Source organism: Bidens hawaiensis, unplaced genomic scaffold (assembly GCF_021521415.1).
Source record: "Bidens hawaiensis isolate Kalapana, Puna unplaced genomic scaffold, B.hawaiensis_p1.1 tig00028538_1, whole genome shotgun sequence".
Taxonomy (NCBI): domain Eukaryota; kingdom Viridiplantae; phylum Streptophyta; class Magnoliopsida; order Asterales; family Asteraceae; genus Bidens; species Bidens hawaiensis.
In genome coordinates, this window is record NW_027494674.1 from 113,040 (window position 1) to 185,128 (window position 72,089).

Genomic DNA, 72,089 nt, shown 5'->3' on the forward strand with positions numbered 1-72,089 from the left:
GTCACGTGCCGTCTTAAGTTGTTCTCGGATTTGTAGAACTTTGTCGGTGATTTCTTGGACTATATCGGGTCCAGATAACTGATTGTATCCAGTTTCAGACCATCACACGGGAGTCTAAACTTTCGACCATATAATGCCTCGAATGGTGCGGCTTGAATACTTGTGTGATAACTATTGTTATACGAGAATTCCATTAGGAGTAAGTGGTCATCCTAACTCCACCTAAGTATATTTCACAAGCTCGGAGCATATCTTCCAACGTTTGAATTTGTCCTTTCTCTTTGCCCATCAGTTTGTGAATGATAAGCAGTGCTAAGGTTTAGCTTGGTGCCTAAGGCTTGTTGGAGCTTTTCCAGAAGTGAGACGTAAAGCGACTGTCTCGATCAGATATTATAGACAACGATAATCCATATAAAGCAACGATGTTGTTCAAATAGATACGCGCCGATCTATCCATTGAGTACGACTCATTGATGGGTATGAAGTGAGCGGATTTCGTTAGTCTATCCACAATAGCCCAAATAGCATTATTTTGTCGAGTCGTTTTCGGGAGTTTTGTGATAAAGTTCATTGTTATTAACTCCCACTTCCAAACAGGAAGTTTCGGGTTGCTGAAGTAATCCCGATGGCTTTTGGTATTCAGCCTTGACCTTTAAACAAGTTATACATTTCGCAACATGCGAAGCGATGTTCTTTTTCATCCCATTCCACCAGTAGTTCGGTTTGAGATTTTGATACATTTTGTCACTACCGGGGTGCATCATGTACTTGGACTTATGGGCTTCGTTCATAATCTTTTCACATAAATCTCCAACGATTGGTACACAAATTCGGTTTCCCATTCTAAGGATACCATCGTCACCTTTGACTAACGAGTCAATGGCGCCGTTACGTTTTTCGTCGGAAATCTTGTTTTCATTGATAGCTTGAATTTGAGCGGATTTGTTTTGTTCGATGAGATCAATTTGAAGTTCTAATCTTAACGCTCAAACTCTTTTCGTTTTTTCATGTTCTTTACGATTTAAGGCATCGGCTACTACGTTAGCTTTACCTTCGTGATAGACGATCTCACAATCGTTGTCATTTAGAGTTTCCATCCAACGTCGTTGTCGCATGTTAAGCTCTTTTTGCTCAAATATGTGTTCCAAACTCTTGTGGTCGGTATACACGATAAATCTTACTCCATAGAGATAGTGCCTCCATATCTTTAAGGCAAAAATTATGGCGCCTAACTCTAGATCGTGAGTTGTATAATTCTTTTCGTGTACCTTGAGTTGACGAGATGCATAAGCGATTACTTTCTTTCTTTTCATTAGTATGCATCCCAAACCGGAATGAGACGCGTCACTAAAAAAACAAAGTCCTCCAGTACCTTCTGGCAAGGTCAGTATAGGTGCTTGGGTGAGTTTTTGTTTAAGTATATCGAATGCTTCTTGTTGTTTTGTTCCCCATTCATACTTGATGTTTTTGCGAGTTAAAGAAGTTAAGCGAATGGCTATACGAAAAAAGTTTTCAATGAACCTTCGATAGTAACCGGCCAATCCTAAGAAACTTCGGATCTCGGTTGGCGACTTTGGAATTTCCCACTTTGAGATAGCTTCATTTTTTGTGGGATCGACTTGAATACCATTCACATTTATGACATGTCCACGAAATTGCACATCGTGATGCCAGAACTTGTATTTCGAGAACTTAGCCTACAACTTCTCGGTTCTAAGTAATTCAAGTAAGGTTCGAAAATGAGTTTCATGATAAACCTGACTTAGAATAAATGGGTATGTCGTAGATGAATACGGTAACAAATTTATCCAAGTAAGGCTTGCAGATTCGATTGATCATATCCATAAACGCAGCTGGTGCATTAGTAAGTATAAACGGCATAACCATAAACGCAGTCGTGGGTTTGTTCTTAGGGCACTCAAAGCTTAGATTCCCCATTTCCTTGCAGTTGTAGCAAGTCATATTCTTTTTCCACAAATCGGCCGTTGCGTGGTCGGGTCTATGACATGATTTACAAACAGTTGCGATAGAAGATGGGGCAAAACGACATTGCCCCCTGTGGTTCTTTTTACATGTCTTGCAGAAAGGATCATTAGAATTGAATCCGGTTCGGTTTAGGTTTATACTTTTGCCCTTGAATCGGGCACTTCCTCCAGTCTTCTTTTGGTCGTTGATTGTCACCATCTTCTTGTCTTCCTCCTTGTTGCCGATAAGGCCGCCCATGAGATAACCAGCTAACTTCATCGCGGAGTCGACAGTTTGAGGGAGATGAGACCTCACCATGTCGCGGATTTCCCGCGGAAATCCCTATATGTATCGGGTGACTTTGCTAGACTCATGGTTAACCAGCTGGGGAACGAGGCAACAATATTCGTGGAACTTAGTATTATATTCACGGAGGTTAGTTCCCACGACCTTATGATTGAGAAATTCAGCTTGGATATGATCGGTTTCATGCATAGGGCAGAATTTTGCCATTATCAACTCCTTGAACTCTTCCCATGAAAAATTATACATCATTTGTCGTCCCTTGCTCAAAATCAGCGTGTTTCACCATTCTAAGACTTTGCCCTTGAACATTTGGACAGATTATTGTATCTTTTCTTAATCAGAACATTTTCTTATAATCACTATTGACTCCATTTCCTCGATCCATCTTACATTAGCAATGGCATCTTTGTCGCCATAAAATTCCTTGGGTCCAAAGTACTTGTAGTCTTTGCGTCGGCATTTGATTCTTGAACACTCTCTTCTACGTGAGAAGGTTTAGGACGAGATTTGACAGATTTTCGGGATGGTTCAACGAACTGAGATTTTCTAGATTGTGATCTTGCTATAGATTCATTTCTTACGGCCTCTTTAATCATTTGTTGGATTTGGTTCATATATTTATCGGGAATTTTCGGCTTTTATCACGAAATGGAATTAAGCCCTGAAATTTCTTTATCACCATAAACCGTCACCGTACCACCATCCAATGATTTTAACTTTATTAATCTACTCTTACACACTATCTGAGCCACAAACTCAGATAGCTAATCCATTCCCAAAACCACATCGAACCCTCCTAAGGTCATGACATACAAGGTAACAGGGAACTCACGTCCCTCTAATTCTGTCTTACAGTCCTTAACCATTCTCATTATTCTAACTAAGGTCTCACTCGCGGTTTCTACTTTAAAGGTTTCAGGCACACGACAACATTTCATTTTTGCTAGCTTACTAAATGTCGTAGCTACAAAACTTCTATTCACTCTTGATTCAAACAATACTGAAGCCGAAATACCGTTCACTAAAAACGTACCTGTCACAACATCAAGAATCTGTCTGGCTTGTTCCTGAGTCAACATGAAGGCCCTAGTCATTGGCCTTGATTGAACAACATCCTTCTTTCCACTTCATCCAGCTTCACAGTCAGTGCACTCCCTTGTCATATGACCAGTCTTACCACACTTGTAACACGCGGGCTTTGCAGGGCAATCTGGAGCATAATGCCCCACCTTCCCACACTTGTAACAGGCATTCAAACCAAGCCTCCACTCTCCACCATGAGCTTTACCACACTTGTGACAAATATCTGTACCCTTACCCCATTTGCACTCTCCACCGTGCATCTTACCACACGTCTTACATGAATTTTTCTCCCACACTCTCTGCTTCTTATCTCTAGGGTTCCACAACTGGGTACCAGGTCGTTTAGCAGGAACAACCCATTTCTTCTCCTTCTTCTCTTCTACCACCACTCATCCACAGCCAGATCATCGTAAACCATCTCTACGAGTTCTACTGCAGAGTCGAAAGTAGCAGGTTTACTGGTCTTGACCAAAGTGCGGACGTTCTGTGGCAGTCCTCTTATGTAGCATCTGATTCTTTTGGCTTTGGTATTCACCATGTCAGGAACCAATCTAGACATGCGGTTGAATTCCGTAGTATATTCGCGGTGTGCCATCTTACCGGCCTTCAAGTTCAGAAACTTCGTCTAAGCTCTTTCAACCTCAGCATCAGCACAGAACCTTCTCATCACTAACTCCTTCAGGTCATCCCATCTCATCGCCTTAACTTCCTCTCGAGTCTTTCTCTGCTCCACTGACTCCCACCAGTACATGGATTCATCTCCAAACGATTGGGTGGCATAACCCACTGCTTGGTCGGGACAACACTCGCTAATTCGGATAACCTTGTCTATCGTAGTTCTCCACTAGAGAGTAGCGATTGCGTCTCCTAAACCAGTCAGCTTCGGTGAGTCACAACCTTTGAATGACTTGTAATTACACCCTCCTCGGCCTCTCCTTCTGTCATCAACCATCACAGACCTAACCTCACTCGAGTCACCTTTCTCTCGCTCGTCGTCCTTCTTACCATTCTCTCATGACTTTTCAGCAGTTCTTGCATTGCTTCCAGCAGACTTTTGAGGTTGCAAGTTCTTCACTGCAGAAGCTACAGCTTGAGCAATGGCTGCCTGAATAACAGGGTCAAGTTGATACCCTTCATTGGTGCTCGGATTCCGTCCAGCTGCGCTTCCTTCTTCCCTTGCGTTAGCAGCTGATTCTACAGAAGGTTCTCGGACAATACGTGGCCTACCACGACGTCCGGTACGACCTCCTTGATCGATGACCTTTCTTGCTCCAGCCATCCGTATTCTATAAGGAAACACAAACGTCATCACTTAAGGAAACATTTAGTACAAGGATAGTAAGGCTAACAGGTAATAACATTGACCAACTGTGATTGCCTGATCACGTTACTCTACGTGTCCTATACACTTCCCTTTATGAGTCCACTAGTGCTAGTTCTACTTCTAACAGTCAAACATTCAAACAATTTATATAAACATACACTCCTATCTCTAGCAATTAAGCTAACTTCCTTACACATTCTTACATTACACATGAAATTATTCATATGCTCTACCTTTACTCAGCTTGCTTGAGCGACACCTGGCATTCTTAAACTAGCATGTTCTTTCTTTTCTTACTTAAATCCCATTCTATGTTCGAGTCTAATCATGTAGGATGCTTAATTCTCTCGAACTTATGCTCTGATACCAACTTGTAAGGCCCCGATCCCGGTGCCCTACTTTAGCGTTGGATTCACTCATAAACACAGTTCTAAATATCAGTGTTAATTAAAAATTTCGCGGATTAAATAAAACTTCAACATTCATTACAAAACATTCGTAACTTGTCTTTAAAACACAACTTAAAACATGTCTTTTAGTTCAAACATTAACAACTGAGTCTTCAGATACCAGCTTCTTTATTCATCTGCCATGTGTCCCCCTTCAAGCCAGCTGTCTCATCCTACACACCTGCGTGCATACTAAAAGTCCGCTACGCTAAGTGAGTTCTAGTTAATCAGGCAACATACAATACATTAACATATTAATATATACGTATCCGTAGATACATATCACATACTTAGCCTGTTATCTTTCTTTCATTCGTACATGCATACATTCTTTCTGTCTTTCATAATTTCATACATTTATATTACATACATAACTATCTTTGTCATCTAAGATATTTTTAGGGTCTGGTCCCTTCTGTCTCTATCTCAGATATTATTAGGGTCTGGTCCATTCCTTCTCTATCTCAGATATTATTAGGGTCTGGTCTCTTTATTGGATTCAGAACCAAGCCTTTCGCGATACGCGATGGGCTTGTCCTTTGCCCCGTCGCGTATCGCTAGAGGACAAGAAGACAAAAATTTCATTTTAAGCCCTTGTAGATTAGAATTTTACATTTTTGGTCCTTGGACTTATGATCTTGGCAACTTTGATCCAAAATTTTCATGGTGTTATATCAGATATTATTAGGGTCTGGTCCCTTCCTTCTCTATCTCAGATATTATTAGGGTATGGTCCCTTTCTTCTCCATCTAATCAACCATTCCTACGCTTCTTCATACATACATTCTATTATATGCGTTCATATATATATATATATATATATATATATATATATATATATATATTCATACATCATTCATGCATCTTATATAAGACACACCTTTCCTGGCGATACGTGCAATATCCGAGATCGTTCACGTACCGGCAAGCATACATTCATAACATTCATACATGCTATCACATCAATCATCATAGAATACGCTTACCATTTAAGGTAAGCGTATTAACATTCACATTGAGTATGCACACAGCCCCGAAAACTTAATAAGGAAATGGGGCTAGAAACTCACCTGCGTTTTGCTACGTTCACCGTTAATGGTTATTCCTTTCTTTAGCTATGCGCGACTAACTGTATAACAATTGCAAGTATCAATTTACTATTACTACCCATATCACTTTTCTAGTTTAATTATAACCTTCAACAAACGGGGGTCTAGGGGAGACAGCCCCTAGCAGGGTCCAAGGGGCAGAGCCCCTGGCTGGGTCAAGGGCTTCTTTATAATTAAATCATTTTATTTTAAGTCCAGGGACCTTTATGTCATTCCTTCAAAGTCTAATTCGTTATCCTGCCCTTTAACGAATGAGGTTCATTCGTCACTTCTTAACTTATAAGGAATTGTCTCTCATAACGAATTGGTCTTTATAACAATCTGGCCTTTATAGTGAACTGGCCTTTATAACGAACTGACCTTTATAACGAACTGGCCTTAACGAATGATCATAACGAACCGCTGCTAATTCGTTATTTCTCTTTAACGAATGGGCATAACGAACTACTGTTAATTCTTTATTTCTTCTTAACGAATGGGCATAATAAATTACTGTTAATTTGTTATTTCTCCTTAACGAATGGGCATAACGAATTATTGTTAATTCGTTATTCTTCTGTTAACGAATTAGGGTTAGGTCAGAGAACGCCAGAAATATTCCCTGACACCCTTAAATTCCGCTCCCCCTTTCAGGCGTTGCCGTGCCGGAAAACTGGGCGGTGGCCTGGTGACCCCTAAGCTCGTCTTTTGACCAGTTTACACTCGATTCCATCCATACCTCATGAATTTAGCGGTTGAGGGTGTCGGCTCGTCGTTTTCGCGACTAGATCTAGCGGGTTTGGATCCATAAGATATCATAACATCATTACCTCGGGTCGGTGCTCGGTTTTTTCTTGTTATTTCGGCTAGAAAAAGAGAAAGAGAGAGAGAGAGAGCTTAAGTGTGTGTTTTGGATGGTGTAAGGAATGAGTGGAAATGGATGGATTAATGGATAATTAAGGTTTATATTTTATGGGTCATGGGCTTAAGCCCATGGTCTTTCTCCTTTCCTCATTAATCCAAGTCCATTACCCATTTTACTTAACCCAACACTAGCCTGACTCATAATAACTCCTATTTTATTTCATTAACCGAAACGAGAAAATGGGATGTTACACAACTCCTATGTCTTGTTTGACTTTCACATAAAAATTTCTAACATGCATAAGATCTTGATCCACAACTATATTGTTCATAATTTAAGCAATTCAAATTACCATAATATGTGTGTAACACAGACAACCTACATGTATCACATGTCTTTTTTTTCACAATTTTAATAGGAATCAAGCCATCTTAACCCCACATCCGTTGACTTTCCAAAAAGTAAAACGGCTAAACGTAACATCTTCCTACATATATATATATATAACATGATTACTTAGGCTCATACATATATATATCGATGTTCAATTTCAACCGTATTCAAACTTTTATGATTCTACCATTGGGCAACAAAACACAAAAGTTAGCCAATATAACAAAATTTTCACATTGTTAATTACTAGTAGGCTCATATGCTCTCAATAACACAAATTCTCTTACCAATCTTATTTATCAGTATTACTTCTCAATAGAATCAATCAATTAATAAATCAACTAATTCATACACTGGTTGACTTATTATTTTTAATTATAAACATCCAATAATTCAAATTAAATAGATTCCTTTCGAACTATCGTCTCACATGATTATCAAAACTCAAGATTGAGTTTACCACAAGGTCTTCTAATATTCCAGACATAAAATGAAGTATAATTAACTCAACTATATCATGATGACCCCAAAATTTTCCATTTACGATGCCAACCTATTCATTAGGCTATGTGTAATGGGCAATAAAATTGGGCGAAAAGGGTTGAGCACACCCCCCTCGGGTGACAAAAGGGGCGAATTGGGTGGGGGCGGTAGGTTTTCATTGCCTACTTTATGCGGGTGTGTATATTATTATTATTATTATTATATATGTTGTGTATGTGATATATATATATATATATATATATATATATATATATATATATATATATATATATATATATATATATATAACACCATTACGCCTCTAAAACAAAACCCACAATTTGCTGACTGGGCGTGTAACACCCCGGCTAAAGCGGAATACGCCCGGGTGTGACGTACAAATCATTCAAAACACATGTGATACTATTAAGTGACAATATTATCTTTAATTCATTCAAATTCCAAGTACACAAGTTTATCATGTGAACAAATACAAAGAGAAAGGAACAAAACAAACGTCTTCTTGTTTATTATTTAAATAACCTAACTTCTATTGACTTCATCTGTTTCATCCTCTAATAAAGGCACCTGTTACATATATATATATATATATATATATATATATATATATATATATATATATAATGTCAACTAACTTAATAGCTGGTGAGTTCACACAGTTTAAATACTACATAAAAACCATACGATTCCATGAAAACTTGTGAAAAGCACGTAAGGGTTCTTTACACTTGAATCAAAGGTCCTGAGTGTAAAGAATAAATGAAGGTCTTTTCCAGTTGGGATTGTGCACCAACGTACTCAGATCGGAGTCCCATTTCCACTAGAAACAACGGCCCCGAGTGCAAGGGGGGGGGGGTATGATCATACTTATCGAAGAAATCCAAGGACGTAATATTTGAGCAAGTAACAAGTAAACAAACAAGTCCATGATGCGAATTGTAGTTTGTATACAGTAAATAAACGAATTTGGATTGCTGATAGGATATATATGCTACCCCCCAAAATAGTTAAAATTGGTAAAAAGGGGGTTTGAGAAACTCACCTTGAAATTGAAGACAAACTAGAAATAACCCAAAGTGCATAAATGAAACCTAAGCAATTGAACTTCACAACTAGAATTAAAAGTACAAAATTAACTAACATTGTATAAAAAGTAAGTAAATCGGGTTGTCGGGAATCAGAACTGTTGAATGTATATTTTGTTATGGAGTTGGATATTATAATATTATTTTATACATTAACGAATTTTAATGATTTTATTAATTTACTATTAGTTTACATTACAAGATTAATATCAATTTTGAATATTATAATGTTACGGAATTTTGATTGTTGTTGGTAAATCCTATTTTGACCAACCGAATACGCTACCCGGATTTTAAAGTCTAACGAACGATAAATTTATGTTTTACGAGCCTTGACGAGTTTGAAAAATTGGTTAAAAAAACTAATTTTATTTTATTTATATAATTTTTTTTATAGATTTTAGTTTGGTTATTAAATAAAGGAAAAAATGATTTTAAAGGAAAATAAAAACAAAGAGAAAAACGAGCTGACCCGAGTTCGAACCCGGGTCCTTGTGGCCAAACAAAGATAACTCAACCACTATACCATCTTTTCTTTTGATAAAACAACCAGAAATATAATTTAAATATAATAGTTCATATTCATCATCTTTCTTAGGAACCCTAGGTTTCAATTATGTTAAACGGCTCCATGATTGATCAAAATAAGTTTGGGGTTTTGTCATAATTGAACCCTAGGTTTCAATTATGTTAAACGGCTCCATGATTTATGTCTAAGCATGTAGGATGCTAAAATCTCTCGAACTTTGCTCTGATACCAACTTGTAAGGCTCCGTTACCGGTGCCTCACATTGGACGTTGGATTTACTCCCTAAATGCAGTTCTAAATATCAGAGTTAATTAAAACTTTCGCGAAATAATATAAAACATCAACCATTCATTACAAATATCCATAATTTGTCTTTTAAAACATAACATAAATTATAACATTCAAAACATCATGACAATCTTCAGATGCCAGCCTCTTCAATCTTGCCATGTGTCCATCTCAAAACAGCTGTCTCAATCTGTTAACCAGCGTGCATACTAAAAGTCAGCTACGATGAGTGAGTTCTAGTTAATCACATAACTTACTTCACATACACATATACGTGCCCGAAGGTACGCATTACATACATAATCTGTTCATCATTCGTCCATACACATTCATAGCTCACCTTACATTATAGAGGGCATTTCACCCTACATACCTCGAATATTATTAGGGTCCGGTACCCTCCATCCTCGTATATTATTAAGGTCCGGTCTCACTTCATCCTCGGATATTATTAGGGTCGGGTACCCTCCATCCTCGGATATTATTAGGGTTCGGTCACCCTTTCTTCCATACCTCCATACCATACTTTTCTATATACATCATTGTAAGTTTCATACGTACATACACCATTCATTCTTCATGTACAACATATATATCATCCAACCATCACCTGGCAGTACATGCAATATCCGAAGATCGTTCACGTACCGACAAGAAATCATTCATACATTTCATATAATACATATATGGCATACACTTATCACTTAGGATAAGTGTATTAACTAATCACATCGAGTATGCACATAGCCCCGAAAACATTACAAGGAATGGGGCTAGAAACTCACTCGAATGCGGTTACGTTCACCGTTAATAGTTATTCCCTTCTTTAGCTGTGCACGACTAACTGTATAACAATTACACGTATCAATTTAACTATCTCACTACCCATATCGTGATTCTAGTTAAATTATTACCCACAACTAACGGGGGTCCGGGGGCAGCGCCCCTGGCAGCGGGGTTCTAGGGGCGGCAGCCCCTAGCGGGGTCCAAGGGGCAGAGCCCCTGGCTGGGCTTAATAAAAAACTAATGAATGTTTTAATAAAATATTATTATTATTATTATTATTATTATTATCATCTTTTCATATTATGTTACTTAACTAATAAAAACTAATGAATGTTTTAATAAAATAAAGTTTATTAACATAGTTAAACCTTTTGAATGCCCCATTAAACTATTTTTAATTTGTGTTTTAATTATATTAAACGTGATTTAATTTCTTTACTTCCATAAGACATATTAACTCAATATTTTCACTATAAAAAGGAGGACAAATCCTCCATTATTTTCACACCTCAATACATTCTTTTCTTAAGCTTAAGAGCATTAACAAGTAAGTTTTTACCATATCATGCATTTTATAGCTATTGTTTTGATATATATCTTGAAAGTTCATAATTGTTCATAAGTTGTTCTTCATGATCATGTTACTTTTATCATAAAAATCTTATATTTTGGTTTTAAGAATCATTATGATCATGAATATCCAAGATAAACACTATGATTTTTCTAAATCTTGGATCAAACCTTGTTATTTTGTAAGAACAAGCATGAATATATATTTATCTAAATCTTATGATTTGTTGATCATCATAAACTTCTAAACTTTCTTTTAAATAAGATGATTTATAAAAATTTCTTTTATTTAAAATATTTTACAATAGATATAACATACTTCATATCTTTAAATTAATAATTGAGTAAATTAATTATTGTTTATTTTATTTCAAGATAAACTAATATTTATAATTTCTTTAAAAGAATACATGCAAAACATTTAAGTTAATTAATTAGTAAATTAATTAATTATGTTACTTGAAAAAAAAAACATTTAATCATAAATTATTATTAATATTGTTATTTAATCTTATATTAATTAGTTATAATTATGTATCTACAAATCATTCTTCAACTAATAAACATCAAATGTTTTTATAAACCTTATTTATTTTGTTAACCTCATTAAAATCCCCAAGTCCCCATTTGGCGTAAGTTAATGAAATATATATATATATATATATATATATATATATATATATATATATATAAATAATGCCTAATTTCTAAAACTAATATTATATAACTTTTATAATCCCAATAGTTAGTCTTTAAATGTTGTATTTCCTTTTTATTTATAGTTCGTGATGTTCGATCGTTACAATTTCCTTAAACGCGCTTTTGGTTATTATTTCAAGATATCTTCAATCTCAAAGGTGAGTTTCTCACACCCCCTTTTTATTCTTTTACTACTTTTGGGGGTAGCATATATATCCTATCAACATTACAATTTCGTTTATTCATTATTTACAAACTACAATTCGTTACATGGACTTGTGTATTTATTTGCTTACTTGCTCAAAGATTACGTGCTCATGTTTTCCTCATTAAGTATGATCATACGCCCCCCCTATGCACTAAGGACTTCAATGTTATGAGTGGAATAGGGACCCCCAATCCGATTACGTTGGTTATTACCAACGGAAAAGACACTTACTTGCGCTATTATCCGAGTACGTTGGTGCACAATCCCAACTCGAAAGGACCTTACTTGCTCATTTATGCTTGTTCATGGAATTGTAGATTTTTATGTATTTATATCAAAACTTGTGTGAACTCACCAACTATTCATTTAGTTGACATTATTTTATATGTATGCTACAGGTACATTTATTAGAGGATGAAATGATGAAGACATTAGAACTTAGGGTATTTTAAAATAAATGGACAAGTTGTTAAATTGTTATTGTGTTTTCCTTGTATTTCTTGCTACAAACGTGTGTACTTGACGTTTAAATTAATTAACGATAAGATTGTCACTTAATAGTGTCACATGTGTTTTGAGCAATCTGTACGTCACACTCAGGCGCTTCCGCTTAAGCCGGGGTGTTAAATTTTTCGGTATTGTAGTTGTTACAGATCGGAATGAAGTGTGCAGATTTGGTTAATCGGTCTACAACTACCCAAATGGCATTGTGTCCTCGGGAGGTTTTGGGAAGGTGTATAACGAAACCCATTGTAGTTTGTTCCCATTTCCATTGGTGTATTTCAAGTTGTTGTAACATTCAAGAAGGTTTATGATGTTTCTCCTTAACTCGAGTACAAGTCACACCTTTACTATTATAAGTGGTTATATCTTTCTTCGTACCAGGCCGTCTATAAAATTATTTCAAGACTTTATATATCTTGTTAACACCTAAACGGATAGAATTTTCATGAATTTAGTCGGTAAGGCTAGTCTGTTGGTCATGCCTGGATGGTATTTAATTTCATAATCCTAATCGTTTAGCAGTTCTATCCATCTTCTTTGCATCGGTACGCATCCTAAACCTTTACGAGATGTGTCACAATAAACTACCAAGTGATCAGTTTCATCTGGAAAACTTAATATTGGAGCTTCACATAATTTTTGTTTTAACGTTTAGAAGGCCATTTCTTGTTCTTCTCCCCAGTCATATGTTCGATCTTTCTGAGTTAGGAGGGTTAAAGGTTGGGCAATGCTTGAAAAGTTTTCAATAAATCATCGGTAATACCCGTCTAATCCCAAAAATTGGAGAATTTCTTTTGGTGATTTAGGTACTTGCCAATTCTTAATAGCCTCAATTTTACTGGGGTCTGCTTGGATTCCTTGTTGATTCATAATGTCTCATAAAAATTGTAATTCTTGTAACCAGAATTCACATTTGGACAATTTGGCGTATAACTTTTCTTGCCTCAATAATTCTAAGATTACCCGCAGGTGTTGTTCATGTTCCTCCTTACTTTTTGAATATATTAAGATGTTATCGATAAATATTATCACAAATTTATCAAGATAGGGTTTGCAAACTCGGTCATGAGATCCATAAACACTGCAGTTGTGTTGGTCAATCCAAACAACATAACCAAAAATTCATAGTGACCGTACCGAGTTTGGAAGGCTGTTTTTGGGACATTTTCTTCCTGGATTCTTACTTGATGATAACCAGATCTGAGATCAATTTTTGAAAAATGCTTTGCTCCCTGAAGTTGATCAAACAAGTCATCGATTCGAGGTAATGGGTATCTGTTCTTGATAGTTACTTTATTTAACTCCCGGTAATCAATACACATCCGAAAACTTCCGTCTTTCTTTTTCACAAATAACACTGGTGCTCTCCTTGGTGAATAGCTAGGTCGTATAAAGGCCTTATCTAGTAATTCTTACAATTGGTTGGACAATTCTTGCATTTTAGAAGGTTCTAGTCGATAAGGCGCCTTGGCAATGGGAGCTGCTCCTGGTATTAGGTCAATACAGAATTCGACTTGTCGAGTCGGTGGTAAACTAGGCAACTCATCGGGAACATATCTGAATACTCTTGTACCACTGGTTGTCTTCTACTCGTTTTTCATCAAGTTCCTTAGTTGTTACATTTTCCAAGTATAACGTACAACCTTGGCGCAAATACTTTAGTGCCTTAAGTTGGGATACAAGAGGTAATACGGTACTAGATTTCTCACCTTGAACAATCATTCGAAAAAGGAATTCTAACTTTCTTATCCTTACAAACGATTTCAGCTTTATACTTAGATAGCGAGTCCATACCGACTATAACATCGAAACTTCCTAGTTCTACTGGGAATACATAGATAAGGAAGAATTGGCCATTTAAGATAAAATGGCCGTTACGAACTATTTGGTTAACAATCATAGACTTATTGTTAGCGAGTTCTATAGTATAAGGATTTGTTAATTCACTAACCAACATTTTCCTCAATAGTAAGAAGTTAGTAGCTACAAAACTTTTATCGGCGTTCGTAACAATTAAAGCTGAAGCTCAACGATCTGAAACTAAGTATGTACCTGTTACTACATGTGGGTCTTGTCGCGCTTCGCCCGGTCCATTTACGGAAGCGCATCCCCTAGCCAGATAGGAAGTTGATGTTTGCCATTGATTTTGTCGTTTACTACATCATTCAATTTGGGGAAGTGTCTCCTAAAGTGTTTCGTACTACCGCACTTATAACATGTTTGGAGGTTCATTGAAGATGGGGTTTGTCGATTATATTGTTGTCGAATTGGTTGGGGACTAGGTGTTTGTGGACGAAGAGGTTGGGTTGTTTGAGAGTCGGTTTGAAGTATTCATTATAGTTCTACAACTTGGGGCATAATGCCCGATCTTTCCACATCTTTGACATATGGCCGTTCGACATTCACCAGTATGATGCAAATTACACTTTCCACACTTTGGCAATGACCCTTTGTATGTATCTTGTTTCACATTTGAACTGGTTATGGCATAGTTTCGGGTAATTGGACGGGCTCGTTTATTTTGCGGGTTCCCTTGCATCATGTTCTCATAATCAGATCGTTTTAAACTTGATGTTTCTCCTGGCATCCTTATCACTCCGCTTCTCATGAGGTCAAAAGTAACAACACCCGCTTGAGATACAACACTTTCCAATGATGGGTGGGCTACTGAGTTAACTATGATCCTCACAGCAGGGATTAATCCCTAGATATAGCGTTCAATACGTTTAGCTTCCGGAGAACTACCATGGTACCAAGCGAGACCGTTCATTAAAATGGTTTGTGTATCGCACATGGTCAGCACCCTTTATTTTCATGTTCCACAATTCATGTTCTAACCTTTAAATTTCACTTTTCGGGCAAAAATGTTCTAGTAAAAGGGTTTTGAGTTCGGTCCATGACATACGGTTGATAGCATCTTGTCCCCTTAACTGAACCACCGTGTTCCACCACATTAAGGCATAATCCAGAAACATAGTAGTAGCGAATCTGACTATACGGTCTGGTGGACATTCACTAATGTTGATTACAGACCCGATCTTTTCAATCCATTTAACCAATCCGTTAGGTCCTTCAGTACCTTTGAATTCAGTCGGATTACATGACTTGAATTGTTTATACGCATATTCCGGATGTGGGGGTTCGTGATTATTACGTTCGTTACCGGTATTTGGTCGAATACTATCATTAGTAGTTGTGTTGATAATCGGTACAGGGGTTGGATTCGTGACATTACTGGTGTTCAAAATGGGTTCAGGGTTCTCAGTGACATTAACAGTCTGGCGAGTATTATTACTGTTTATAACATTATCAGTAGGCAGCGGGGTAGTAACACCCTGGGCTACATTTGTATCTGGCGGAGGTATATTAACATTGGCCGTAGTGGTGCTTGTAGGTTGATTAACATTATTGTTGGCACGTATGCCTGCAGTGACTTGTGCTACAATTGTTGGTATCACTGCTTGTAGTTGGCGAGCAATCATTGCGGCCACTTCCACCTCGGATAAAGAGTTAGCTTTCTTCAGGGCCATTCTATAACAATAATCAAATATATAATAATCAATACCATTTCCCTTATAAAAAGCACAATATCACGATATTACAAATCACAAACATACAACTATGCCAAAGAACACATTTGTATTAGCCATAATCATTACTGTACATATGCATCTCAAAATTAGAGCATGGTCTTAACCTGGTATTGGCCAGCGCTTGAATATGCGTATCAAAATTCTATAGACTTAACCCGGTAAGGGCCAGTGCTTGTAATAATGCTAAACCGTACACAATTCCCAAGTCAGCCTAACATGTCGCTACAAAATGTTGCATGGGATGTCAAAAGACTATATACAACCAGCTATACTACTAGTGTTCTACCCATTCGTGAGTTCGTGGTATAACAACCACACAACCGCACCCACCAAGGCTGTATTAACCGCCATACAAACTCCCAACAGTGTCATCACCCGATCTTGACGCCAACGGTTGTGAGAATTTGACCACTGTACGTCCCTCAGTTCTTGCTGTATGTACCACATGTGATCTTGCATGACGTGTCTGTGATGGTTAAGGTTGCTTATCGAGTGTGATTGTAATATCTGATCAGTCACTACACCCAACCATGTTGAACTGGATAGAAGAGGTGGCTCCGGTATCGGTATGGGTAGACCCTAGGTGGGAACATGTATGTCAGTGACCTGGACACGTGATGTTTCTCCCCTATGGTATGTAGACCGAGGTGGGGGAAGGGTGTGCTTAGGTGGGCGCACGTTCATGCGGGTAGTCTAACGGTTCCTAATATTGGATGGGGGTACTCGTGTATGATGCACAGGTGGAGTAGGCGATCTAGGTGCTCTAATCGGTGAATGTGAATGATATGCACTAGTAGCTCCAGCCTCTTGCCTAGCTGTTTCCCTAGGAGGGTAACTATCGCATCTGTAGCCCGATAAATCAGGCTGGTCAATCGGTACCTCGTGTGGCCATACGGCGTCCCCCATGCTCTCACCTATTTCTTCCTCCTCCGATTCCTCTTCGGGTTCCTCTTCATCTTCATACAGTACTGATACTTTGTTAGATAGACGATATTGTAGCTCTCGACATATTCCTGCACAAAGGTTAATAATAATATTAATATTTATCAATAATATTAATCATACTAAAATACATACATGTATTTATACACATTAGTGCAGATAATTGTTTATATACATATATTTATTCAATATTATATTTTTTACACATATGTTGCTGTTTTTACCTATTAGATCGTTCAACGATTTCGTCTCGAATTTCCTCTTAAAAACAAGTCCGTTATTACTAACCCACTTGCCCATTCAAATTCATTCCGAGTATCATCGGTATATGTTATTTAACATTAGTTTATTTCCAGAGCTAATTAAGACCACGGTTATATTAGGGTATCCTAGGGGACATCCTAATTCTTTATAACCAATGGCTCTGATACCAACTTCTGTCACAACCCGACTAGGTAAATGTGGAAGCGTAATACGGGAATGTAAAGATAACTCTGGTATCAACCACATTGTTTATAAAGAAATTCAACAAGCTAATTTACATCATATTACATTAGTTGGTACTAAGTTTACAAACTAGGCAAAAATCACATAAATAGTTCTCAGGGCTTCTTAGTCTTTACTATATACTTGTATCTATCTACAGCGATTCAATCTTACTCTTATCACCGAGCACGTAAGCAATCATTCCAACTTTGGCTCATTTGAAAATCATGTTAAAACGGGTCAACTACAAAGAGTTGTTGAGTTTCATAAGTTTAAACAAAACTAATATACGTAATCATAGTATTCATGTTTTGTATATATGCGATGTAATTATATTAAGCCACGAGTGAATCCTCGACCATTTTCCATTACATGGCCTCTACTTCCCACACACTTCCTATGCCCACATTGGCTCTATTTGCCTCAAGTATGTACTATGCCTAGCACCACATAGCATGTCACAAAAAGTTCGCATGGTCATGTGCAATTGTAAAAATATGTTCCAGCATACCTCTCCGGCCCTGTCAATTGGTTTTGTCAAACCAATAGTACTATTCACATGCCTTCGGCTCGTAGTTAATCACTTTACATATTCAAATTTGTCACTAGGACATTACAAATCAAAACTTATCTAATCAAATATCAATCCATGTGGTATTCCTTTCAAGTGTTAGAACTTAGATAATTCACATCATAAAATGTTTTCAAGTACATAAGCATATGTAAACATGCTTTCCACCCTAAAAGTTCGTAAAACAGTTTAGAAAGTGGGGTCATGAAACTCACCTTATCATAGTACTAATTGGTTACAGTTTTACTATGTATAATGCCTCGACTATAGCTTTATCCTATAATCGGTATAGTACGGTTAACACTAGTACAGTCTTTATACTAAAACAGGCTATTTATCTAGTCTGGTTATAGCTGTTTCACCCAGAACATGTCAGTAGTCTTAGATTGTGACGTTGTACGTTATGAAATGTTTAAAACCAGATTTGGCTCAGTTTCACCATTTTCCTTGCCTGACCAAATTGATCATTTACGTGTTTAGTAAATATGTAAGATCACATAAACTTAAGTAAACATACTGATTGATAAAATGAATTGATTTATGAAAGAATTTTAAAGTTTCGGTATATGGATTGATCACAGGGTTCGTTTCCGTTTTCATATGGGTTTGATTATACAAAACGTGTACAATCCACCCGAATTTCCTGGAAATCTCGTAAAAAGTTCGTTTTTATCAAATTCATCCAAAACTACGATATTTGACCACAAACAGCCCCTAAACGAGTAATACGGTAATTACCTTGTTAGTGTTCGATAGTTTTTGGTGGTTTTATCGACTCTCCGGGACTTGGGTCACAAAGTCAGTGTTTCTGCATATCATATAACACAAAACATAGCATAAATTAGGGATGAGATCGGGACCGTACCCGTACCTATACCCGTACCTGTACCCGAAAGTACCCGTACCTAAAATCAATAAATCTTAGTACCCATACCCGTACCCGAACTATATGGTATGGGTACGGGTATAGGTACAGGTACTTTGGGTACGGTACTCGCATTGGTACCTCTTTCTTATTTTTTTTTTCAAAAAATCTCCACTAAACTAGGTATCGATAACGGTACAATACCGACAATCAATTATCTATAATACCAAAACCGTAATACCGCAACCAAAACATCATACCAAAACTAAACATGAAATAAATTAGCCATAATATAAAATCCATTCCCTTTTCCTTTTCTTAGTTTTTTGCTTCCTCAAATTCTATTGAAAAACAAGAAAGAAAGTTAATACATATTATTTAATTATATACACAATTACACATATACGTTTTAATGAAATAAAAATATACGAATACACAATATATGAATATACACATAAAAATTGAGAATGAGCTTATTCAACTAATATATATTATGTTTTGAAAATCTCGCTTGAAAGCTAAGTCATAAGTGTTAGAAACCTAATAAAAGCCCCTACATATTCTAAACGGGTACTAGTACCCGTTATACCCGTACTTGTACCTGTACCTGTACCCGAAAATACCCGTACCTATAATCAGTAAATTTTCGTACCCATACTCGTACCCAAAAGACATTACTGGTACAGGTAGGGGTACAAGTACGGGTACTAAACAGGTACGGGTACGGGTATTTAGGAAAAACTCTCATCCCTAGCATAAATCATGAATAGTCCAACCTTGTTAATTAGGGTTTCGGTTTGGGTTTCAAACCGAACTTTCGAACCGTAAAAACGTCATATTCATGTTCTAATCCGCGTTTTTGTCAAAAATCTATATAGTTCTTCTTTGCAAACATGTTTAACATCAAAAATGATTTTAGATGATTTTTATGGTTTTTGGATGGTTAAACATGTTTAAAACTAATCCAGACTTAAATTTCTATGTTTAAATCACGTTAATTAAGCATGGATTTCATGAAAAAATGAAGTTACCTCTAGGGTTTTTGCTGCAAGATGAAGAACACTGATCTGGTTTGATATGTGTGTAAAAATATCTAAGTGATGTAGCTTGTTTAACAAGTTTATACAAAGGGGGGGGGGGGGGGTCCCACCCCTAAGTTGCGGCTGACCCAAAGGGGGGCCCGGTGGGCCTCTCTTTTGGCCCATTGATGCCTCGGTTTTCATACCATATGTAAATCTCCGTCGAAAATTTAGTTCGGGTTTGGTTTTTCGCAAGAGAACTAGTTCGGGTGCGAAAAACAACGCAAAAATGAGTGTTTTTCAACACATTTTTGTAAAATAAGAAAAACATACTGAATCGTTGTAAAAGTCCAAAATATTTTCACGAATTGCTTAAAACATTTTATATAATTGTTCCATAAGTCTTTTTCGGCTTGACGGATGCTACAATGCTCGATTTGATGTTAACAATTGTGTTTAAAGTCATAGCGTATTGTTAAACGAAACCTTTTCCGTTTAAATGGTTTTATACGTACAGGGGCCTTAATATCAATATGTTAGCCACTATTACATAAATATATATATATATATATAACTCATAAATGACCCCTCAGTGTATATACGGGTCATAATCAATATCGGTCGGTTACTCGTTTAATCGCTATGAATTAACCGACTTATCGTTTACTCGCTAAGTAAGGAATATGGTATACCTCGTTTTGTCACGAATGTCACATTTAATTAAAATAATAATATTAAATAATAATAAAATATATATTTTTACACTTTCGCTTAAAATTACGTCGTTTACTCAAGTTTGAAGGACATATACTTCTATTTGTTTGGTCCTACCATTTACTTATAGACATACATGATAGCCATTCACCTAAATACTGAAAGAAACTGGGGCGATTGTGGTGTGTGTTTGGTTTTAATTCTTTCGCTTAAAATTATGTCGGTTACTCTAAGTTTGAGGGACACATATTTATATATATGTTTGGTCCTGTTATCTATCTATAGACATATGTGATAGCCATTTACCTGAGAACTAAAAGTGACTGGGGCGACTGAGTTTAAAATTGTCTTATGTAACTCAATGGGGAAGTGATATGATTATTAAGTTAAGATCCTTTTAGAAGCCTAAAATATTTTCAAATGAAAATTGATCCAACCTTCGGAAAATGATAGTAAAGTTGATTTTATGTGCCTTAAGTGTGAAGTTACTAGGCTTAAAAGGCTCTAGAACAGTCTTGATTTGCATTGTAGCTTTCCATGATGCGTAAAAGTTGAAGTGATATAAACTAAATCTGCTAAACTTACTGTGGAGAATCATTTTGAAGAATTGTGCATGTCTCAAGATATCTCTCTCCGAATGATAGGCAAAAAAGTAATTACCTAGTCATACACAAGCCCGTTAGTGTCTTGATCTCCAAAAAGAATAGAAAATAAAAAATAAAAAGTAAAAATTTTTTTATATAAAATATTGTGTTACTAAAATTCATTTTTTTAAAAGCTTAAAGGCTCAAACTAGAACTACAATGTTGGGGCATTCAAATAAGTCCTAAACATTCTGAATGGAAGGCATGTAAGTCCGGATGTCTTGTAAGTCCAACGTTCAACCTTAAAGCTTAAACTTTTCAATTATATATAGAAAACATTTTGATCAAGCACTAGGGGGTTGGAGTCAAATTGGGGTGATCTGGGGAATACTAAATACGCTTTGAGAATAGATAGGAGGCATCACAGGTCCATGAGTGATGCCCATCTAAGATTTATGCCTAATTGAACATAACTCGTATCATTGATGTAATGAAAATCATGCTAAATTAATCATACCTGCTATCAACCTGTCTCTCTATGTCATAATAATGTAGAACATGAATCATTGTGAAAATATCTTAATCAATATGATTCCGTGTTTGGATCTTTTCATAAGGGGTTGCGTGTTGGTCAAAACTAAAATCTGATCCCAAACTTTTCTAAATTACAAGAAGACCGAGTGATTAATCCTTTTTATGACATTATTTTATTTCTTTTAACATTTTTTGTTATTAATCATATTTTTACCTCATGTTTCCTCTTATCGAAAAGAATGTTATAAGAGATCGTTTTTAAAACATGGATCAAGCCCATGTTTGACCTTGAAAATCTGTCCTCAGCCCATGTCATTGTGGCCCATTAAAATTTGGTTGAATGGAACTTTTTTTGGTTGGCCTGGCCTATGTTTTGCACATGTATTCGGCCCATCAGGGTTTTCGGCCTGATCTAAATGTTTGAAATTTTTTTAAGTTTAAAAGGTTCATCTGCATTATTGGTCCTTTTTTTTAAATCTCAGATTATAAATTATTCTCTCTAAGCCGAAAACCCTTAAGTTACTTAGCCTCTAAGCTATTCATTCTTGCATTTTTCAAGAACAAACGTGATCTACGTTGATAAATAGGTAATTGAAAACTTGAGAAATGAGGTTTTCGGGTCACTGTGGATGTTCTATGGATGGAACTAACAGTTGGATCCTTTTGATAATCATGCCGTGGGAATCGCTTAGGATAAAAGGGATTATGATGTTTGTGGTTTGTGTTTTAGTATGTTATGAGTGTTTAACCCAAAAAAAAAAAAACGCTGCAGGTTTCAATTTCAATGGTGGTTTTGGTGATTTGGTGAAGATAACACGTATTTCGAGATGAAATCCAAGGGTTCTCAAGGCCGAGATCTGTATAGATCTCGGGATCTTGGGTTCTCGGGACGAGTGACCGAAAAACTTTAAGATCATCAGAGGTTCTCGGTTAAAGTTTAACCGAGAACCAACATTAATTGATCGAGAACTCATGTTCTCCGTAGTATAGGACTTTAAGTGAATAGTAATGGATAATGGACAGAAACCTCCCTTTTTGGACTGAAATCTCCATTTACTGACAGTTTACTCCCTACTGGACCGAAATCTCATTTTATTGACATATAATGGACCGAAAAAAACTTATTATCTATTAAAATTGACAGAGTGATTATCAAGTTAAGTGAACACACTATTAACTTGACTCGATTGTTGCAGCCATGGCTGATCAAGCACCATTGAAATTTGTGGATACTCACAGTATTGCTGGATGCTTACATGATCCACCTCTCGTACACAAAGAATTCAAGTCCATGATAGTGGGGCTCAACACGTGCAGGATTTCTCATGCTATACTAGAAACCCTTGTTATCTGCAAGAAGATGGTGTCGGACTTTTGGAACAATGCTTCCATTAACCAACGGGGTGTCGGGGGAGCCGTAACGATTGACTCAAAGATTCAGAAGAAGCCTGTTGTCATCTCAAAGGCTATTATTCATGAAGTTCTATTGTTTGGTGATCAACCCAACTGAATGCCCCACTGATGCTATTGCTGAAGTCGCTCTATGAATGGGATATGAAGGTTCCTACCCTCCTGCTATCAAAAAATTATTCCATCCATACTGGAGGTTCTTGATTCACTCGTTTTTCACGTGTGTCTCAGGACGAAAAGGGGGTTCAGACGAAATCAGCCAGATTCGGATGACGGCTGTGGTTCCTCTGATCATCTACTGGAACAATAACTACTCCAAGTTCGTTTTCGATGAGATGATGAGCAACCTCAAGGGAAAGAAGAAATAATGTTTTAATGTATCCGAGGTTTCTACAGATATTTTTTGACTCACACTACCCTAACCTTGTAAAATATGTAGAAACACTCGATTTAAAGGCTATGGGTCCCAACACATCTGGGTTGATGAAGCAATCACGAAAGGGGGCGAAAGTGGTATATTGTCAAGTTTGGAAGGTTTGTTGAGGCCAAGGCTGCTCCTGCTGGTGCCAGTGCCTTGATTGCTGATGAGCATGTGACACCTGCTCAAAGGTTCACTGCATCATATGAGACTATTTCTGATGATGATGATGATCCAGAAAGTTCTCCATTACAACACATTGAGATTGAGCACAAAGAAGAACATAGTGTACCTACTGTTGATCAACTGAAAGACTTTGAAATATTTAAAGATCAGCTTCAGTCGACTGCATTGAAACATCCTCAATCAGTCACTGCGACACAATATGAAGATCTTCTAGAAGAACCAGCCACCAATCTCATTTCGAGAAAAAAAGCGAAAGAAAGATCCGAGACCGGGTGTGCTGGTTACAGAAACAACACCAACAAGGCAACAAAAGGAACCAAAGCCTGAAATCAAGAAAGCTCAAGTTGATACATGTCCGTCCACTACTGAACCTCGAACTCAAGATCAGATACTTAATGACATTTCACATGAGTTCGAGTTTAAAGCTAATATTCTGTCCACAGATGAGCCATCGGGACCGTTAGATCCGATTGGTCAATCGAGTTCAAGCGCCACTGACAAAATTTCATATATTCTGGCGATGCAAGACAAGTTCTTGCAGGATAAAGGCAAGGGGATCACCCTTGACGCCAAACCTGTTGATGTACAGTCCTTACAATGACGAGTCTTTGAACTTGAACATGACTCAGTTGTGAAGGATGTACGAATTCAAGAGCCTGAAGCAAGCAACTCTGATAAAGATTTGAAGATCGATGAACTTCAAGCTAACATGGGTGGCCTCACAGCTATGTACTTAGACCTCCAGCAAAAGCTTATTCAGAAATTTAGAGATGAATTTAAAAGCGGTGAGGACGTTGCTGCAAAGGCTCCTGCTGATAGTCAATGTGGTAGTTCCAGTGCGCGTCCTGCTTCAAACATCAACTCTTCTGAAACACTAGAACAATACCTTGCTTCCCCTCAAAGGACAGCCGAACAAAGTGAAAGAATTCAGAAGAAGATCCTGATTATGAAGAACTCGAACCAGAATGTAGAGTCCTCTAATCACCCTAATAAATTTATTCTTCAACTTTAAAAGGGTTTTCTAACAAGTATGGTGATCGATCAGGCGTCGTGTCTTGGGGGTTTGATATTCATAAAGCCATGTGGTGGGTGAAAAGAAGGCATGGGAATACCGAATATTATAGCAATATGAAGGATTTTGGATCGTGGAATAAGGTTGATCTCAATGACCTGATTAATGCTCCTTTTCACAACCCCAACAATGATAAAAATGCCATAGATTTCTGGAACTTCTTGAGAAATCAAGTTGATCAAGGATTCCCGAATATGACAACAGCTGAGTCATTTTTAAAGAAAGCCAAAGGGGCCCGACATCCAAAGACGGGGAAAACAATGGTCAATGTTATGTGGCCGACAACTAAGAAGGCAGGTCGTATTCCTTTGTCTACCATAATTCCAGATGGCGCTTTAGGTGAGATGAAGTTTTGGACGTATGACGTTGAGACGACAACGGTCACTGTCTGTCTATGAAAAGGGCAATTTCGTTTTGTCGACCCACGTGATTTACTGAAGTTTGGCGAAAAGGATATTAAAACTCTTAGCAACTTTCAAATTATGGCTAAACCACTGTACGAGCCTGCTGCTAAAGAGTATACAAGGATAGCGGGATCGATTAGCAAAACAAGTTTATGGGCTAGTGCTTACAAAGAGGCGGACTCAAATATTCTTGAGCATGACTGACCTTGAAGATACAAACCAAGGGGGAGATTGTTGGGCTAGTATTGGTGTGGTTTGTACCTGATATTGGGCTTATATTTTAAACTTAGATCTCTTGGATCTCGGTGGGATATTGGGGTGTTTTGGGCTTATGTGTAGTGCTTATATAAACAAATTTTATGGTTTGTACCGAGATCTCTTGTATCTCGGTTGGCCGTTCATAAGACAGACGAGGGAGATATTGGTGTGTTTGTGTAACGGGTTGTGCTTAAGCACTTGACGTTTAATATACGTGTGTTTTGAAGGATATTCTTCGTGTGAGTGTTTACATTATATTGAATCATCTCGTGTTAGTTTCCGCATAATCACGAGACTGAGTGATATCACATTAAAAGATCTGTTCTAAGGACTTACAAAAACCAAAATTCTTATATTTCATTTCGGTTTCATTAAATAAAACTTCGTATTATACACATGTGTATAATTTTATTTAATCTCTAGTTACGTAATGTACAAATATGTACATTATCATTTACCTTAAATTCTACATATGTGTATAAAAAAACATGTATGTACATATTATACATATGTGTATAATTAAGCTAAACCGAGACGTTATTTATTTTTTTTATTTTTTTTACGAAACTGGGATGATACATAAGAAATTTGATTTTTTTTACTTTTTTCATTTTTGCGTTTTTTATGTTTTATGATTTTTTTTTAATTTTTGGGTTTTCTTGTGGTCTAAATTGATTCTCAAAGTTCGAAATTTCAAAATAGTTCTCTCATGATCATGCTCCTATATATATATATATGATTAGAATCATGTGAGAACCATTTTGAAATTGAGAAGTTTGAGAATCATTTTAGACCACAAAAAATAATCTTTTTAAAAGAAATTAAAAAAATTTATTAAAAAAAAACGCGAAAATAAAAAAACAGTAAAAAAACAAATTTTTTTTTGTTTTTCATCCCGGTTTTATTTATAAGTTATCGGTTTAGCAAAATTATACACATATGTATAATGCTTTTTTTTTTTTTGGGTAAAGGGTTCTACCCGGTTAAATTCATTCCACACAACCAATAAAGAACAAGTAATATGACAAAGTGCCATATTAGTTCTCAAGTATGCCATGCCATACAAGAGTAAACAAAACCAAAACCACCAAACAATGGTAAACACTGCTAAAGCCTACACAAGAACCAAAGAAACAAACATAACAAAAACAAATCAACCATTATCATCAATTTGGTGTGTTATACTTTATACATATATGTGTATTTAAGACAAATAATAATGACATATGTGTACATTATGTTAAATACATATATATATATATATATATATATATATATATATATATATATATATATAGAAAAGAGTTCAAATAAAAAATAATAGTTTTGTGAGAAGTGTGAGAAGAGCTTTAAAATAAAATAAACCACCTAAATATGACACTATACCATGTAAATAGGAAACAATACAATTAATTAGAAACTACCAATCTCAACCATTAGATCATAGATCCAAGGGCCTAGATCTATTCTTATTCTACTCACAAAAACATTGTTTTTTACATTAACCATACCCTATATATATATGTATATGTATATATATATATATGTGTGTGTGTGTGTGTGTGTGTGTTTGTGTGTATACTTAGGGTTTTTTTAATGAAACTGAGATAATATAAAATTTTTTATTTTTTTGTTTTATATTTTTGAAGAGATTTTTTTGTGCCTCAAAATGGTTTTTAAAGTTCTCAATTTTAAGAAGTTCTCTTAGGATCTTCACCATATATATATATATACATATATAAGATGCTTCAAATCAAAAACAACTGCTTTGTGAGAACTGAGAAGGGTGAAACTAACGTGCTAGACGTGAGAATCAAGTAGAGTACTTATATATACAAGTAGAGTAATTACATAATTACTCTACTTGATTCTCACGTTTACAACGTTAATATCATTTGTGCGTTAACCTTCCCGTATATACATATATAATACATACATACATACATACATACATACATACGTACGTACGTACGTACATACATACATACATATATATATAGGTGCCCGCGCAATGTGGCGGAGACGTCAATTTACAACACATACATATTTTCTATTGGTTGATATCGGTTTTGTTCGTTGCGGTATCGATTTGGTTCTTTCAAATATATAGAGTTATTAAAAAGAGAAAACAACCCGCACGTAGCTGCTACATCTAAGGTTCTTTGTATAACTTAATGGTACATAATTAAAACTGAACCGAATAAGAATATCTTATTTCAGGTTTCTCAATTTTGAGTTTAACCACTACTTATTACGCTCAACAATGTTATGTTGTTTAGTGCATGGTTATACGTTGCATTAGTGGGGGAAAAACTATGACATTGTTCATAATCGCCATCCAACATATAATTATCTACTGCAATTGACATAATCGCCAATCTCAACATGTAGTCAAAGGAAACATGACTGAAAGAGGTTGGACATGTACATAAATGAGATTATATAACTTTGCATATGTTCAAAATTAATTATTTGCATTCGGCATCAAATCAACATTTAAAAGTCATTTATTTGACCATGAAAGGCATACTTCTACTAAATGGATTAGCCCTTACATTTTGTCTTTTTTTTTTGTCAATGCGATGACACCAACCCATGACGCGCGCATTGATCAAAGAGCAAATGGCTCACATACTCTCTTTAAAAAATATCCAACTTTAGCTCATACATATGAATTGCTAGTTATGGCCCTTGCCATCAAAATATCAAAATATGCATTAGAAACATGGTAAGCACTGTATTTGAAATAATAAAATATTGATATATACGAAATTAGGTCCAAACTTTTATTATTTTTTGTCATAAATGAAACCCAAACCTAGAAAAAATTTGTCTGAACCAAATTAATCAAACTGTATAACCAACAACCGAATCGAATAACCAAATACAACTTGGTTACTGTTACAAAAACTTAATCGAATTACCGAATAAAAATTCAGTTATGTTTTTACGGTTTCCATTTTTCCGGTTTCGGTTTAATCAGCTTATCGGTTTATTCGATTTATTCAATAGGCTTATTCATTTTTATTTTGGTTCAAATTATGAACTAAATTAACTGAACCAAATAACCGAAACCCAAACCGAATAAACAAATAACCGAGTAATAATTCGGTTTTATCTCGGCTTCGCTTTAATTGGTTTATATGTGAATGAAGAGACTAATTTATAGTACATAGTACACATGGCCCAGTTGCTAGCTATTGTGATTGAATGAGCCCACAAGAAATTCATAAACAATTGACATTCAGAGCTGGAATACACATGAATAGAAGTGACCATAAAATTATTCTGTAAGGCACTCCAAAAGAGAGGGGTTCTCATGCATGAATGTAATAAAGATAAACTTGTAACAATTCGGCTTTTCTCATTTTTTATTTTGTAACCGTTACCCGACCCATTTTTATGTTCCGGTTATCCTAACAATAAAATACCGCAATTATCGAGTTATATACCGCAATTGTTTAATTATTTATTTAAAATATACAAAATAACTTTCAAGATTATTCAATTCCAACCCAAAACCAAACATTAACCTCAAATTGATCCCACCTCCAATCTCCAAGGACCAAAGTGCAATTTCTGGTTATTATAATATTCTAACCCGTTAACCCGATGGATATATCCAAACCCGTAACCCAAATCATGTATACGAGACCCGTTTGATAGCTTGGACCTCAATTCTCGTCACTAAATTGGAGATTGAATCAATGGTTACCTTAATCATTCATATTTCGGCCTACCGACACTCGTAATTATGTAAAAATGATCAACTACGATACAATTTTTTTATTATATCTCACCGTCTAAACCCGTAAATCAATCTATATTATAATGATCATCATAATACAATTAAACGTACAAAAATTATTCTTACTCCAGCACCGTCAAAACCCCTATGATTAAGTTATAACGGTATGCAAGTATATGTTTTTATCTTTGTTTTATCCGTCTGCAAATCGATCAATTATGCCATTAGTTTAACATCTTAATAGCTAATTATTATTCGGTTTTGATCGGAATTTAGTATTTTACATTAACCCTATGTCTAATCGGCCAAACGTTTAACGAATTGGCCGATTGGATTTTCTAGGGTTCATATATGTTTCTGACTGGCGGCTGTGTGTTTAAATTATACTCGTTTTTAAGTTATAACCACTTAACACCCTAGCCCAGTTGGCTAGGGTGGTTGTGTTAATGGTTCAAATCGCTGGGGCGCAGGTTCGAACCCCCGGCCCTTTATTGTTTTGAAACAGTTTATTTGTTGCTAATTAATTATATTAAATCACCAATTAATATTATAAATGTTATAACATCATAAATAATCAGTGTTTTTACAAAAAAACGTCATATTAACTAGTTTCTTTCCGAACACTAGTTAAAACCATATACATATGTGTGTGTATATATATATATATATGTATATATATATTTGAGTATTAAAATTGTTTAAGGATTTTAAAGTAGAATATAGATTTAATACTTATTGTTAATAAACATGTTGGGTTTTTACAAGATTATCAAAGTCCATATAACCCATTATATATGTAAAACACAGCGGAAATTAGTTTCAAATCTTGTTTACCGAATACACATAAAACCCGTTTTATGTTAAACCCAATCCAGGATCCAAATACGATATACATACTATCAAAACAACCATAGGGTGTTAGATTACATACCTTTAAATTTCCAGAAATTTGAAAGGGATGAAGTTGTGAATGGCGAGTCTCCAATGGAGGAAAACCTCAAGCTAGTATTCCCATACAAGCCTTCCAACAAACACCAAGGTTGCTAGGACTTTCACTCTTGCAAAACCTCCCTTGTTCTTTCTTGTACTCGACCGAAAGAAAGAGAGAAGAGAGAGTCTTGTGTGTGTGAGAGAAGGTGTTTTGTTGTTGTTCAAGAAAAAGTAATCCAGCCAACCAAAACACATGCATGCTTAGAAACTATAAAAGGAGAGAGAGAGAAAGAGGGGGCCGGCCAAAGTGGGCCTTTTCCCACCAAAACCCAAATTCCATTTTATATTTTTCTTTGAAACATAAGTTATTTCCAAATAAATAACATCTCTCAAATATAAATTATCCACATAATTTATTTATCACACAAGTGTAAATATTTAGAAAACCCATTTTCCAAATATTATAAGTGTTGATAGTTATTAGTTAGATCATATCTAATAATAAATGTCATGGTGTTTGTCTAGCTTGTTATTGGGTATGACCCGACTTGGAACATAACGTACTAGCCACATCAACTCAAATATGTATCTTGGACAGATCGATTCCAACAATCTCCTACTTGCACAAGATACATAGAAGGTCGATGCAAATAGCAAATATCGCCTAACAACGGTTTACTACCCCTAATACGAATGACGAAGTGTCATTCAATAACATCATCCCCTTCAAGTCCCTTACTTTGAAAAGGATTTAGGTGAAACTATCATTTATGTTTTTGCCACAAATGTCATGTTAAATCTAGAGACACAGAATGATCATTCTCTGTTGATTTAGCTTATCGGGCATTAGACATTTAACTCTCTACGAATAAGAGGGACAAATCTCCTATTGACTACATACGTCTCTCATTATCACCTTGTACTACACTTGAGCTTAGCCTTATGTATTGACATATTTCAAAGCAGCGAAGAACTAAGTCAAAGTATAATAGTCGGTGAATATCAAGACCTAATATGTATCTCAGGTCGGATGATACTATGATGTTCGCCTTTACTCAAATTTACTTATATCCACAAATCACAATGATTCCATGCAGTAAAATTTGAGGGCGGGTTAGTCCAATATTCATACCTTATGAATATCTACCAATCCAAGTTCATAATAGTCTTCCCTTCACTTTTGTTCCCATAAATATGATCGACTACGGACATTTAGAATAATGAAATTATTCATGGATTTAAACATGCTAAAATGGAACATAACTCAAAAGCATAATCATAAACCATAATCATATGATAGAGTCAAAAAAACAATTGTTCCGATATCCAAATACAAAATTTGATCAAATCCAATCACTAAAATATCGAAGCCCTAAGGTACAAGTATGACCTTCATGCTTTGGCCTTTCTAGGAGCTTCGTGAGTGGATCCGCAATGTTTTGATCAGTGTGAACTTTGCGAAGACATATCTTTCCCTTTTCAACTTCATCCCTTATGTAGTTGAATCTCCGCTAAATGTGCCTAGTCTTTTGATGTGCACGAGGTTCCTTAAATTGAGCAATCGCACCCTCATTGTCACAAAATATTTCTAGAGGATCCTGATTGGTACGGACTACCCCTAGGTAGGCAATGAACTTTCTAATCCACGCAGCTTCTTGAGCTGCCAATGAGGCGGCAATGTATTCAGATTCAGTGGTGGACAACGCTACCACATCTTGTTTTGTTCTCTTCCAAGAGACAGCCCCACAATTAAGAACGAAAACAAATCCCGATTGTGATCGAGAGTCATCTCGATCAGTTTGGAAACTTGTATCCGTGTAACCCTTTACAACCAGTTCCTCCTCACCAGAGCCATATATTAGAAACATATTCTTAGTCCTCCTAAGTTAATTTCAATATGCTCTTTTAACCGCCATCCAATGGCTAGTTCCCGGATTTTGTTGATATCTACTTGTCATTCTTAAAACACATGACACATCCGGTCTAGTGCATATCATGGCATACATGATGGATCCTATAGCAGATGCATATGGGATTCCATTCATTTTATCTTGCTCATCCTTTGAGCTTGGACATTGAGATGCACTCAATATTGTTCCTATTTGAATAGGTACCAAACCTTTCTTAGAGTTGTCCATCTTGAACCTTTTCAAGATTTTGTCAACATATGCACTTTGATTTAAACCTATCAACCGCCTTGATCTATCCCTATAGATCCTTATTCCCAGAATATAGGCGACTTCACCAAGATATTTGATGGAAAAACAACTTCCAAGCCAAGCTTTTACACTTTCCATGGTTGGATTGTCATTTCCAAATAGTAGTATGTCATCGACATATAATACCAGAAAGGTAATGATGCTCCCACTAGCTTTTTTATACACACAAGCTTCATCACCATTTTTGATGAATCCAAATTTCTAACTTCATCATCAAAACGGTGATTCCAACTTCTAGATGCTTGTTTCAATCCATAGATTGACTTCTTTAACTTGCATACTTTATTAGGATGTTGTGGATCGACAAAACCTTCAGGCTGAACCATATAGATATCTTCCTCAAGGTGTCCATTTAGAAAAGCAGTTTTGATATCCATTTGCCAAATCTCATAGTCATAATATGCGGCTGGCAAACAATATCTTTATAGACTTTAGCATCGCAATAGGCGAAAAAGTTTCATCATAGTCAACCCCTTGAGTTTGAGTAAAACCTTTTGCTACAAGTCTAGCTTTATAAGTATCCAAGTTTCCATGCATATCAGTTTTCTTCTTGAAAACCCACTTACTTCCAACCAGCTTGGAATTCAGAGGTGGTGTAACCAAGTCCCATACTTGGTTGTCATGCATGGTTTGCATTTCAACGTTCATGGCTTCCAACCATTTATCACAATCAGATTGTGACATTGCATCGTGGTATGTGGTGGGTGGGTTCATCCGAATCTACCACATAACATCCATCCATGAAAAATCCATATCTTTCAGGTGGGGTGCTAATTCTACCAGATTTCTGAACATTTTGTGTGTCTTGATCAACCATTTGATCATTCTCAACAACCTCTTGTTGATTGCTAGTGTCAACCAAACGTGTATCAGCTTGTGGTTCTTGATCCTCCTCGATTTCCACAGTTATGTTAGTTCCTTCCATAAGGAACTTTCTTTCCAAGAACTCAGCCTTTCAAGAAATAAACACTTTATGCTCGATTGGATTGTAGAAATAATTTCCCATAGAATCTTTGGGATATCCTACAAAAATACACTTAGTGGATCGGCTTTCAAGTTTGTTTTGGGTGTTGTTTTTGACATAAGCCTCACAACCCCATACCTTTAAATATGATAATGATGGAACCCTTCCATGCCATATTTCAAAAGGTGTTCTATCCACTTTCTTGGTTGGTGCCATATTCAAAATACGGGCCGCGGAGATCAATGCGAAACCCCAAAATGATAGAGGTAATGTGCTTCTAGCCATCATAGATCGAACCATATCCAATAGAGTTCGATTTCTCCTTTCGGACACACCATTATGTTGCGGTGTTCCAGGTGGAATAAGTTGTGAGACAATCGGTATTCACATCCTCTATCGGAACGAAGTACTTTGATTTTTTTATTGAGTTGATTTTGTACTTCAGTTTGGAAGACTTTGAACATTTCAAAGGCTTCATCTTTGTGTCTTAACAAGAACACATACCCATAACGACTATAATCGTAGGTAAAGGTAATGAATTATCTTTCACCATTCCTTGTCATCGTCTTAAAAGGACCACATACATTCGAATGTATGATACCTAATAAGTGTTTTACCCTTTCGTTAGTTCTACTAAAGGGCTACTTGGTCTTCTTTCCCAATAAACAAGATTCACACTTATCAAATGAATCACCATTTGATTCCAAAAGACCATTCTATTGAAGTGTATGCATGCGATCCTTGTTTATGTGACCAAGGTGACAATACCAAAGAAAAGTCTTACTCAAATCCATTTTGAGTCTTTTGGTGCTAGATTGGTACAACGAGTTATCAATGGACGTATTATCATGAACTAATTCATAAATTCCATTAGACGGCATCGCTTTAAAATAAAAGACATCATTCATGAAAATGTAAAAACCATCATTTACAAACTTTAAATCATAACCAAATTGTCTTAACAAAGAAATGAAGATAATATTCCTAGTTAAACTAGGAGAATACAAAATGTTTTTCAAAATAACTTCCAAACCATTTGGAAGCTTCAAAACATAATCTCCTCGGGCTTGGACGTCAACCTTTGCTCCATTGCCCATGAAGAGACTTATATCTCCTTGTAATCACTTCTTCTTTTGAACTCCTGCAATGAATTGCAGATATGAGTTCCACATCCGGTATCTAATACCCATGTGTTAGAAGAAATATATTAAGATCATATGGACCATGAAAGTTGTACCTGAGATTTGCTACGCATCCCTCTTAGCTTTCAACTCCTTGAGATAGGTTGGACAATTTCTCATCCAATGTCCTATCTCTCCACAACCAAAGCACGGATCCTCATAGCTAACTTTAGCTTCTTTGGTTTTGGTTCCGCCTTTGCCTTTCCTTTGAAACTTCCCTTGACTTGCCCTTTACCACCAGCAACCTTTGCTGTGGGTTCCGGGTGATGCCTCTTCTTCAAGACACCTTCATTGATCGCAAGAACGGGTAAAACCTTTTTACCCATTCCGGCTTCGGCTGTTTTGAGCATTGCGTGAAGTTCACCAATACTCTTGTCCCATCCATTCATGTTATAATTCATAACAATTGTCTCAAACCTTTTAGTTAAGCCATTAAGGATCATATCCGTGGCTAACTCTTTTGAGACGGGATAGTGAAGTCGTTCAAGCCGATCAATGTGGCTTTTCATCTTTAGCACATAAAATGAAACAGATTGAGTTTCTTCCATACGACATGCACGAAATTCTCGAACCGTTTCAAAGAGTTCCACCCTAGCTTGAGTAAGGAGCATTTCCTTAAGCTTGGTGATCATGTCATATGCCCCATGATTCTTGAATCCTTTTGGATCTCGGAAATCATTGTTCCCAACATGAGGCAAGAAACTTGCACCGAATCCTCGGTGTATTTTAACCAATCATTTTAGGCTTCCAAGTCATTAACATCAGGTTCATCAGGAATAGGATCGTCAAAAATATAGGATTTCTTTTCTTGTTTAAGAAAAATTCTCAAGTTTCGATACCAATCCATAAAATTGTTGTAATTTAGACGATCCTTGTCCAAAATGGATCTCAGTGATAGATTTTGCACAGGTGGGATTATTCCGCTAGGTGGGTTGTTTGCGGCCATCTATCAATTTAACAAAGTTCAATTTAGTATTTCCGATAGCATTAATAAATTTATAATCGTTAATACCCTTTAATGTCTCCAAGACAATTAATGATTAAAATCTAGAACCCAACATTTCATTCAAATAGTAGTTAGGTGACCTTTATCTTACAATTCGAATTAACAAGGTAGTCAACGTTTGACAATTGCAACCCTTTGCAACTTCTAGTTTCATGGGATCGGTTAAACATCATATGTTTAGTTGGAATGTTTAATCCCATCAAAACCTTTGTACGCCATGCTTCGGTGACACTATTCACATGGTTTCTAAATCAAGTCGTCCTACTTACACACACGTGTAAGTTTAAACATACAAGTGGTTAGGTGACCTTTATCCCACAAGTATTGTAAATTCACCTCAAACTCACAAGTTTCCTTGAATCGGTTAGGTGACCTTTCTCCCACATCAAGTTCACAAGTGATTCGAGTGTCGTATAAAAGGATGGTGTTCAACTTGTTTTTAAAGGGATTTAAGTTTTCTAAATTCTAGATTGGAAAACTATTTTATGTACCTTCCATTTGCATGCATTCAAATGTATGGTACCCTATTGAAAACCAATTTTCAAAATTTCTATTAATAAAACCCATATTATTTTGAAATCATGAATAGTTAATAAAACCAATTTATTACTTAATAATTTCAAAGGAATCAATTTTATGCAAGTTGTTGATTTTAATTGTTAACATCCATATCCAAATATGATAAAACAAAACATAAAACAAGCATACAAGCATAAATAACAATCACAAGTCCATAATCATAGCATCCTAAATAGACAACACTTGTTAACCAAAACAAGCGTGTCATAAGGTCTCTCCTAAGGGACGAGCATGACACAAGGTAAGTGATGGTGAACTCCCACTTGACTCCGTATCCATATGCTTCAAGTGTTCACCTCTTGTTGTGATCCTTTCTCTTTATTTGGGCTTCCATTTGGGCTCCAACTTTAGCTCCTTGCTTCCTTGGGCCTCTTTTGGACTTGGGCCATTGGGCTAAAATCCCATAGTGGACTATTAGGTCCATTAAGGGCCAAAACCAAAATGGTATTGTAGTTGCATCTTCTTTTACAAAACATATCCTAATACATTTTTTTCTAGTAAAAGAAATACAACTATTCTACTTCTTATTACAAACCAATTTGAAATAAATAAATAGATTACAAACCCAAATAAAAGAATATTACAACCAAATTGAACAAAACACAACACATCACACAACATACACAAGGTCATGGCTAGGTTATGAACATCCAAACAATCAGCTCACAGCTGACCAGAATGGTTCCCCTTTAACCCTTTAAGTTCTCGGCCAAGAACTGTGATTTCGGTTAGCCGAGAACCTCGTTTTCGGCCAAGATCGAGAACCACGGTTCTCAAACATGAGTTCTCGACTAACCGAGAACATGTTTTCGGTCAACCGAGAACCATGATTCACAACCATGAGTTCTCGGCCAAACGAGAACGGGGTCTTTTGGTGTTTTCGGCCAGACCGAGAACCATGGTTCCTAACCATGGGTTCTCGGCCAAAGCTGAAAAATCCAGTTTTGTACAAACAAAATTTATCATCCAAATGACATAATTTTTTCCAGATTTCCACATGCATGTGTGATACAATCTTGAAAAACCAAGAGGCAACCAACATGCCTAAGGTTTTTGGCCAATATGGTAAGAAATACCATAAATCCGAATACTTTAGATCCCATTTTGAAGCATGTAATCGTATAAGCGGATCTTGATGCCATTGCAGTGGAAACTAGTTTTAAATCTTGTTTACCTAATACACATAAAAATCGTTTTATGTTAAACCCAATCCAGGATCCAAATACAATATACATACTATCAAAACAACCATAGGGTGTTAGATTACATACCTTTAAATTTCCAGAAATTTGAAAGGGATGAAGTTGTGAATGACGAGTCTCCAATGGAGGAAAACCTCAAGCTAGTATACTCGTACAAGCCTTCCAACAAACACCAAGGTTATTTTCACTCTTGCAAAACCTCCCTTGTAAACTTGTACTCGGCCGAAAGAAATAGAGAAGAGAGAGTCTTGTGTGTGTGAGAGAAAGTGTTTTGTTATTTTTCAAGAAAAGTAATCCAGCCAACCAAAACACATGCATGCTTGAAAACTATAAAAGGTGAGAGAGAGAGAAAGAGGGGGCCGGCCAAAGTGGGCCTTTTCCCACCAAAACCCAAAATCCATTTTATATTTTTCTTAGACACATAGGTTATTTATCCAGATAAATAACATCTCTCAAATATTAATTATCCAAATAATTTATTTATCACACAAGTGCAAATATTTTGAAAATCCATTTTCCAAATATTATAAGTGTTGATAATTATTAGTTAGATCATATCTAATAATAAATGTCGTGGTGTTTGTCTAGCTTGTTATTGGGTATGACCCGACTTGGATCATAACGTACTAAGGTTTTAATTTAAAATACATAACATAGTAATATGTGTATTGGGCATATCGATTCCAACAAAACATAGTAATATATAGTTCAAGTATTTTATAAATTGATAAAGATCTAAATAATAAAGATTTTAATAAGGTTTTAATTTAAAATACATAACATAATCTCGTTAATTAACATAATACAAATATAGTATAAGTCTAGTATTTTATAAAAGAATATGGTGTATATAAATATTATTATTTAACATCTATTATCTATTACTTACAATATTTATTAAAAATAGATCTTTATTAATAAATTATAATAACTTATTATTTCACAATTACCAATCGAATTCAAATCATTATTTATATATATATATATCATTTATTACGACTTTAATACTTATTAAGTAAAAGTAATTATTAATACTGATATAGTTTTAATAACCATTATGAAACAAACTTTAAATAATCTATTTTTAACTTCCAACTACCCATTCAATCTCTAAAGCTCTATTAATCTATGAATCCAGCCCTTAATCCATAGTTATTCAATATTACTCATGCTTGGGGATTTTCCCGGTTGGTACATCTCGACAAGCGTGAATCATAATATTCGTTTTCTTATCATATTCCAACATTCGCTTATTTACTAAGGTGAGTATTTCACTCCCTTTTTTACTTATTTTAAATCTTTTGGGACATATGCATATTTATGGTATTTACCTATTATAAAGTATCCGCAATTGCAACTGTTTAATCCTTGTGTGTATATCAATTTAATGCCTAACTTGCTAAATGTTTATTTGAACGCATTCAGATAGGTCCAACGTATTTTAGTATGATCATACGATTGTTGTAGTGGCTGACGTCCAATCGCATGACAATGGTGTAACATTTCGGGTTTTCTGTTTCTTTTCGGTTTTGTAATCATTACCCGACCTGGGTTCAGGTTCGGGTATTTTATCAATAAATCTCGCGATCATTTGATATTTTACTTTTTTAATTATTTATGGATTTGATTTTAGTTATAAGAAGCTACAAAAACAACCACTCAACTTACATTATTATACTTTTGAACCCACAACCATAAAACAGTGACTAAAGTGCAAATATTATACAAAACACTTTTCCCTCTTCTCTTCTCCCTCTTCCCACCGACGGCCTAAGACCCCCCCCCCCCCTTTGCTTGTTCCTCAATTTTCGGGCAAATTGATTGAATCAAATCGTTGACAACCAAAGCGCATCCTATACATGGTAATTGGTTAACTAAGACACACTAATTGATTCGTAATCGCGAGTAAAACGAACCGCGGCTGCCTTTGACTCTAAAACACTATATAAACTCGCTAATAATTCAATTAAATCACACCACACATTCTTCTCTACCTCGCAACACTAAACCCTAAGTTATTCAGCCCGCACATTGTCGTTACGATCCAGATTCGTCACCAACTTTGAGCCGCAAACCCTATTTGCCGTTCACCCTCTACACAACATCATTTCGGTAATTAATTTATGTACTTGGCCCGTTTTTAACCAAAAAACAAAAACCCTAACTCAAATTAAATCAATTATGAACGAATTAAACAAACCTAGATTTAGGGTTTGTTTGATTTGGGGGTGTTCTTGGGATTGCTTGTTTATCTATTACGAAACCTGTTTCTTTCAACAAGTTAAGGCACCATCCCAACGGCTGGTGTGCATTTGTTTAAGACACTCAGAATCGGCCAGGCGCGGGTTCGAACCCCCTGGACGCGGTTTGGCACATTTTATTTTTTTAATTACTTTTTCTATTATATATTTAATATAACTCATAAATATCAAGTAATAAATGTTAATTTTTGTCGAAACCAAACCTTTATGCCTCACGAAACCCAGTTTAGAGTACTTTCTTTTTAGAAAACTTTTTAATCATATTTATACATTTGCTATATTAAATAAACGTTACTTTAATAAACCGAACTATTTTAGATTGTTCATAATAATTTTTCTTTTAAAACCTCCATGATAATTTATATATATTACATAACATTTTACTTATTTATCCATAAGTAATATTTATCTTATTTATCAAAAACAATTAATATTAATGACACTAAAAATACACAACCGTATGATTATGATAATAAGACTAATTACAAATTAATAACTTCATTGAGACCCAAGATCCGTCATATTATTCTATCTTTTATATTTAACTCACTTTATCATTAACAACTAGGAATATTTGTCGGTGAACCTCGAGGAGCTTGACCGTTTTCCATTATAGCCTTTTCTTTTATTATCTCGTCCTCGTTTATCCTACTCTATAGGGTAAGTAAATTCACGACCCCCTTTTTACCGCTTTACAATTTTGGGGGCGCTATGCGTTCAAAATAAATTTATTATTTTCCCTACAATTCCGTTATATGCATAATTGTAGTTGCTCCATTAGTTTTTATGTGAAACTATGACTATATGTTTATTTTATGTTGGTTTGTACCTCATCCTCATCCTCATCCTCATTAGTATGATCATACGCCGTTGAAGTAAACCGTTATCAATGCGATTTGGTTGAAAAGACAACTTTTGTTTATTGTTTACTAGTTGTAGTAATGTACGATTATTGCATGGAATTGTCATGGCGCAGTTAGCTTTTATCGGATGAATCGAGCATTGGAAGTTAGATGATACCTTAAGTTGCTTGATGAATGAAGAACACTTTTTTTTTTGTTTTAAGTTATTTATTATTGATTTGTAACGTTATTGTTAAGACAATGCTTGTGCTTTTGAATATTGATACATGAATGAATAATTTAGATATTAACACGTGTATTTTACTTGGTGTCTTCTGAGCTATGATACAATCAATGTCGCGCCCCGGCATGTTCCGCCGTAGTTTGGGGTGTGACAGATTGGTATCAGAGCCGAAGGCTATAAGATAGGTGGTTAGACATAACTTCCTAGTAGCATGCTTAGGGTCCCCATACGTGTTCCTATACGTGGACCCTACTTGTTTAAATTTTTGTACATAGCTTAGTATATTTATATTATTCATCATATACAATTGTACACAAAAGCACACACTTAATCCGAGGCTATGCCTCACCCTCCAAAATTATATTTTTTTTTAAAACTCTAGGACAATTTTTTATCGGGATATTCCTTAGGAAATCCCACCATTTTGCTCCCCTCTCCTTCAGGATGATTTGTGGGACGGATATGTAATAACTGTAACAGGGACACACTTGTTTACCTAACCCTTGACATCAACGTGGTCATGTGAGGATCACATCCTTAAATTTATAACCGAGTTCACTGTGATTCGTGGCTAAACTTGGTTTTTCCGTATTGTGTTTTGTTGATCGGATGGATGAAGTATGTACAATGGGGGGGGGGGGGTTCCCGAACTACTTCAACCATCTACCTCAACACCCCTCAAATTCGATTTTCGATTGATATTGTTTATTTTGTTGTTCGATATTTTTCATTTGTTGGAAGGACCCATGGTGATTCATGAAGCCCTAACCGACAAATGAACCCATGTATTTTAATTCAAGTTATGTTGTTATGTATATCTATTTTTCTCAAAATATTAAAGATGATAAAATGTTATATTATCAAGTCTCGTAAGTAATGAAATTCTCAACCTCAAACACAATCCCAACCTCAATGCAGATTACTATATTTTGTCAATTAATTATACTTGCAACATTCACCCGAGTCTTACGGACTTTACACCTTTTACCCTTGTAGTATGTCTTCTCGAATCATCAATCGTAACCGTCTCACCGACAACTCTGGCCGCAGCATGTAAACCCGTATTGCTAAGGGCATCGTAGAATCCCTCCCAACGATCATCTCTCAATTGCAAACTGTGAATGCTTCTTCATCATCCACAACTCCGAACCCAATTGCTTACCCCCTCAAACAATTCAAGAGTGCCAACCCGCCCGAATACTTTGGTGTCGATGGTGCTACCATTCTCCTCCAATGGTTCAAAAAAATGGAGAGCGTGTTCCTCCATTGTGAATGTCTCGAGGACAAGAAAACCCCTTATTCCTCGAGCACGCTCAAGAAGAATGCCCTCAATTGGTGGAACAGTGAGCAGCGCATGCTTGGCGCTGAGGTTGCTATGGCGTTGCCATGGAATGACCTCAAGAAACTCATGCTCAAGAAGTTTTGCCTGAAACATGAGCTTCGGAAGTTGGAAGAGGAGTTTTGGAATTTGAAATAAGAAAGTGGAAATGACACCATCTACAACGATCGTTTCCATGAACTGAGCCTTCTCATCTCTCACATGGTCACTCCCCTTGAGCGTGCAATCGACAAGTACATCTCGGGTTTGCCTATGCAAATCCAAGATTCGGTTCTAAGTCGTGACCCTCAAACCCTCACCGAGAACCTCATTAAGGCCGGGACCTTGACACGGAAGAGTTCTAAGAAGCCCAATGATAAGTCCACACCTGAACCCACTAAGGAATCCAAGCCCGAATCTTCTAAGCCCGAAGCCTCTAAGAATAACAACCACAACAACTCATCCCACTACCGCAACAACAAGAGAAAGCCCAACTCCAAAAATTATGTGTTAGCCCAACCACAAGCCCAACAAGCCCCACCAAACAAGAAGCCCTACACCGGCCCACACCCGTATTGCAACACTTGCCAACGCCACCACCCGGCCCAAGCCACTTGTCGAGTGTGCAGCAATTGCCACCGATTCGGCCACCTCACCCAATATTGTCGAGAAGCACCTCGTGTGCAAGCCGCTCCACCGTGGTTCGCACCATCAAACCAACCCAACCGAGCCATACCTCATGATCCAATCATTAACCCCAAATCACCTCTGCAACATGTGTCCTCGACTTGCCCAAGTTCACCAAGCCTATGTTGCACCACAACCCTACTACACCTCCCAAGCCTATCAAGTGCAAGCTTATAAACCCCAAATTCACCAACTCATGACTCCTCCAACTCTTCAAGCCCAACCCATGGTCATGCAAGCCTATCAAGCTCCAACCCCTCAAGCTTCGACTTCTCAAATCCAAGCAACTCAAAAAACTCAAGGCCAAGCTTTCACCATCAATGCTCACCAAGCCCGAAATTCGAATGACGTGGTGAATAGTACATTCCAAGTTAATAAGCACCATGCTTCAGTAATATTTGATTCGGGAGCCGATAGAAGCTTTATATCCTTTGATTTTGTAAACAAACTTGATGTGCTCCGTAGTAAATTATCTAAGCCCTTCACGGTAGAGATAGAAAACGGTAGTTCGATCAATATTGACTCCGTCATTCGAAATTGCACGATTACTCTCAATGAACAAAAGTTCTCTATCGACCTTATCCCTATGCAAATGGGTAGCTTCGACGTTATCATTGGTATGGATTGGCTCTCTCCCCACCTTGCCGAAATTTTATGTTTCGAGAAACACATTTGAATCCCTATCTATGGAGGCGTGATTCTAAACGTTCTTGGAGAAAGACCCTTCTCAAAGCTAAATCTCATGTCGTGTCTCGAAGCCCAACATCACATACACAAGAAGTATGTCACCTTTTTAGCCCATGTCACCACAAAATCAGATGATGAAAAGAAACTTTCCGACATCCCGCTTGTCCGCGACTTTCCCGAAGTCTTTCCTGATGACGTTTCCGGACTCCCTCCCATCCGTCAAGTGGAGTTCCTTCCGTATTGATCTCGTACCCGGAGCAAACCCCGTAGCCTAAGCACCTTACTGTCTCGCGCCTTCCAAAATGCAAGAACTCTCCAACTAATTCCAAGAACTCACGGAAAAGGATTTTATTCGCCCGAGTTCGTCTCCATGGGGCGCACCCATTTTATTTGTCAAGAAGAAAGACGGTACTCTTCGTATGTGTATCGATTATCGTGATCTCAACAAGCTTACTATCAAGAACCGTTATCCCCTTCCACGTATCGATGATCTTTTCGATCAATCCAAGGAGTCGCATGTTTCTCTAAGATTGATCTCCGTTCGAGTTATCACCAACTCCGTCTCCACGAAGATGACATACCCAAGACCGCCTTCCGTACTCGTTATGGCCACTTTGAATTCAGAGTTATGCCTTATGGTTTGACTAATGCTCCTGCCGTTTTCACGGATCTCATGAATCGTGTTTGTAAACCCTACCTCGACCAGTTCGTGATTGTTTTCATCGATGATATCTTGATATACTCTAAATCCGAGACCGAGCACAAATACCATTTGCGAGCCATTCTCGACTTGTTACGAAAGGAGCAACTTAATGCTAAGTTCTCCAAATGCGAATTCTTGCTAAAGCAAGTTCAATTCTTGGGCCACATCGTTAACGACAAGGGTATTCATGTTGACCCCGCTAAAATTGAGGCTGTTAAAAATTTGATGACCCCATCCTCTCCAATGGAGGTTCGTTCATTTCTTGGTTTAGCGGGGTATTACTGTCGTTTATTCATAACTTCTTGAAGATTGCTTCACCCATTACCGCACTAACCCACAAAAGGAAAGTTTACGAATGGGGTTCTGATCAAGAGGAAGCGTTTCAAACTCTTAAGGACATGCTTTGAAATGCTCAAATCCTTGCTATTCCTGAGGGCAACGACGATTTTGTTGTCTTTTGTGACAGCTCTATTCAAGGTCTTGGTTGTGTTCTTATGCAACGAGACAAGGTCATTGCTTACGCTTCGCGTCAACTCAAGGTGCACAAGAAAAATTACATGACGCGCGACCTCGAACTTGGCGCGGTTGTGTTCTCCTTGAAAATTTGGAGACACTACCTTTACGGCATGAAATGTTTGGTCTTAACCGAACATAAAAGTTTACAACAGATTTTCGACTAAAAAGACCCCAATATGAGACAAAGACGATTATGATTGCGAAATTCGCTACCACCCCGGGAAAGCGAATGTCGTGGCCGATGCTCTTAGTTGCAAGAGTCATGTTAAATCCGTCTTGCTCCACTGTGTCACCATCCAATCTGACCTCCAATAATGCATCTTCGACGCACAACACGTCTCCGTCACCGAGGGTAACTTATACGACGAGATGTCGTGTGGCGCCGAACTCCAACTTGAAACCAAACGTAATGGATTACTCTATTATTTGGACCGTTTGTGGTTCCCGATTGTGACGATCTTCGCATATTCATCCTTGATGAAGCTCATAAGTCACGATACTCTATTCATCCTGGTGCGGGTAAAATGTATGCCGATCTTCGTCCGATGTTTTGGTGGCCGGGAATGAAGAATGATATCGCGGTATATGAATCTAAGGTTAAAGCCGAGCATCAAAAGCCATTTGGTTTGCTTGAGCAACCTCCGATCCCCGTTTGGAAATGGGAAGACATAGCCATGGATTTCGTTACTAAACTCCCCACTTCTCAAAGCCGCAATGATAGTATTTGGGTAAATGTCGATCATTTGACCAAGTCAGCTCATTTCATACCGTTCCATGAATAGTCCTCCGTAAGCGAATTAGCCTGACTCTATGTCAAGAACATCATGTGCCTCTCATTTTTGGTGATGGTCGGTTTACCTCTCATTTTGGTGATCGTTGAAAACCGCCTTGGGTACCCGTATTGATCTAACCACCGCTTATCACCCGCAAACAGATGGTCAATCCGAGATAACGATTCAAACTCTCGAAGATATGCTCTGCTCTTGCATACTAGACTTTGGTGGAAATTGGAATACTCACTTGCCACTAGTAGAGGTTTCCTACAATAATAGTTTTCACACTAGTTTTGGCATGGCACCTTTTGAATCTCTCTACGGCCGAAAATTTCGTCCCCAATTTGTTGGAATGAGGTTGGTGAATCGCAAATCACCGGTCCCGAGCTTGTTCATGAAACTTCCGATCGAATCACTCTTATTCGTCAAAATCTTTTTGCCGCTCGTAGCCATCAAAAGTGCTACACCGATAAGCGCCGTAAACCTCTCGAGTTCAATGTAGGTGATCAAGTTCTCCTTAAAGTATCTCCTTGGAATGGGGTAGTTCGTTTTGGCAAGAGGAATAAAGGATCTCCTCGTTTTGTTGAACCGTTTGAGATCGTTGAAAGGGTTGGTAAGGTTGCGTATCTTCTCAATCTCCCATATGAGCTTTCCAATATTCATCCAACTTTTCATGTTTCCAATCTCAAGAAATGCTTAGCCGAGGGGAATCTCCACATACCCTTGAGTAAGTCCGAATTGATGAATCAATGCGCGTTATCGATAAGCCTACTGAAATCGTGGATCATATGGACAAAGAAACCAAGCGTAGCCGTATTCCGCTTGTCAAAGTTCGTAGGGAATCTAAACGTGATCCCCAGTTCACTTATGAACGTAAAAACCAAATGGAGTCCAATTATACGCACCTCTTCGTTACGGCTTAATTTCTAATTTCGGGACGGAATTTCCTAAAGTAGTGAATGCTGTAACATCTCGGGTATTCCGTTTCTTTTCGGTTTTGTGATCATTACCCGACCCGGGTTCGGGTTCGGGTATTTTATCAATAAATCTCGTGATCATTTGATAATTTACTTATTTAATTATTTATGGATTTGATTTTAGTTATAAGATATTAAAAACAACCCCGCAACTTACTTTATTATACTTTTGAACCCACAACCATAAAACAGGGACCAAAGTGCAAATATTATACAAAACACTTTTCCCTCTTCTCTTCTCCCTCTTCCCACCGACGGCCTAAGCCCCCCCCCCCTTTGCTTGTTCCTCAATTTTCGGGCAAATTGATTGAATCAAATTGTTGACAACCTAAAGCGCATCCTATACATGGTAATTGGTTAACTAAGACACACTAATTGATTCGTAATCGTGAGTAAAACGAACCGCGGCTGCCTTTGACTCTAAAACACCATATAAACTCGCTAGTAATTCAATTAAATCACACCACACATTCGTCTCTACCTCGCGACACTAAACCCTACGTTATTCAGCCCGCACATTGTCGTTACGATCCAGATTCGTCACCAACTTTGAGCCGCAAACCCTATTTGCCGTTCACCCTCTACACAACATCATTTCGGTAATTAATTTATGTACTTGGCCCGTTTTTAACCAACAAACAAAAACCCTAACTCAAATTAAATCAATTATGAACGAATTAAACAAACCTAGATTTAGGGTTTGTTTGATTTGGGGGTGTTCTTGGGACTGCTTGTTTATCTATTACGAAACCTATTTCTTTCAACAAGTTAAGGCACCAGCCCAACGGCTGGTGCGTGTTTGTTTAAGACACACAGAACCGGCCAGGCGCGTGTTCGAACCCCTGGGCGCGGTTTGGCACATTTTATTTTTTTAATTACGTTTTTTATTAGTATATTTAATTTTACTCATAAAAATCAAGTAATAAATGTTAATTTTTGTCGAAACCAAACCTCTAAGCTACACGAAACCCGATTTATAGTTTTATCTTTTTAAAAAACTTTTTATTCATATTTTTACATTTTCTATATTAAATAAACGTTACTTTATTAAACCAAACTATTTTAGATTGTTCATAATAATTTTTCTTTTAAAACCTCCACGATAATTTATATATATTACATAATATTTTACTTATTTATCGATACGTAATATTTATCTTATTTATCAAAAACAATTAATAATAATGATAATTAAATACTAATAATATTAATAGTAATAATTAAAACGTTAATAAAATACACAACCGTATGATTATGATAATAAGACAAATTACACATTAATAACTTCATCGAGACCTAAGATCCGTCATATTATTCAATATTTTATATTTAAATCACTTTATTATTAACAACTAGGAATATTTGTCGGTGAACCTCGAGGAGCTTGACCGTTTTCCATCCTAGCCTTTTCTTTTATTATGTCGTCTTTGTTTATCATACTCTATAAGGTAAGTAAATTCACGTCCCCCTTTTTACCGCTTTACAATTTTGGGGGCGTTATGCGTTCAAAATCAATTTATTGTTTTCACTACAATTCCGTTATATGCATAATTGTAATTGCTCGATTTGTTGTTATGTGCGAATATGACTATGTGTTTATTTTTATGTTGGTTGGTACCTCATCCTCATCCTCATTAGTATGATCATACGTCGTTGAAGTAAACCGTTATCAATGCGATTTGGTTAAAAAGACAACTTTTATTTGTTGTTTACTAGTTGTAGTATTGTAGGATTATTGCATGGAATTGTCATTTTATTATTATATGTACTCAAAACTGTGGTTTACTTGCTTAACTTTATGTTGACAAAATATATATTTCAAGCATGACGCAGGTAGCTTTATCGGATGAATCAAGTATTGGAAGTTAGATGATACCTTAGGTTGCTTGATGAATGAAGAACACTTTTTTTGTTTTAAGTTATTTATTATTGATTTTTAACGTTATTGTTAAGACAATGTTTGTGCTTTTGAAAATTGATATATGAATTAATAATTTAGATATTGACACGTGTATTTTACTTAGTGTCTTCTGAGCTATGATACAATCAATGCCGCGCCCCGGCATGTTCCGCCGTAGGTTGGGGTGTGACAAATGGTTTCACCGACAACTCATGGTAACCAATGCCCGATACGCAATACACACACTTACATCCACTATAACCCTAATACAATAATGATTTTTCATATCTTAAGACTAGTTCCGAGTTCGTATGATACATGAAGATCATTCATGGTTTCTTAAGTGGTATAAGAGCTTTGTGACATCTGATTGATCAATTCGTGAATTATATTAGGTTGATTGAATGTGTTTGATACGAATTTGATTGAACAAAGTGTACAGACTTTATTGTAATCAATTAAGGACAACTGAGTGTGATTTGAGTTAAGGATTGTTATGTTTGAATTTGATCTGGATTGATTGAATTGAACAGAATGATGAGTATTGGATTGATTTGGATTAAGCAAGAATGTACAGTTGTTCGAACGTTCGGATTTTGACTTTAATTAGTCAAAACTGAATTCAGTTTTGACTGATTTGTGGTAAGGAATTGGTTCAGATTGGTTGTGGTTTGATTGCAAGTGGTTAGATGTGGATTTGGTATTGAATTGATGTGTTTTTGATTCGGTAAGGAAACTAGGTTATGAGTTTGAAGGTTTGAACTCATTCTTTAATTTCTTGAATATGGATGAATTCATTCGCTACATTTATGAACTCATTCGCTAAGAAATTATAGTTCTGCTACGAATGTTTCAACTACCTAATCGCTAATTATAAACTCATTCGTTCTCCTCATTCATCTTATCTCATTCTTCTAACTCATTCTTCATACCTCATATGTTATCCTTCATTCTCCATTCACTCATAAAGCCCCTATCATGCCATTCATTCATTATAAAATTCCTCATTCACTTATGTTTCATTCATCAAACGTTCGCTATCCTCATTCGTTACTAATTCTTGAACTTAATTTTAAGATTTGTCATTTCGGTCCTTAAACTTTAATATTTTGAAAAGTTAAACCCAAAACATAAAAGTGACAAAATATTACACCATTGTGTCTCAAAATGCTCTCATGCAAATCATGCTTAACTATGATATTGAAATTGGTTCTCTTGCAAAGATCCCAAAGCTTAACAGTCTTGATGATTTTCAGAGATGGGGCTTGAGGTTCAGATCTCATTTGGGGGTAATTGATCTGGAGTTTGTGACAATGTTAGATAGTACATATGTGAGACCAGTTATTGACGCTCCTGGTCTTGGTCAAACTCTTAAAAGATCCTGATGAAATGTTTTTTCCTGGGAAGAAAGCTTATGATCTAAATTTGAAGACATTTTTCACTTTGAAAATGGCTTTACCAGAACATGTCTTTCATCAATTTAATCATATCAAAATTTCTGCACCTTTGTATGCTACTCAAGAAAGCAAACAATCAATGTTCAAATTTCAGTATAAGAATTTCAACATCAGGCTTAATGACGACAGTTGGAAAATTATTGACCATATACTGTCATTTGTTGGCTGAAATGAATAGGTTTGGGTCGCATCTAGATGAAATGGTTAAAATTAATACTTTGAAGGATGCTCTACCGAATACTTACTCCACTTATATACTTGTGCTAACTCAGAATGGGTATTTCAGAAACCAAATCTCAAGTGCATGGATTTTGTGGAGAAATTGGAAAAGAGGGGATTTGATTTGATATGTCAAAATTCTTGTAAATCTAACAAGGCCCTTCATTGTATGGTGGAGCACCTCCTACAAGCATGTGTACTTCTACTCATATCATAACAATTTATGACCAAGCAAGTCATGAGATTCCCCCACAAGAAGCTTTTACTGAACCCCATATGTTTTCAAACCCAACTCCTTCAAAATCTAACTCAGTTCCTCCCCCCTCACCGCCGAATGTTAACATGAAGGAAGCATAACAACACTTTGATTTCATAGGGGCTTTCATGTCCTCATATGATCAATTGGTGGGAAGTAAAGTCGCTACTTGTGACTTAACTGATGAAGATTATGACCATATTAACCCTGATGATCTAGAACTGATGGATCTTAAATGGAATATGGTTATGATCATCAGAAAAATCAAGAAATTCATGGAAAGGACTGGTCATGATTTGACGACTTTGAGCAAAAGGATTGGATTTGATAAGCTGAAGGTGAAGTGTTATAATTGTAAAGAATTTGGTCATTTTGCTAATGAATCTAACAAGCCTAGGTGATAGTATTCTCCTAGAAACAAAATCAAGATATAAACTCATCAAAGAAGTATACCAACAAAGAGCTAAAGGAAACGCCAAAGAATTCTTTGGAACAACCAACACAAAGTAAGTCAAAGGCGATGATTCATCATGAAGGGACTGACTGGTCATGGAGACTGTTGGGAGAAGCTTTAAGTGAATCGCAACAAGCTAGCATGGCTGTGATTATTAAAGCTGAAGTGAATGAGTGTTATGAGATGAAAAAGGTTGTTAAGGAAAATGAAGATTCTAAGTCTGAGTAAAAAGTGTCTTGTGAAGTTTCAGAAGGAAATATTCGTGTGCATGGCAGAGATTGAAGAGGTTATTCTAAATCTTCTTCTAATTTTTCCTCTGATTTTATGAGTATAAGCTCATTAGATAGGGATAGTTCTAATGATTCTCATACCATAGTATGTTCTCGTTGTGATGAATCAAACTCTAAACTCAAAAAGATCCGTCATCACAATAAAACATTGATAATTGATCTTGTTATTGTTAGAGATAACTATCAGATAATGCTTGAAAGTAATAAGGATTATAAACAAAACTTGCAACTTTATTAGATAGTAATCATGATTTAAAAGTAGAGGTCTCTAACAAGCAAGAGGTAGTAAGACTTCAGTTTGAGGAAATCATGATAATCAAAACCAAGATTCATGATCTCGAGCGTGGGATATTGGAATAGAGAGAGAAATTGAATAAATATAAGAATTCTTCATTTTTACTAGACCAGATCATTGAAGTAAAAGGTAATCATCAAAGAGGTTCTAAAAATGCTTTAGGATTTTTTAAAATTCCTCCTCCATTTAATCATGATTATACCAAACTACCAAACATGGATAATTTAAGAGAAGTGGATGTTAATTGTCCATAGACAGTAAATCCTCGTGTTGCTGTTAGAGAAGTAAAATAATCTTTTAAGGAGAAAGTTGGACTAAAGAAAATAGTTGATAAAACTGACAAAATCATAACTCCAAAATTTCGTTTTAAAAGTAACATGATTTACTCTCAAAGTGTTGAAGGAGTGGTAACTGAAGATGTGTATGAACCAATTTTGATTCACAAAGATAAAAATATTCCACTTGAAAATCATATTCTTTGTGAACCACAAGAGATTGAAAAATCTAAGCTTGGTAATACTATTACTTCAAATGCATCTAAGAAACAGGTTGTCTCAGATGAAGAGTTGACGAAGTTCGTGAATCCTATTAGTAGTGAGAAAGTTAGGATAGGAAGGGGTTACAAACTAAAAGGGGTTAACCAACTCATTTTTGATCAAGTATTCCCTTTGAGTTTAGTTAAACTAGAGTCTATTGAAAGAGTGTTTGATTATGGGAAAGTTTTTGAGAATAAGACTGAGATACATTTTAGGGAAATAATTGAGTATTCTAACTTGGATTGTTATAAACAAAAATATGAAAACAAGTTGGGAAATTGTCATGTGAAGGTTATGACTTTTCATACTAAGGATTCATATGATAGATATCATTCACCACCAATGTTTTTGGATAGGAGAACTTGTTTTTCCTGTAGTGAAGGAGGTCACATTGCAAAATTTTGTGAATCTGGGTCAGAATAATTGAGAAAACTTTATTCAAGAACCGTGTTCCTGTGATTAAATGTATTTTGAAAAGGCAACCTACATAAAACAAGGTTGATAAGAATCAAATTGTGTGATTGATGAGGTTAACCCAGGAAGGTGGTTAGGGTTAACATTGAGAAGAAAAAAAGGTTGATATCAAATAGGTTTAGCTTGTTAAACATGTGTGTAATTTTGTCAGATCTAATATAACTAATATTGAAAACAAATTGACTAAGAGGTCGAAGGCCACTTTGACCTATAGCTAATTCCATAAGTTGCATCAGCATGCATTGAAGAAGAAGGTAAAGGATGTCAAGGTTCTTGTTGGGAAGTCACCAACTTGGAAACCTAAAGTTGTTTTATGCCAAAAGGAACATGAGGTTCAACCCAAGACTCACGCTTGGGTTACCTATTCATACCAATCATTTACTCTTCTGTGCAGAGTTCATCCAAGACTATCTTAGGTGACAAATGGATTATAGATAGTGGATGTTATCATCATATCACTAGCAATATTAATCTCCTTACCAACATTGAGGTTATGTTGCATTTGCGGGTAATCATGGTGGACTAATAATCAAAGAGGGTGAAGTGTCCAATAGAAGAATCACATTCGATAAAGTGAATTCTTGTGATAAGGTTGATCATAATCTGTTGAGCATTTCACAGATTTGTGACAAGAAGTATACAACCTTGTTCACTAATAAAGAATGTGTGATTCTAAAGCCTGGGTTTGTGATTCCTGAGGAAATGGTTATCATATGATTTCCTCGATCGAATTATATTTATGTTCTTGATATGGCATCTACTACAACAACTTCATCAACAACATGTTGTGTGTCAAAGGTAACCAAGAAAGACACGATTCTTTGGCGCAGAAGGGTGGGTAACATCTACATCAGAAAGATGAATCATTTAACTGCTAATGATTTGGTGGAGGGAGTTTCATTGAAACATTTTCACATGACAAAATATTGTGTCACGCATAAGAAAGGAAAGCAAAAGAAGAAATCTCATCCATTGAAGCTGATCAACTCAATTAATACTCCACTAGAACGACTTCATATTCATTTGGTCCAGTTTAATCGAATGAGTATTGCTGGTTGTATTGTTTAGTAGTCACTAACGAAGATTACTCAAGATTTTCAAGGGTGCTGTTAATGAGCTTCAAGGATCCAACAACCGTTCTTGTGCAACTTTTGATCACTAAGATCGAATCAGTTTACAAGTTGAAAGTGAGGCGTATTCGAAGTGATAATGGCACTGAATTTAGGAACAGTATCATGGAGTTTTTCTGTATTTGAACATGGCATTCACTAAGAATATAGTGCTTCCTATGTGCCACAGTTGAAGAAAGAATCAGACCATTATTGAAGCGGCTAGAACCATGCTAGTAGATTCTAAACTTCATGTTCAATTCTGGAATGAGGTGGTGAACACTGCTTGCTACATGTTGAATCGGGTCCTCATGGTAAAGAAGCTTATGAAGACAATTTATGAATTGTTGAACAACCGCAAGCTGAATCCTCAATTATAAGAACCATTCGGGTGTCCTTGTACGATGTTAAAGAAAATGCGAGAAAATTTGAGGAGAAGGAAATAGAAGGTTATTTTCTTGGGTACGCGTCACCGAAAAAATGAGTTTTTAAACTCTCTTATGGGTATGTTGAAGAATGGTACCGTGTAGACTGATACATCTGATGATGCCGACTTTGAAGATTCTACCTCAGAACCATTGGTATAAACTCATGAAGATAATGAGATAAAATCAGGTGAATATTCCCAAACTCTGAATGATGAATTGGTTGATGTAAACGTCACCAATGATAATGATGAAGTTCTTGAGCATCCAACTCTTTAGATTCATTCTTATCTTCCCCAAGACAATATTATTGGTAATTTGAATGAGGGAGTGTGTACGAGTCATCAAGTTGCTAATGTTGTTGATCATTCACTGCTATGTGTATATGCTGAGATTAATGCTTCGGACAAGTGTGTCTATGTAACTTCAAGATCCATCTTGGGTAGAATTAATGCAAGACGAATAACAAAAATTTGTTCATCTTAGTGCTTGGGATCTTATTGACAAACCAGCTCGGATGAAAAAGGCTATCCCGACAAAGTGGTTATTTAAGTGCAAGAATGATGATCATGGGGTTACTGTAAGGAAAAAAAAACAAGAATGGTAGTCCAAGGGTTTAATCATCGTGAAGGCATTGATTACAACAAAGTATATGCTTCGGTTGCAGGACGTCAGGCTGCACAAATTTTCTTGGCCTGTGCAGATTTCAAGAATTTAAAAGTGTACCAAATGGATGTGAAGAGTGCATTTATAAATGAGGAAATTCATGAAGAGGTTTACGTGAAGCAACCTCCTGGTTTTGAAGGTCCAGATTATCCCGAACGTGTTTGCCGATTAAACAAGGATCTTTATGGTTATGAACAAGCACCAAATGCTTGGTATAACACGTTGGCTGACCATCTTAAGGATATTAGATTCTCATGAGGGACTCTAGATTGTACCAATTGCTACAAACTATGAACGACGATCTTCTTTTGGTCCAGAAATACGTTGACGATATCATCGCCTGTTCTACGAATGACAACTTGTGTAAAGAGTTCAAGAAGACGATACAGATGAAGTTTGAGATGAGGTCGATGGGATAAATGAGTTTCTTTTTGGGGTTACAGGTTTACGAACATATTCGGGATTTTTTATTTAGCAAACGAAGTATGTGACCGATGTCTTGTGCCGATTCAAGATTGCTACCGGAAAAGTACCGTCAACTCCTCTCTCCGTGGGTCACAATTTGTCACCTGATGAATTGGAGGAATTCTCTATCGTGCGATGATTCGTTCGTTAATGTATCTAACTGCTTCTTGACCTAATATATACTTTGATGTTTATTTGTGTGCCAGGCATCAGTCAAGTCCCAGAGTGACTCATCTGGCGGTAGTTAAGCATATTTTCCACTGTCTGAGGGGAAATCCTGACATCGGGTTATGATCTCCATGGATGGTAGTTTTGAACATACTATTTATACATATTTGGAATATGGAGGTTCCATGGTCAATTTGCAGTCTATAACAGTGGGTTGTCAATTCTTAGGAAACTGGCTTGTTTACTAGCAGTGTAAGAAGCACATAAAGGTACGTGGTAGCCTCAATCGCTGAAGCTGAGTATGTGGCAGTCTCGAATTGTTGTTCCCAGGATTTATGGATCCAGCAACATTTGCAGGATTACAATTTGAAGTTTCTTACTACTCCCATCTATATTGATCGTTCTGCTTCTATTTGTATTACTAAGAACCGCGTCCATCATTCTAAAACGAAGCACACTGAAATCTGGTATCACTTTATTCGTGATTGTTATGAAAATAAATTAACTAATTTGGAGAAAATACATACGGATTTTCAGAAAGATAACTTTTATATCAAGACATTTGACAAAACGAGATTTATACTTGCTTGGTTTAAATGGTTTAAAAACATTTTCTGAAATTCAATCGCTCGGTTGATCAATTTTATTTCTTCGTACAATTTTTAGTTTATTTTCTTTCATTATGTTTTTTGATTTTTGGGGCAGAATATTTTTGAAAAATAAAAAAGATTGTGATTTTTGTATAGATATATAAAAATACAAAAAAAAACAATTAAGCCCAACATGTTGTGGCGAGTGCCTTATTTAGTGGACTCGTCTAGAGTTTAGAAGTGAAGTTTGATCTATCCCCTCGCCAAAAGGCGGTGTTTGAATTAATTCGGGCTCAGGATTTTCTAACGGCCATCCCCATTAAAGGATTAGGCCAACATATTTCAGGTTTGGAGTATTGGGCTACCCTTAAGTACCGGCTAATGATCCCTATGTTCCCGACTGTTAAGCCTTGCCCAGTTTGTCACAAGGTTTGTTTGGATTCTTTTGAAGGCCATGCGATGCATTGGAAAGAATTTCATGTCTTTAAATACAGACACGATTTGGTTTGGGATGTTCTGTGTGATGTTTTTAACGAGCAAGGATTTCTGCTAAAAAGGAGGCCCCTATTAACTTTCTTACGGATCCTCTTGAAGGGATGTCTACTTTACGTCTAGCTGATATTCTTGTGTTCGGGAGGGTAGGGGAAACACGCATGTGCGGATCTAATAGGGGTGTCTCCTCTTGTTGGGCTTAGGGACCGTCGGTTTGTTGTGGGTCAGGCTGCGTTGAAAGCTGAATCGGGCAAAGTTGTTAAACATGAGAAAACTTGTTTAGATAATCAACATGTGTTTCTCCCATTTGGTTTTTATACATTTGGTTTTCTTGGCCAGAGGCTATGGATAATTTGAGTTGGGTTCAGCGCGTCGTGCACGAAACTTCTTCGGCTCCTAGGTCCCAAAGCTTTGTTTTTATTAGGATTGGCTTTTCTATTCAAAAGGGGGATGCAGCGCAGCTTGTTGCCCTTTTGCCTGTCACTTTATTGTAATGGTTTGATAAATAATGGTGAAAAGTATAAAGGAATTTTAAAAAAAAATTAAACTTTGAGAAATTGATCTGACATTTTAGGAAGATCAATTGCATGATGTGTATGATAGGCTTGAAATATCATATAAGTGTTGAAAAGATAAAAACCTAAATGCTTGCCAAAATTAGTGGTACAACATCTAGATGCATAGTTAATAAATGTTTGAAGTACCAAAAAGTGTAAAAATTTATGTGTGTACATGCATTCATTTTGCAAAGAAATTTAGCTAATTTTTTTTAATTTATGCAAAGAAGTTCAATTTCATTTTTATCATTATTTTTATTCAAATCTTGTATTCTCTATGCGCGATAAGACTATCTCACATGGGGGTTAAGATTTGAATATTCTACTTTATGTTCTTTGGTGTTTCGCATAAAGCCTTGGATTTCTCCACGCGATAATATGGGATTATGCGAATTAATTGTTAACGCCTGATACACTTATTTTGTCCTTTTATATTGCTAAAATGGAACCTTATTCGCGTGTAGTAATATCGATCTTAAGGGAAAATTTTAACCTTTTAATTTATTTTCTTTTTATTATTTTCGCATGGGTCAGAACTAATCATATTAGAGATTGTGTTTGATAGGTGAGGTCAACATAATTGAATCTTAAAACGTATTGTAAAGATACTAAAAGAATTGTGTAAAATTTAAAGTACACAATTAGATCTGCGATAATCTTTGGATTATGTGCATAATAATGTCGAAACTGAAATGTTGCTTAAGATGTTACTAGTTAATATGATCCCATGTTGCGATCTTTCTCACAAAAATATGTATTGCTTATCGTATTTTGATTTTATCTTGATTTCTTTATTTTGAAATTTTCAGAAGTATTTTCGATGTTTTTTTGATATAAACTTTGAAAAAGTCAAAAAAAGATTTTAGGTTTGTTAAGGTTTAAACTTTTAAATTTAAAATGATTACCGAGCCATCCGAATTTAAAATTTATAAAGTCTGTCAGGATCGATTTATCTCACTATCAACCTCGTAACCAACAACTTAGTGTTGACAAGACGGTTACGAATCAGCTAATGTAAAGACCCAATGATTGGTAAAGGTGGAATTAATAGTAATCAAGATGTTTCTATAATAATATAAAGATGACAAACATGCAAGAAACTCAAAAGATTTCCATTGATATTAAACAATAATACAAATGAATAACTTTAGGGTTTCTGGGTAGAATGTCAGGTGCGACTACTTTCCGTACAAAGATATTCTGTATGATAAGAAAGTCTATTCAGATGTCAGTCACCGTTTTCATAAATGTGATTTAATCTATCCTTAAACAGTCACACCTAATACTTTCTATAAACCCTAATAATTGAAAAACATATTCTAACGTATTCAAATATATAACAATTCTAAACAGGTCATCGAGTAAGCTTTTGTCTGTATTAAGAAGACCTGGTAATCCATTAGAGTGTTGGAACAGCTTTTCGAGCAAGCTTTTACTTATGAATATTTTCTTTAGAGAATATTCTTCAAACAGACTTCAATCTTCATGATATAATCAAATATTTGATCTAGAATATCCTATGAGCAAACTTATTCTCCTTGATCTCTTCAACCTTTGTTAATAACTTATTCTAGAAAGCTAAGTGTGCAGAGGGTACTGTAGCTTGCTCGAGGTTGAACCTTTTTCATAGAAGTCCTTGGTATAAGTCCATCAACTTCCTACAAGTGTTATTGAGATCACTATTATTAAAAGCTTGCTCGACCCACCAAATTACTTGGTTTAAGCTTGGCTAAGTCAAGAGTTTGCTCTGAAGCAAACCTTGCTCGACTGAAGAACAACCTCACTTGATGAAGTGTAGTTTGCTCGAACTAAACATTTAGAAGAATTCTGGAAGATAACCTTGCTCGATGTAATATACCTTTCTTAAATAAGTGTTGGGATTGTTCGATGTGCGTAGTTTGCTCATATTTCATACTTGGCATATTGTTTGAGGAGGTTGAGATGAGTCAAATATTCTTTGATCATTTTCTATCCCAAGAATCTCCCCTAGATTGGAACAAACTCAGATGCACCAAACCACCTGAAGATTACATACACTTGTCTAATACACATCAAATTCTTAAAAGCAATAAATTACGTTACTTAAAAGAAAATATTACATATTCAAATTCTGTCACTAGGACATTACAAATCAAAACTTATCTAATCAAATATCAATCAGTTCCTTGATCTTCTTCTATCTTATGTTCTTCTTTCCATTCTCACTGCTGCAGCTTTCTGCTGGGGAATATATTGAGATGTTCCTCAGGAAGGTTCCATCTCATGATGTCATGAAGATCATCCATGTGGAGATATTTCAGTTCAGACTCTTCTTTAATGATGCCCAGAGCAACACCCTCAGATTTTGTCAAGATAAAACAATTTGTCTTCTTTTCAAGGTATATCTCAGAGCTTTTTACATTCTTTGTACCTTTGAGTTGGGCCTTCTTATTTGTCTTCTCATACATATACATTCTTTCATGTTGGCATAAGGATTTGTGACTTTCTTTCCAAAAGAAAATTCAGTCATTCTAATGTCACTTAGTCTTCAACGCCTTTTCCACTTCTCAGCTTCAGTGTATTCAAAGTTTCTTTTGTTGTTCAACACTGGAAATCCTACCCTTGCTTGATCTTTTACGTATTTTGATAGATCATTCCTTTGTTGACCAGCAAATCTACCCCTGTTGAAATCCCTTAAATCATCCCTAAATATAATAGTTTTGAGCATACCACTTTTCATTATCACTTTTAGAGTCTTGGTCCTAGAATCGTAGTACAGATTCTTTGGTAGATCCACATTTGATGGTGGTTGACGAGTGAACCGTAGGGAAGCCGTTAAGCGAGCTAAAAGATATAAATGCATATGCTTAAGCAATTAATTTTATGGAATTAGTTGACTATGGTTACTCATATAATTGAAGGTTTGAGGAGATAGAGGATGAAATAACGAGAACGTGGCCGAAACGGAGAAGAAAGCAAAGTTGAAACGAGAAAGGTATGAATAAAACAAGAAAATGAGAAAGAGCTCCACCGTGGCCCATGGTGTTGACCGTGAGTCAAGGTCAAAATGGCACAAAAACAACTGTTTTCACCGTACCGTGAGTTTTGGGGGACCGTGGACCTCACCATGACCCACGGTGGTCACCGTGGGCCACGATCCACAACCATAACTACCGATTTGGTCTTGTTTTTAGGGCGTTTTGAGATGTCGTTTCAACTATCTATCACTTGAGAATTACCTAGAGGCGATTTTGGGGTTCAATAACATTATTGTGAGGGTGGTAATTATTAGAGACTTGATTTTGATTCATATGCATACTTTGATTGAAGGAATGATGAATTGTAAGGTTTTCCATTGAATGTTTGTTAATTGTTTATGTTATTTGTGGGATAGTAATTTGATCTTATGGATTATATTGCTATGGTGATTGTGAGTTTGATTATTGTTAGTATAGTGTAATTCATGTTCTTGACTATCAGTTCTTGGTGCCATAGGTAATCGAGATTTTTTCGAAGGGAATTAGGGTTGGCTATATAAAACTAATTATCGGGTGACAACCTTATGTTATTACAATAAAAGTACTTAGTTCTCTTCTATCACAATCAAACACATACTCACGAACTATGTCTACGTAGTTCAACATTATCAATCTTGGAAATCTGAAATCGGGAGAAACATTATTTTTATTGAATCAGTTAAAACTCGTTATTTGTATTTAGATATTTTTGTTTAAACCAAACCTTTGAAGTTATTTTCTGCATTTAGTTTAATATAGTTAAATTACAAAGATACTTAGTAACACATTTTCCACAAACTCCTTGTGTTTGATACCCACTTACTATTGTCTAATTAGTTGTAATTGGTTTACTTTTGAGTGACTCTTCGACCTCACGCCAAATTTTGGAGACGTTGCCGGGGATTAGTGCGCAATGTGTGTTAGCCTTTGTAGTTTTGTTTGTTATTTTCGGGTTTATATTGGTTGTGTTAGTGTGCAGGTACTTACAGTTGTATGCATAGTAGAGTTTCTAACATGTCATCACCACTAGTTTTTGATCCTGAGATTGAATGAACACTTCGAAGAAAGCGAGTCCTACTTAGGGAGAACAAGTTTCTTGGTTCTCCAACTGCATCAAACAATACCATGGATTCACCTATCCCTACTTCGGAGCAAGCATTGCCAACCACACCTCGACCAAATCCAACCTCCAACGATTACAACTACCATACCTACTTCATCAAGTGAAGTAAAACCAACCTACACAACCGAGCCTATGAACACTCAATTCACTTACTCAATATTATCAACATTGCCACCTATTTCCAATCTTTTTCCTACTTTTGATCCATCATCATCCCAAAAAAACCAACAACCAATTTTTCAACAACCACAATCTAGCTACCAATATCAACCACCACCTTTTATGAAATATTCAAGAACACAAGGTGATGGTTATGGTGACGGGTCTAACAGGGAGTTTGAGGGGTATGAAGTGGAGTTTGTGGGTTGATTGAAGTCAAAGGGTGAATCAAGGGAACTTTGGTTATGCTCAAAGGCAACAAACGGAACTAGTGCAAGAACTCAATAGGCAACCACCACCGGTTGTTCAACAAGTTCAACCACCACCGATCATTCATCATCAACAAGTTCAACCACAAGGGCAACAACGGATTCCACAACCACAATTTAATCAATTTGCACCTCCAAGAACTATTGATAGGCAAATGGGTCAACCAAGAGTACCAATTGGGGGTACCAAGAAGGCATGCAAGAGAGATGGTAAGGGGAATTGAAGCTCACTTTTGACCGGTCATCACTAATAATCCATCTCCGATCGTAATCAACACGGGAGAACATTTGAGGTGAGAACCAATTCTCTCCAAAGTCTACCAAAGTATAAGGGTCTAGCAACGGAGGAACCTAACTTTCACTTGGAGGCTTAGGACTCAATTTGCAACACGATTGTGGGTCAACGGTTTTCATTGAATGAGGTTAAGTTGGTTCTTTTTCAATTCTCATTGGAAGATAAGGCGAAGAGATGGTTTTACACATTACCTTGCGCATCCATTTATACTTTGGCCGAAATGCAACAAAGATTTTACACGGCTCAAAAGACCAATAATGCAAGAAGGAGTTTGAGAGCATTCCAACAACAATCGGGTGAGATGTTTCATGAACCATTTGAGTAATTTAACATGATAATTAAGAATTGTCCTCATCATGGTATTGCTCTTTGGGAATTATTGAATGCTTTTCATGAGGGGCTGAGATGAAAGATGAACGGAATTTGAGGTCAATCACAAATGGTACATTTGGTACTAATTATGAACAAAATGATTGAGCATATTTGGAGCAAATGGCGGTCACATCAAAGATAAAGGCTCAAACCGGAAGAAGAGCAAGGCCGACAATTGAAAGGCCACAAGTATAGGCCGTGGAAGACGGAGGGGTACAAACCACGAATCAAGTAGTTGATGTTTGCACGAATTGTAATGAGTTGGGTCATACAACACTTTTGTGTATGGTGGGACAAGTATAAGTGGAGGAGGCGAGTGCAATTCAAGGTAAAGGGGGAGGTGGTAGAAATTATAACATGAACTCAAAAACTTACCACCCCTGGTTGAGAAATCATCCAAATTTTCGTTATGGGAATCTGACTACTCAATCCAATCCGAATTTCGAAGGGATTCAAGGAAATTACGTTTGTCGTCAACAATATCCAAATCAAGGTTTTCAAAGTCAATTTCAACAAGCGAGAGGTGGTCATAGGTTCGCTTTTCCTTTTCCTTTTTAGCTACAACCTCTCCCTTTTCCTTCCTCTTCTCCTCATCTTTAATAGGAAGCTTAGATGATCCAACCCCTTTAATCACTATAGGTGGCATCTCATTAATTTCCCTAAATAGGTCTTCTAATTCTTCATCCACTCTCACTTGTCTTTCTTCAACAATCAAAGAATCAACTGCATCAAATTCTCCATAAAGGATATCAAGATCATGGTCAATTTTCAATCATATCCTCATTATAAATACCTTGATCATTTTTTAACATATTTACAACCTCCCTTTCCTCCTCAACCACAGTCATCTCTTCATCATCACTAACATCATAGATCATTTCAATCATCTTTAAAGAATTTTCATCAGTGACCACAAGGACATTCTCCCACTGTTTTGGTGCATCTGAGGTCTTCTCAACCTCAGACTCTATAAAATACAACATCATCAACATAGTTAATAGAATAACCAAAATATATTAATTATATTTATAGTTAATAATTAGTTTACATTATATTATAAAAAAAACTAATTACTAATTACTAGCTAAGTCCTACCATTAGATTCCACATCTGAATCTATCATCTGATTCTCATCTAGAGTAAAAGAGGGCATGATCCTCTCCCACATGCCGTCCGAGGTGTAAGTGGAGTCCTTAAGCCTTTTTAGGTGAAGGTTCACCTCAATATGGAATGTCCCATAAGCGGACACAACCTTGAAGTCGTCAAAGGATTTCAACGCAATCCATGCAACCTTGGTGCCCCGGGCTTCCATCACAATGCTGAAATAGTCAGCAGTGGTGTACCCAAGAAACCTAACCGTTCGGTTAAGTTGTTGGTACCTAAAGGTTAGAGGGTTGACATAGTCCACATTCCTCACCCTTTGATTCTTCCGGACGTCGTAATCAAAGTGGAAAACGATGGTGAAGAAGGTGGGGTCGTAGTAGATGGGTGCAGCCTCACCCTTTTCTCGTACAATCCAACTTGCAGGCGCCATTTTCGGAAATCGAAAGAAGGTGGGATTGTGGATTGTGATTTGCTGGATTGAAGGCGATGGGGGATCGAAAATAGTGAGTGATATTTAAACACCATCGGAAACCAGTAATCTCCCTGACAATTTGAAATTGGCGGCACAAGGAACTGGAAAGAAAATGATTACCTGGCCACTCGTCAATTCACCGTGTGGCCATTAATTACGTTTGGACACAGTTAAAAATATTTAACTATAACCATTTATCACTTATAGCCACACATAATAAATGTATCCGTGACAATAAAAAACTTTGGAAAAATAAAACTAAACTACTCTTTGGTCACACAACCTCGTACAAGTGACCATATGTTTTAAAGTTTTAGCCACATTACTAATAAATACAATGGTTGTTCGTCATATTTCGCCACATTATTAAAAATGTGGCTAACAAATGTGACATTAGGTCACACAACGTAATATAAGTGGCTATATCTTTTACCTTTTAGACACATCTCTTATCAATACAATAGCCATTCGTCACATTTGGCCACACTATTAAAGCATGTGGCTAGTTAAATGTTATAGTTTTCCCTTAGAGTGTGGCTAATACATGTGGTTTTGGTCACATGTATCAAAGACCAAACAAACTATGACTCACATTTCGCCACACATTTTTATAATGTGGCTAGCTTATGTCACAGTTTTGTTTTTCAAAGTGTGGCGAAAAGTACCTGAGTCGGTATAGAATGGTCACATGAAGAAAAACATGTGTGGCCAAAACTAGTCTGGAAGGTTTTGAAAAGTGGTCAAAGACCTTTTAGCCCACACATTTAAGACCAAGTGTAGCAAATTGCCCAGAACACATATGTGGCTAAAAGTTGTTTTTCACGTAGTGTAAACAGACATATTCAAAACATAATTATAACAACAATTCATCAAGTTTACTCGAATTACTCCAACTTTACTCGTAAGAGTGAAACATAAGGTAAATATTCAAGTATAATTGAGAACACATATTCAGACATATACATTGTAAAAATGCAGCACTTTTTGACTTGAACTTTACTTTAAACAATATTTCCCTTTTGTTGTTCAAAGTTTAAAAAGAAATGGTGCGTTTTGAGATCAAATATATCATTACAAGTCCTTTTCTCTTATATGAAAATATCTCAACACGGGATCATATTGATTAAGTAACCCTTCAATACTTCATTCTCAGCATTATTGTGACACATTAGGCAGGCTAATAGCAGGTAATTACTTAGCATGGATTTCATTACTTAGCATGGTGATATGGTTATGATTCATTTAATTGCATAATTTATAAATGGAAAACACTTACTGCACTATGATGTTTCATATCTCTTCTCAATGCTTATTTGGCTTTCTCAAGATCATCCCAAATTGACTTTAATCCCCTGATATTTGGTCAAAATATCTTTAATGACAGAACATTAATAACTTTTCTTTAATAAGTTTATCTTTTCAAAAACTTTTCAAACTTTTGAGGTTGAACGTTGGACTTACATGCCACACAATACGGACTTACATGCCTTAATTTCAAGATGTTTAGGACTATATTGATGACCCACCTCTGTAGTTCTACTGTCATGTTTGTAAATTTTATCATCTTTTGGTTAATGTATAATCCTTTTTGTCCAATTTTTTTCTTTGTCATATATTAAAGTGAATCATTTTGAGTGAACAAATACCAACAAGCTTGTGTATGACCGGGTAGTTACTTTTCAGTCTATCATTTGGAGAGATTTATCTTGAAACATGTATATTTCAACAATGCATCTCCACATTAAGGTTAACATAGTCATTTAGTTTATATCACCTCAATTTTTACACATCATGGAAAGCTACCATACTTATCAATGACTGCACTCATAGTCCTTTTAGCCTTGATTCACACTCCATGTTCTGAGAAATCTTTATCATCCAAAAAGAGGAAAAAACGGAGTCTTTGTCTAAATAAATGCGTTGAGAAAGGGCAGATGTATAGAACTTTTCAACGAGATAGTGCTTATTCAACTCCCTCAAAATGAAATCTATTCCAAACATATATGTCATGGTTCCTTACTTCGACAGGGTACAAATATCTAAAATTTTTATTTTTAGATATCCATAAGATTAATGTAAATAATCAATCTTCTATCATTTCTCAAAAGGTTGGATCAATTTCCATTGAACACCTTTTAAGCTTCTTTAAAGCTTGAACTGAATAATCTTATCATGTCTCACACCATTAGTTTGCTCATTTGTCGAAAACATTTCATTTTGGAAACTCCTTTGAAGTTATATTTAAGATAAAAACATGCATAATCTAAATTATCCTAAACATATAATGCAAAGTCATTTCAAAACAGGAATCATGATAGATTTTCAGATTAGTATGCAGATAAGACACTTCAAATTAGATTCAATCACACTCATCAAATAATCATGGAACATAATAAAAAAAATCCATACTTAAGCATCATAGATAAGTCACATATATTTACTTGAGCACATTTTGATCACTACAAATATCACATAAGAACACATAGTAACAATTAAATCATTTTCAGATCTTTCAAGACCTTGAAACAGATAATCAGTTAGCACATGTGAGCATATATCATTAGTTAGACTTCATCAGAGTTGATCATGCCTAAATCTTTTAATAGAAAGTTGAATTTAGTTTTATCTAGTGGCTTGGTGAATAAATCAACCATGTCATCACTAGTCTCAACTCTTCTCATTTCTATGAGTCTTTCTCATTACAATCTCTAATGAAATGGTGCCTGATTTCAATATGCTTGTTCTATGAATGTTGAACATGATATTTCACAATAAATAAAAAAACTGTATTACCAATAAGAATTGGAATGTTTAAGAAGTCCATACCATAATCAAGTAGTTGATTTTGAATCCAAGGGATTTGAGCACATCAAGCAGATATACCAGTGTATTCAACTTCAACAGTTGCGATTGAAACAGTTGTTTGCTTTTTGCATTACTATGAGACCAGCCTGTCTCCTAAGAATTGAAAACCACCCGAAGTTGACTTCCTACTCATATTGCATCCCATCATAGTCATTGTCAGCGTAGGCAAGAATATCAAAGGCATTGTTCTTTGGATACCAAATTCCCAAATCTGGTTTTCATTTCAAGTATATGAAGATTCTCTTGACAACCATCATATGTGAAACTTTGGGATTAGCTTGAAATCTTGCACACACACACAACAAACATGATATCTGATCTTCAAGTAGTCAGGTATATTGGGATCAAGATTTGATCAAGGAAGATTGGAATCTTCTCAACCATCTCAAGAAATGGCTAAGTATGAAATTCGAGCAAACTTGGCACTTCGAGCAAGCCTAGAACTTATTCAAGCAAGGAATCTTACTTTCGAGCAAGGTTATCTTCTGGAATTTTTCTAAGTGTTAGTTCGAGCAAACTACACTTCATCAAGCAAGGTTGTTCTTCAGTCTATCAATATTTGTTTTGGTACAAACCCTTGACTTAAACCAAGTAATTTGTTGGGTCGAGAAAGGTTTAATAAACGGTGATCTCAAGCACACATTAAGGAAGTTATGATGGAATTATTCTAAGGAATTCTACAAGCTATTATCATAAAACATAGTTTGATTATTCTCTCTGTGAACTTCAGATATGTTCACAAGAAAGAGAATCAGCCACTTCATCTTCTATATTAGATAAGTCGACCAAATCATCAATCTTGGGCTCATTTTCAAAGTCCTCAAGTTTCACTGATTGTAGAGGTACGACATTGATCCCCCTCTTCTTCCTCTTTGGTAGAGATTCCTCAGGAATATGATTTATTCCAAATATCTTCCTCTTCCTCACATATCTTAAAAGATCAGTTCTCCAGCTCTTATCATCTTCCTTTATATTATCAATCAGGCTCTGATTCATCATTTCACTAGCTTTTTTCACCATCTCATCTTGAATGGTTTTGGCATCATAATCAACCACCAGCTGCCTTTCAGCATTTTCAACATCAGGCTCATTAGTGTTAGTGGGAATAGTATGTTCAGGCTCAGAAAACTTTACATCAGCTTCATGGAGTTTTGGTTGCTGGAAATAATATATATCAATGATTAGAGAGTTGTCAGCCTCTTTAGTCTACTCCAACCTCAGCAACCCCTCAATAACTTCTTAATCAATTTATCCCTTTTCTTCATCAAGTTTTCTCTTCAAATCAAAGTCCTCCACCAGTACCCCTCTGCTCCTTCATCTCCTTGTCAAATAAAAATCTTGAAATTATATCCCTTTGTATCCACTCTCCAATAATCTGATCATGCATTTAATGGCCTCCTCATCTGCTTCATCGAAAAACAAGACCTCATCACTGATTGAATCTTTTTAAGCTTCAATGGCTGGCTGCAGCTAGTCTTCATTTTCAGCCACTACTTTTTCCTTCATCCTCCTCTTCTCTTCATCAATAGTTACAGGTCTAGATGGACCTTATTCCATCACCACTGTGGGTGGGAAGTCATCATCCCCCTCCTTCAACTTTTATGACCCATCATCTTCATCTTTATCAATTAATTCTTCAGTTTTGTCAGTTAAGACAACTGTTTCACCTGAGATCACCATCTCCTCAGTGCCACTATTAGCCTCAACTATTTTGTCAGTTTGTGCTTCTGTCAGCTCATCATCAAGATGCTTTTCAGCCTCATCAACAATATTCTCAATCTCCCTCTCAACTTCATTTACCACAATCTTCTCTACCTCCATATCATCATTTTCTTTCAAATTATACTTTTGGAAAATCTTCTCAGAAACAACAACCTCATAACGAAAATCATCACCTCTCTCCTCCCCTTCATCCTCCTCCTCCTCACTTCCATACATATTTCCCAACGGTTTTAACACATCATCATCCATAGTTTCATCATGTGTACCAGATATAGGCCAATTCTCCTTGTGTTTTGGTGCAGCTGAGGTCTTCTTAACCTCAGTGACCAGGGTTTGAATATTTGATAGAACCTGTTCTAATTGGGATTGTAAATCAACATTCATCTTCTTCAACTCCTCATTATCCCTCCTCAAATCAATGTTCAATGAGTACATCCATATGTCTGTCCAGCAATATCATTCTGGAATCAGCGGAAGGAGAGTTTATTGGTGAGAATGGAAATGGATAAGGGATTTGGGTTTGGTGAGTTTCATGAGGTAGACTTTCTATAATATTTTAGTTGGTTGGTGATAATGGTTTTCTGGTTTGTATGGTAGGTGTGTGTGTATGTATGATTTGGAAAGTCGGGATATGTGGTTGGTCAGGTGTTTAGGAATGTGTTGGTGATTGGTATGGTGTGTTGGGTTGGTTTATAAGATGATCTGGAATACATTCTGGGATCTATGATTCATGTTCAGGTTGGTCTGGTGATTGGGTTCAGGTTTGGGTTTGTGTTTGGGTTTGGGTTTGTGGTGAAGTTCGCGGGGATGGGATATACGGTTCTTGAGTATGGGTTTGTGGTGAGATTGGTGGGGATGGGATATATGGGTCATGTGTTTGGTATTGGGGTGGTGATTGGTGTTGTGGTGAGATGGGTGGTGTAGAAATTGGAATTTCATCAGTTGTTGCCTCCCCTTGAACTTGAGTAACCATATCAGCCACAACCTCATACACGTTCATCATATCCTCCTCCTCCTTAATATTTTGATCAACATCATTATCACCCCCACCATCATTGTCATCATTGGACTCAGAAGTCCCATCATCATTCTCACTGTCTTCCTCATCACTAGTCACTTGTGGTGACTCTGGCACATCCTTGATTTCAATGTTGTTGTCAATCAGCCATGGAAGGATATCATACTCAACTTCCGAATTAAAATTGCTTGTGCCCCCCCAACCTTGCAATACTTCTTTAAACATTTGGGTCCTGCAATACATGTGTTATGCCCATGGTTGGTAGATTAGGGCGCAAAATGTTAAAGATGATTTGTAAAAATCAGGGATAAACTAAAAATCTGTCATCCCTTCTCTTTTTTATATTTACCACCAGGCCTTCAAAAATAAGTCTTGCAAAGTTGAATGGCCGATTGTATATGACAGCAACTGTAGCATTTCCAATTTCTCTGCTCATGAGGGTCCAAGTACCACCCTGTATAATATGGTGAATCAAGAATCGGTACAAAATAGGGAACATTCCCATTTTGAATTGTCCTTCGTGCACATCTCCTTGGTACCCCATTGTCTGTTGGAAAATCTTCAATAATCTTTGGGTAGTAAAGTGTATTGGATCATTCACATTATTATGTAGTTGTAGACTGACCCTTATCAAATTTTCAATGATCTCGATTTCATGGCTAGCCATAGTGGCCTCGATTCGTCTGCCATTTTCATCGTCTTCTAGTTGAGCAGAGTTCTAGAAATTGTAGTGGTGGTTTCTGTATATAATAGCGCTTTCAGTAATGAGAAGCGAAGATTATAGCGTAGTAGCCATCGAATCATTAACTCCACCTACCTATTCTCCTCTGTTACTTGGAGAAATGGACACATCTTATGCTTCTTCTCAAATGGGTACACCATATCTGCACAATCACAGAAAAAGATACATTCATAGCAAAGATTAGTCAAAGTTCATTTCTTTATCATGTATAAAATTATATTTGAAGAAGAAATGATAGATAGTCTTTAATAATATGTTCTTCGATAAATTAATAACCTACACAGAAAATAGAGATGTCAGTTTACATGAAATTGAAGCCCTAAACCCATACAATGAGTGGCGAAAATCATTCAATTGAAGCTTACCGTGTCGAAGTTAGTTGTATGACCAATTTAGATTAGGAATTGATGAAAACGATTGACATTCTGGGTAATGAGCAAGTCGCCAATAATGCAAGAGAGGAAGAGGGAAAAGGGTGAAATGGAAATTTTTCTAAGTCCCCCTTTTATAATGTACTCAGTGCATATTTGAAAGTGGGTTTTAAATGAACTTTGTCATTTAGTGAGAGAATACTGCCAAAAACCCGATTTTAAATAAACTTGCAAAAAGCTTGCTCGATAAAGTCTACTTTCATAAGCTTGCTCGTACCCAAATTTTCTCAGGTATTTAAAGTAATTAAAATAAACTAAGTGGATAAAATGAAGGAAGCTTACTCAAATATACAAGATTGCTTCAGAAATAAATCACAAGTTAAGTAATCATGTATAATTTATCAAATAGGCAACTTTGCTCGAGATCAATAAAGATCCCAAAATAGAAACTTAGAGATATTTATAATTGTCAACCCTACTCACCTTATAATCATGAAGTTTACTCGACTTCACTTAGACAAGTTAAGAAATAACAAATTTCGGAGATGTTCATTCAAGTATACTCGAAAACAGAGTTTACTCAACATCGAAAGTCCAAAGCATACTTGAGAATACTTGATAATAAAATACAAGTATGCTAAAATCATAAAGTGTACGCGTGGAGTAAAGATTACTCGAAATCACTTGAAATTTGCAAGTATGCTTGGAGAAACATTTGAACTATTGTAAGAATATGCAACTATACTCAAAGCATGAAGTTTGCTCGAGAAACGAAGTTTACTCAAAAAAACTTGCAATTTCAAGGAAAGTGTTCATAAATATTCAATAAACAAGTAAACCAGTATTTATCAAGTATACTCGACATATTTGCCATGCTTACTCGATAGAGTTAAACATTAAGTAAATAGTTAAGATTTACTTGAAAATAACATTCACTTTGTTCATTCAAAGTGCAAAATCATAAAGTATGCTTGATAAACACAGATTTTAAATAACAACACTCGACTTTACTCGAAACACATATTTAAAGCGTATTCAGGCGTGTATCACATATATCAAGTTCACTCGAATGAGATGACCATCTAAACAACCAAGTTTACTCGAAAATACATAATCATCAAAGTGTACTCGATAATACATGAAAAACCATTTTCAAAGCAAATAAGTAACAAGTATGCTCAAATATATTAAAAACTTCAAATAATAACATTTAAGTTTACTCGAAGGATTGAAAAATCAAAGTTTACTCGAATAACATATGCAGACATATTCTAGGTATAATGCAACACTTTTTTGACTTAAACTTTTCATCAACCAGTCTTCTCATTAAATTACAAAGTTTAAGAGCAAATGGTGCATTATGAGATCAAATTTCAGTTTTCTCCTTTCAAATCCCTTTATTTTTGTGAAAAGATCTCAACATGGGATCATAATGATTAAGTTACCTTTCGGTACTTCAATCTCAGCATTTGAGGTTGAACATTGGACTTACATGCCACGCGGTTGGGACTTACATGCCTTTCATTCAAGGTGTTAAATGACTTATAATGATGCCTCACCTCTGTAGTTCTAGTCTTAACCCTCATGTTTGCATTTCTTTCAAAATTTATGAACATTAATCAACTTTTGATTGATATTAAAACTTTTTCACACATTTGTTCTTTGTCATATACATAAGATGTTTCAATT